General features: G+C 47.6%; 1 protein-coding gene and 1 pseudogene across 4 annotated transcripts; both read left to right on the top strand.

Moving 5' to 3' along the window:
- The first annotated feature begins 7,647 nt into the window (after nucleotides 1–7,647).
- LOC308353861 (tubulin alpha-1C chain-like) lies at nucleotides 7,648–8,897 on the top strand (annotated as a pseudogene). Its single transcript has one exon. The product of its transcript is annotated as a tubulin alpha-1C chain-like (transcript).
- A 3,432-nt stretch (nucleotides 8,898–12,329) lies between these two features.
- On the top strand, nucleotides 12,330–61,747 carry TNFRSF11A (TNF receptor superfamily member 11a; the record flags this gene model as incomplete). 3 transcript variants are annotated; one of them, XM_080822209.1, is made up of 10 exons in its annotated part: nucleotides 12,330–12,404; nucleotides 33,670–33,751; nucleotides 35,057–35,182; nucleotides 38,979–39,122; nucleotides 42,853–42,904; nucleotides 44,370–44,464; nucleotides 45,446–45,559; nucleotides 48,503–48,555; nucleotides 49,909–50,650; nucleotides 61,401–61,747. In XM_080822209.1, 10 exons carry the CDS (start codon nucleotides 12,330–12,332, stop codon nucleotides 61,745–61,747), a joined length of 1,830 nt encoding a protein of 609 aa, XP_080678335.1. The 3 variants fall into 3 exon arrangements, with proteins under 3 accessions (XP_080678335.1, XP_080678334.1, XP_080678333.1); XM_080822208.1 differs by having other exon boundaries at nucleotides 42,811–42,904; XM_080822207.1 differs by having other exon boundaries at nucleotides 42,811–42,904; nucleotides 49,906–50,650.
- Nucleotides 61,748–63,607: the final 1,860 nt, after the last annotated feature.

Genomic DNA, 63,607 nt, shown 5'->3' with positions numbered 1-63,607 from the left:
ATTTAGATCATTGAGGTTGAAAGCATTGACATAGTTAGATTAATATTTACCATATTTGTTACTTTTTCCTATTTGTTCATTTTGCTCTTTGTCCATATTTTTGTCTTGTTTTTCTTATTTTTGTGGTTTTAAATTATAATTTTATATGATTCCATTTTCTTTCCTTTCTTAGAATATCAATTTTCCTTTTTTTAATCGGAGTTTCCAATATATATTTACAGCTAATCCAAGTCCAATCTCACAGAACACTAGAATGCTTCAAAGTAGTGTAAATAACTTACAATAACAAAAGAATCCAAATTCCTTTCATTCCTTGTATTATACTGTCATTCATTTCACTTATATATAAGCATATATTAGCATATATATGATATATACATAAGCATACATAAATCAAACACATTGTTGATATTATTTTGAAAAAACTGTTATTGGGGCTCCTGGGTGGCTCAGTGGGTTAAAGCCTCTGCCTTGGGCTCAAGTCATGATCCCATGGTTCTGGAATCGAGCCCCGCATCGGGCTCTCTGCTCAGCGGGGAGCCTGCTCCCCCCCCCCCCGCCCCCGCCTGCCTCTCTGCCTACTTGTGATCTCTGTCTGTCAAATAAATAAATAAATCTTTAAAAAAGAAAAGAAAAAACTGTTATCTTTTAGAGTAAGAAAAGAAAACGTTTTTATTTTACCTTCACTTATTCTTTCTTTAATGGTTTTCCTTTATTCATATAAATCTGAGTTTCTGACCAATACTATTTGCCTTCTCTCTGTTAACATTTCTTGTAAGGCAAGTCTGGTAGCAACAAATACATTCAATTTTTGTTTACCTGAGAAAGTCTTTATTTCTCCTTCACTTTCGAAGGGTAACTTCACAGGTTACAGAGTTCTAAGTTATTTCTCTCAACACTTTTCATCTCTGCACTCTGCTCTTACTTGCATGGTTTCCTAGGAGAAGTTGGAAGTAGTTCTTAAGGTAACACATTTTTCCCCTTCGACTTTCTGTAGTTTGAAAATAATATGCTTATGTGTATTTTTTCTGGCATTTATGCTGATTGGCATTCTCTGGGCTTCTTAGACCCATGGTTTGGTGTATGATATTAATTTGGGGGAATCCTCAGTCATTATTGTTTCAAAGATTTCTTCCGTTTTCTTTCTCCCTTTCTTCTCCTTCTGGTGTGCCCATGATGCGTAAGTTTTTAGTTGTCCCGGAGTTTTGGATATTGTGTTCTGGGCTATTGTTTTTTCCCCCCAGTGTTTTCGGTTTGCTTTTCATTTCTGGAAGTTTCTATTGAGATATCGTCAAGTTCAGAGATTCTTTCCTCAGCCATATCCAATCTATTAATAAGCCATATCCAATCTATTAATAAGCCCATTAAAGGCATTCTCCCTTTCTGTGCAGTGTATTTCATCTCTAGTGTTCCTTTTTGGTTCTTTTTGGGGATTTTCATCTCTCTGCTTACAGCACCAGTCTGTCCTTGCGTGCTGTCTGCTTTATCCATTAGAGTCCTTAGCACATCCGTCATAGTTGATTTTCAGCTCCCCGTCTGACAATGCCCATATCCCTGCCATGCCTGGTTCTGCTGCTTGTTCTGTCTCTTCAAATTATATGTTTTGCCATTTGGTATGCCTTGCAATTTTTCCTTGAAAGCCAGATACTGTGTGCTGGGTAAATGGAACTACTGTAAATAGAACTTTAATAATGTGGCAGTAAGGGGTGCGGGAGGCAGCCAATATTCCATGCTTCTACGATTAAGGCCTCAGCCTTTTGCGAGCCTGTGCCCCTGGACTGTGAACTTAACAAGCATTTCTCAGTTTTTCTCTCCCCCTTAGGGGGACAGGTGGGTGAGAGTAGGCTGGAATTTGATATCCCCCTTCACCAGGTTAGTTAGGCTCTGATAAGACCCGTCAGGTTAGGCTCTGGTTAACTAGTTTCCCCTGACGTCAGGCCTTGTTCGGAAAAACCAGTTCAAAATGGTTCCTTTCCCTCTCCCTCTGCCAGAAGCACAGGAGATTTCTCCGATATTTACTGTGAGAACCTGGTTGAGCTCCTGAAGGTAAAACTTATAAAAGTAGGGGGAGCCCTCTGCAACTGGGCCCTCCTAGAGTTTTCCGCTCAGACCCGCCCCCCTGAGGCTCCAGCAATTCATCGACCGCGCTGGGGTTTTCCCGCCCGGCCCTGGTTCCCAGGGCGGTTGCCGCTCGCGAGTTTCTGAGCTGGTAGCGGGATTCTCTGTGTTTGCCGGTCAGTTTCTAACTTGGGGGGCAGCAGTGTGCCCTGTGACCTCACTTCACTTATGGATTTTGAGAAGATTTGTTGATTTTTCAGTGTGTCTGGCCTTTCCCTTGTTGTTAGGACAGAGTGGCAACTCCCTGTGTGCAGAACCGGAAACGGGAAGCGGCACAGATTTTTTTTTTTTTTTAATGCAAAACACAAAAAAGAGGGTAAAAGTCATATGAAGGAGAAAAGAAAGAATGGGTAGAAATATTCTTTGAAAAGCAAAACGGCCAAGAAGCCTCTCAAACTGACGAGCCATCACGAAGGTCAACGAACCACAAACCAGGATAGATTCCAAGAAAACTAAGTCTACATATGTCACAGTAAACCTGCTGAAAACCAGATACAGAGAGAAAATCTGAAAAGCAGCAATTGTAAGACTGATAGTTTACTTACCAATAGAAACAAAAGAATGATGTCTTTTAAAAGGTGAAAGAAGGGGGCACCTGGTTGGCCCAGTGGGTGGCACATACGACTCTTGATCTCTGGGTGGTGATCACATTGGTTGTGAAGCCTACTTAAAATAAAAATTAAATAAATAAATAAAATGCTGAAAGAAAATAACTGCTACCCTAGAATTCTATACTCCACAAAAATACCTTTTACAATGAAGGTGAACTCACATATTTTTAGACAACACTTGCACATACACACACCCCCCAAAAAACACAGTTTTTTATCAGCAGACCCGCACCGAATGAAAAACCGTAAGAAATTATTCAAGCAAAAAGGGAAATGATCCTACATACCAATAAAATTAAAAAGTTAACATGGAAGGACATATTCCTGTTACCAACACAAAGGGGCACCTGGCTGGCTCAGTCAGTAGAACATGTGACTCTTGATCACAAGGTTGTGGGTTCAAGCTACAGGTTGGGCATGGAGACTTCTTTAAAAAAACAAAAACTTTAAAAACCCAACACACGAAGAAACAAAATCTCAGTAGTTCTAGATCTATTAAAGAAACTAACCTTGTGACTTCAAACTATGCCACAAAGAAACCCCAATGCCCATATGGCTTCTTTAGCGAGTTGTACCAAATATTTAAGAAGAAAATAAAGGCATTCTTACACATCCTTTCAGAGTTTTTCCATGTATTTCACAGTCTTGCCCAGCAACATCCTGACACCATAAATTGACCCAATTCAAAAAGAATAATGACAGGCCAATCTCTTTGATATGAAAACTCTTAAACTAAATATTAGCAACCTAATTCCACCAACATGAGAAATAACCCAAATATCCTTCACCAGTAAAATGACAACTGAAGAGGGATATATCCCATACAATAGAAATCATGCAGTCATGAGCTAGAAGACTCCCACAAACATGAGCAAAAACTATGCACAAGGCGTGCCTGGTTGGCTCAGTGGGTTAAAGCCTCTGCCTTTGGCTTAGGTCATGATCCCAGGGTCCTGGGATTGAGCCCCATATTGGGCTCTCTGCTCAGCAGGGAACCTGCTTCCTCCTCTCTCTCTGCCTGCCTCTCTGCCTACTTATGATCTCTCTCTCTGCCAAATAAATAAATAAAATCTTAAAAAAAAAAAACTATGCACAAGATAATACTACGGTGCAGACTCCATTTATGTAAAGCCCTAAAGCAGACAAAATGAATCACTGGTATTCTAATTAAATCTATCAAGAAATATGAGGGGGTAATGATTAAAGGGGCTTTGGGGGTTCTGTTCTACTTCAAGATTTGGGTGCTGGCTCCACGTATGTCTTCATTTCATGATAATTGGCCATGCTGTACACTTGATGTATGATCTACTTCAATAAAAGTATTGCTGAAAAGAAACCGTTCTGTCTCCATCTAGACGGAAGCATGAGTTGTCTATTGTGGCCAGTCTGAACCTGACCAGTCTGAAAGCAGAAGTGACCATCGGCATATAGGAGAATACCTGCCCTTGTGTTCATATGTAAGGGACATACAGCTGCTTTGTCCCTCGAATCATTAAAGTAGGGTTAAGAAGAAGGGAAGTAGAGGAAATAGAAATTCTCTGTTTCACTTGAAACCATTTTATCTATAGCAAAATATCCAAACAGTAGTGGTAATGACTAGTTTTACAGTTCAGTTCAGAAATTCGTTTGTTTTGAATACCAAATCCATAGAACTTAAAAAAAAAAAAAAATCTTGTCTACCAAAGCAAGCAAGATAGGTTTCCATGTATACAGTTCAAAATTTCTCATCAATGGGGCGCCTGGGTGGCTCAGTGGGTTAAAGCCGCTGCCTTCGGCTCAGGTCATGATCCCAGCGTCCTGGGATCGAGCCCCGCATCGGGCTCTCTGCTCAGCAGGGAGCCTGCTTCCTCCCTTCTCTCTCTGCTTGCCTCTCTGCCTACTTGTGATCTGTCTGTCAAATAAATAAAAATTAAAAAAAAAAAAATTTCTCATCAATTCTCGTGTTCTATTCGGGTATTGTTATGGATAGTATTGTGCCTTAATTTATCTCTGAATCAACACTCATTGATCGATGCCTTACTTTTGTTTAAAAAGTGTTTTATGGGTAAGATGAGAAGAAGAGCAGAGTAACAGGGTAGGTAGGGAAACCGTTTGTGTTTATTAGTAAGTTTTCACTGCAAGAAAGATTTGTAAAGCCCTACACTTATTTAATAACTTCGCTTTTTAAATGTATTCTCTTCAGCTCCTTACCACAGTAACAGTAACTATTTGATATCACCATGTCAAAAAATAAGGATTTCGTTAAGAAGATCATGTCTGTTTGCTGCTGCCTAAATGATGATTAAAATGTTACATGAAGATTAAAATATTACATTAAACTGTAATATAAGACTTAAAAGCCATCCACTAGGAACAAAAATGATAGCTACATTTTTATGTTACCTTTTTGATTCTGAAAACTAAAGAGTTCTTGCAGAAGTGGGAAGTGGTGGGGATTTCCAGGGTGAGATGCACACTATCCATATAGAAGAGTTTTCATATAAACCTGTGATTCCTGTATTTGCATAATGTACTTTGTTTTTCCTTAGTACAAGTAAGTACAATTCATTGTCAGCTGATTACTTTTTAAAATCAGAAACATTTAAGTTTACTATATAGTAAAATATCTTTTGCCTAAAATGTATTTTTATTTATTACATATAACCAAAATTTAATTGTACATGTGCTGGTAAATGCGAGGTTTCTTAAATCATAAGTAACCTAGTTTCTGTAAAAGATGAACAACCTGACTGTAATATGTACATCCTTCACTTAAGAGAAAAAAACAGTATTTGAAATAACTTACGTGTTCCTAATAATAATGTTTTTATAGGAAAGAGGACATCCTCACGCCCGTTTTAGTGGATTTTGTTAAGAAATGGTATTCTACATTAATATTTGTAAAATATTTGAATTATGTGAGTGATAGTTCTGTGAATATAGAAATAGAGTCTCCAAAGAGTAATTTTGTTTTTTTTTAAATTAAGCTCTTTTTTTTGCTAGTAGGTTTAATGTGTTAACATGGGCATTCTATTGTTCAAAGTGCTTCCAAAACCAGCACACTCACCTCTGGGGCTTTCCAAGCAGAAGTTTAAGTCCTTTAATCTTTTTTGAGAAAAGAAGGGGGTAATGTTGGAAATGTGCCAGGAATAAGCCTTGGTATTTCTCATGAAGTGCCAGTGAAAGTACCCTCTCCACGAGTCAGTTCCTCGTAGCAAAATCCTAATCTCATCTGGCTTTCACACCATTACTTTTTCTAGAAAGCCTTTCTCCAGATTCCAGACAACAGTAGTCCAGATAACTAACTAAAGTTGTTATTTTCTCCTTTCCCTTCATCGACTCACCTGACACTAAAAATTGGTGCCTACTGAGGCAGGATAACACTCCAAAGCCAGATAACCAGGGATGAATCCCAGTTCTGCCACATTGGCAAGTGACCCTAAGGCAAGTTGTTAACCACTCTGTGCCTCAGTCTCCTCATCTGTAAAATGGGACTAATAATAATAATATTCCTTACAAGGCTGTGGCAAGGATTAAATGAACTTGCATGCTTAAGTATGCTATTAGTGTTTGCTATTGTTATTGTCTTTCTAGAAACTTCCTTTACATCTATGGATAAAATCATGTTTATAATTGTTTGCAAACATGGGATATTACTCTGTAACTTACTTCTTTTACTTAATATATGATAGATATCTTTCCGAAACCAGTTGCCTTATACCCTATACTACAAGGGACTAGAATTTTTTCTACCATTTCTCCATGAACACTCACATTTTTCTCTCTCTTTTTTTTTTTTTTGTTTTACAAAAATGCTAAGGTAAATAAGCATCCTTGTATATCTCTCTTTATGTCTTGATATATTAGAGTCCAAGACATGGAATTGCTTTTTCAGAGAATATTTGGGCTTCTCATTTTTTTTAAGTCAACACTGTCAGAGCACTTTCCAAAAGCCCCAATGTAGCTGAGCAGACTGCACAGTCGAGTTACAATGCAAAACAAGGGGTCTGACTACAGGAGCACTAAGCTGGGAGGGGGAAATGGAAGTGTGCTGCTCTACGGTCCTTACACCATACGTCTGGTGACAGAATTGTATCCGAAGGTGGACTGTGACAAGTTACAGATGCATGTTGTAAACCCAGAACTAAAAAAATAAGCAGGTATATAAGGTAAGCTAACAGTGGAGACAAAATGGAATCCTAAAAGCCCAAAAGAAGATGAGAACATTGGAACAAAGATGGAACAAACAGAAAACAAATAGCAAGATAGTGGACTCGAATTTCACCATCTATATAATCACATTAAATGTGAATGATCTGAAAACTCAAAAGATAGAGCCTGTCAAAATGGATAACATGAAAAAGCAAGACCCAATTATATGCTGTCACTTTACATAGATATAAATTGAAATAGAGGGTCTGGGGCCCAGGGACATGACGGAGCTGGAGGGTCTGCACTCCCGAGACTCTGCCCATGACCTTCTTTACCTGGTGCCTCTACTTGCCTGGGCTTTGCCTACCTGATGCACTCCTGAAACCCACCGAGGATAGGGCAGCTGCTTCACCTTTCTTAACCTTCCAATAGTCGTCTCCATCCTCGTCCTCGCCCCACTGGCCCTTTTGTGGCCCCAGGATGTCTCCTCCCCTTCCTAGATCTGACTTCTTCAGAGGAGTTTGCCTTGAATATTTGAACCCCCCAAGCAGCATCATACACCTTCAGGCCAAGGCAACCACGTGGCCACATGGCTAAGAGCATGGTGGGAAGGGAGGGTGATATATTGGGGCCCTCCAGGCTGGCCTGCGTCTCACCGCTTCTCCTCCGGAATCCCTGGTAGTCTGTCAGTGGGAGGTCCTTGTCACCATTCCCTTGCCTTCTCCTGCCCTACAGAGTCCTACAAGTATCAGGCATCTCTCTCTGTGGTGGCCTGGCTGGTGTGCAGATGGGCAATGACTGCTGGGAACTCCATTGCCTGGAATAGGTGTCCAACCTGATGGCCAGATGCCAAGTGACAACACCACTAGGGGAGGAGATGACTCTTTCATTGAGACAGGTGTTGGTAGGGCAGTGTTTGTAGACCCAAAGCCCCCCATCATTGATGAAGTTTGAACCAGCACCTACCACGAGCTCTTCCACCCTGAGTAGCTCATCCCAGGCAAGAAAGATGCTACCAATAACTATGGCCCTAGGCACTACACCATTGGCAAGGAGATCATTGACCTCACCTTGGACCAAATTCAGACCGGGGCACAGATTTTCAGGGCTTCTTGTTTTCCCATAGCTTTGGTAGTGGTACTGGTTCTAGGTTCAATTCCCTGCCGATGGAACCTCTCTGTCAATTATGGAGAGAAGACCAAGCTGGAGTTCTCCATTAACCCAGCCCCTGGGTTTTCACAGCTATAGTTGAGCCCCACAACTCCATCCTCACTCCCCACCCCACCCTGGAGTGCTCTGATTGTGCCTTCATGGGAGACAATGAGCCCATCTATGACATCTGTTGTAGAAACCTCAGTACTGAATGCCCAACCTGCACTAACCTAAATAAGCTGAGAGGTCAAATTGTGTCCTCCATCACTGCTTCCCTCAGATTTGATGGACCCTGAATGTTGATTTGACCAACCTGGTGCCTTTATTGCCACATTTACTTCTCTCTGGCCACATAGGTCCCTGTTATGTCTGCTGAGAAACCCTACCAGGAACAGCTTACTGTAGCAGAAACCACAGATGCTCTGAGCCAGCCAACCAGATGGTGAAATGTGCCCCCTGCTGTGCTAAACACATGGCTCACTGCCTGGTGTGTCATGGCGACAAGATTCCCAAAGATGTCAATGTTGCCATTGCCACCATCAAGACCAAGTGTACCATCCAGTTTGTGGACTAGCGTCCTACTGGCTTCCAAGTTGCCATTAATTACCAGCCTCCCACCGTAGTACCTGGTGGAGATCTGGCTAAAGTACAGTGAGCTTCGTGCCTGCTGGGCAACACCACGGCCATTGCTGAGGCCTGGGCTCGCCTGCACCACAAGGTTGATCTGATGGATGGCAGTCTCGCCTTTGTTCACTGGTATGTGGATAAGGGCATGGCAGAAGAAATTTTTCTGAGGCTCATGAGAACATGGCTGCCCTTGAGAAGGATTATGAGGAGGATGGAGTGCATAGTACTCAGGGAGAGGATGAAGGTGAAGAGTACTAACCTGTCTGCTGAAATTTTGCACACACTTGTCTTGGGACTGTCCTATTTCCATTGTTCTGTGAAGTTGTCCGTTGTGGCCTTAACTTGTCAACAAAAGTGATTTTTTAAATTATTATCAAGAGGATATTAAATCACTTATTGATTACACACAATGAATGATATACAAGCTTTAATCCCATCTATAATTTTATCTGATACCATAATTCAATTTAGAAATATCGCATAGCATGTGCCAACAATCATACTAGCCAAATAACCAAGTAAACTCCGTGACTTTCCTTAGGTGACCCTTTTAATGGTGAACTCCAGACACAACACATTACCTGTTAGTTCAACAACCCCAAAGTTTGTGGAAACAATGGCTTCTGTGTCCAAGCAGTTTGCAAGTAAAGTAAATTTCAAATGGAACCTGGCATCTCCCTGAAGGAATTCTAACTTCACCCTATCGGGGTAGTTTACCAAGATGACTTCAAGTAGACTAATTTTACACAGCACATTTAAAAAAAAACAACACATTTATTCAGTGTCATGATTAGACAATTACATTTAGCAATCAAAAGCATGGGTGCAAAAAAAAAAAAAACCCCAAAAACAAAACCTAAAGACCTTTTTTGGAATGCTTTACACTTTCCGCAGGATAGAAACTAAAATAAACTGTTAGACAATTACAAATACGGTCCTCGAGGTTTTTGCCCATACACGTGAGTATTGTCTGAAACATGTCTTCTTTGTAGCAGCTCGACCCCACTACCACTGTGCTTGGCTGAGTTCACAGATCTGGTGTAAGTGGTTTCCGTGTCGCTTCTCTGGCTCTCCTCTCCCGCTCAGCTCTGCTTCCTGGCAGGAATGAAAACCGTCTGCCACTGCCATTAGCTACCACTGCCGCGGGAACCACCATAGCCACCTTGGTTTCGTGGTTTGGCGAAGGATTAGCTTCCACCACCATAGATGCCAGAGGCACATTCTGCCTCCACAATTTCCTCCTTTCAAGGGCCCCAAATTTGAAGATTGATCGTTGTCATTGCCAAACTCATTCTAAGTTCTGCCACTTCCAAAACTGCTTCCAACATTACCAAATCCATCATAGCCGTTCCCGCTGCCACCAAATCTGCCACCACCTCAACTGCCATCAAAGCCAACATGCCCACTGAAGTTCCCTCCATGACCAAAGTGGTCTTTTCCACCAAAACCACCTCCACGGCCACCACCAAAGTCTCCAGAACCACTTCCACCTCTTTGGCTGGATGAAGCACGAGCCATCTCGTGCTTAGTTAGCTAGGGCTTCCCTCACTTCCCAGTTGTGGCCATTCACAGTGTGGTATTTTTGAATGACAGTCTTGTCTACAGAGTCATGGTCACCAAGCGTTAGAAGGCGAAGCCTCTCTCGTTGCCACTGCCTCAGTCAGTCATGATTTCAGTCACTTCGATGTTCTCACGCTGTTCAAAACAATCTCTCAGATGACGTCCTTCAGTGCCTTCTTTATGCCACCCACAAAAATCTTTTTTTACAGTTAAGTGGGCACCAGGTCTTCAAGAATCTTCTCTTGAGATCATTCCCCTTGTGTGGCCTTGCATTCATGGCTCCTTCACAGTGGCAAACCCGACAAACAGCCCAAAGCCTCTGGACCGCTTGGTGTTTGGGTCTCTCATTACCACACAGTCCGTGAGCTTTCCACGTTGTTCGAAACGGCTCCTCAGATTCTCGTCAGTTGTTTCAAAGCTCAGAGTTCTCATGAGTTTCCACAGCTCTTCAGGCTCTTTGGGAGACTCTGACAGGCATGACGTTGGTGGGAGGGGAGACTTTTACCATGCTTACTCGCCAGCATCCATGGGCAGAAAAGGCTGATGTTTCCTTTGTTTTAAGTTTCTATTTTAAATGTTAAAAAAAGAAATATGTCCCATGTAAATGCTATTCATAAGAAAGGTGAAGTGGCTATGTAACTAATATCAAAGTAGACTTCAGAACTGAAAGGTTGTTTTTAAAAAAGATTTTTATTTATTTATTTGAGAGAGAGAAGAGCACACAAGTGGGGAGCAGAGGGAGAAGCAGGCTCCCCACTGAGCAGGGAGCCCCAGGCTGGGCTCAATGCCGGGACCCTGGGATCATGACCTGAGGGAAGGCAGATGCTTAACCAACTGAGCCATCCAAGCACCTCAGAACTCAAAGTTTTATCATGGATCAAGGAGGACCTATAATAATGATGAAAAGTCAATTCATCAAGAAGATGTAATAATTCGAGATGTTTATGCCTACAGCCTGAGCTTCAAAAACAAGGGGGGCGGGGAGGCTGAGAACCAAAAGGGAAAAAGAAATAAACCCACAGTTATTGTAAATTTCCAGTTTTCTCAGAACAAGTAGAAAATGATATTTCAAGCGATTTGACCCAATTGACGTTGAAAACCCACCTCACCTAACAGAGGCGGAAGATCACAGAGAACATTCACTAGGCTACACCATGCGCTGGGCCAGAAGTAAGGCAAGTCGATAGTTCTGGCACTCAAGAACTACAGAACACCGGACAAGTATTTTCACTCAAAAAGTTATCTATTCAAAGCAGCGGGTGTGTGTGCGCGTCCAGCGCCGTGTGAGGAAAGATGCCCTCCCCAGCAAGGACGAGCAAGTGATGAGAGCAGGTGCAGCGCCCCGAGCTGTGGCTGCTTCTACACCTGGAGAGGGACGCGGCAAGGCGGGTGTCTTGGCGGGGGCGGGGACAGGGTGGCGGCTGGCACCCCGGAGAAAGATCCTGGAGGCGAGGCAAGAAAAACCGGCTGCGGGCCAGGAACCTCTGAAGGATCCTGGTCGGAAGCGTGCGGGACGGTATACCTCGGTGACTTTTGCGCAGTCGTCCACGAAATCGCCATCGAAGGTCGAGCCTCTTCTGGTTAATTCCGGGGTGGCGGGGCATCCCCCCTCGCCGGGGAGGCACGGTCTACCAGGGCCGAGCGCGCGGGCTCCAGGCGGCCGCCGCTGCCCTCCGTCCCCGGGAAGCCGACCCAGGAAGTCTGGGCGCAGGCTGGTCCGTGCCCGCGAACGCGGACGACGGCGCAGGCCAGGCAAGCCCGTGCGGCCACCGGCGGCATGAAGAGCCGCGGCGTGGAAGCTCGGGGCGATGCCGCAGAGGGTGCGGACGGCGGGGCGGCCAACCCTCCGATCGTCCCCGCCACCCTCACCTCCCAGCCGCCGGGGTCCGCCCGCGCACCCGAGGGTCGGTAGGCGTGCGTCCTGCGCTCGGGCACCACCTGGCGGGCGCGGCCCGGGCTCGGGGCAGAGCCGGCGCCGCGCGGGCGGGCGGGGACAGGTGGCGGGGCGGGGCGGGGCGTGGCGGGGCGGGGCGGGGCGGGGCGGCGGCGGGCCGACCCCCGGGTCCCAGACAGCAGCGCAGCCCCGGCCTCAGAGGCCGCAGAGCGCGGCGCCCGCCCGCCCACCGCGCCATGGCCCCGCGCGCCCGGCGGCGCCGCCCGCTGCCCGCGCTGCTCACCGTCTGCGCGCTGCTCGGCCCGCTGCAGGTAAGGAGGCCGAGGCCGCTGCCGCTCCCGCTGCCGCTCCCGCTCCGGCTCTGGCTCCGTCTCCGGCTCCCGCTCCCGCTCCCGCTCCCTGCGCACCGGGGCCGGCGCGCGACGCCTCCTCGGGAGCCGGGGAGGGACCCGGGCGCCGGGGCTGCGAGGCGACCTGGGACCCGGACGGAGGAGACGCGGGAGGCGGCGGAAAGGGGCTCCACGGCTTGGACGGTGGAGCGACCGGAGGGCGAGTGGAGGGGTGTTGGGGGGCAGAACCCGGGGTCGCGGGACCCCAGCATCCGGACACGGGCTTCCGAACGTCCACTTCGCGGCGGGCTTTGAGGTCAGTTATCCAGGTTCCCAGGCCGCTGCGGGGCGGGCACGGCCCGCGTCCCCCGCGCACGCAGTCGGGAGCGGGAAAGTTCGGAGCCGCGGACTTGCCCGCCTTGGCCGAGCGCTCCCGTGTCCGACCTGTGCTTCCGGGCCAGTCTGAGCCCCCCGGGAGCGCTAGGCCGGGCCCTCCACCCGGCTTCGCACCCTCTCCCCGCCTCAGTGTCTCTGGTCATCCGAAGACCGAGAGAGCCAGGCGGGTCGCCTCACGGGGATGTCTGGAGCGCGCGGTGAAACCGAATTTGGCAGTTTCTGCGGGAAAGCTGACAGAAGATTTCCTTTTTATGCCCTCCCCATCCTGTTTTTTATGTCCCCCCCACCAACCTCTCCCCACTGACAGCTTCAGGCTCTGGCCCAGAATAACCCTAGAATCACTTGTCCTTGGAAACAACTTTGATGACTTTAGGACAGAATACTGTTGGCTATTGGAGAAACCAAGGCCCATGGGGTGCTTCAGGCCCTGGGGGCGGGGGCGGGGGGAGCCCGAACTGCGCCCCGTTGCCCTGTTGTGCGTGAGCTCGGCTCAGGCCGGGGCTCGGACGCAGGCGTGCCCTGCGGCGCCGGGCTCATCCTCGCTGGGGCTCCCCAGCCCGGGATGCCCCCGGGGCTCCGCCCCCCCGCCCCGGGCCATCCGCCCTTGCCCTTGGGAGAGCTGCATGGCTTTAGCGTGAAGAGGGCGACGTGCCAGGAGATGAACCTCCCCTCAGATCCTTGTTGCCGCCTGGTTTTCAGAAAGAAGTTTCGTGACCACATCACTCAGTACCGTTGCCAGTAAATAAACTGGTTCCTGATTTTCTGTCCTCCTGGAGGAGAGCTACAGAGCAGCAACCCCAGCACCGCAAATGCTGTAAAAACCTTGTATACTTGGAAGTTCCTCAGAGGGAAGAGTCCACGGTGGTGGTTTTCTTGGTTTTCAGCAGTTTCAGATTTCCCTTCTCTGTTACCGTCAGACCGAGGCTGTTGTTGACAAGGCCCCGCAGAAGGGCCCAGAACCCCGTGTGTTTGGGGGTGGGGGGAAGCTGGCTTAGGATTTGAAGTCTTGACAAAAGTAATAGGAATGTGCTGTAAGCTCCAGCAGGAACTCTCCGGAAGGGCCATTCTATTCTGCTCCTATGGGTATGGGTCTCTTAGGATGATTGAGGGGAAAGAAGGCGGGGAAATCTAGTGGAATTTTTTCATTTTAAGCATGTCAGGTGTTGCTTAATGAAGTGCTGGACAGGTTGGACAGGGTGCTGCCTCATTTGAACAGTGAGCTACCTGAGAAAAACCTACCCAGTCTGCACTTTCAAAAACGCCTCTCACGCGGCTATTGCAAAAACTATGCACATAACATCTATTCATTCGACGCGGTGGGTCTGATATGAGCCGCTGATGCTACCAAAACAAATCTATTTTTCGGAGATAGCTTTCAACAAGTGTTGTTTCCCCTCCCTTTCCCTTTTGGCCACTCGAATTCGGTGCAGTTTTGAATCACCCCTAAACAGGAAACCAATGATACTGCGGCAGTTCCAATCGAATGATAGGAGTTTGTGCCCAGTCTGGCCAGTGGGAATCCTTCCGTTCTGCAAGGTGGAGCTAGGTGTTGGAACAGTGGCGGTTATGATCCGCAGATGGTAACGTGGTGTGTTCTCGCGGCGTGTGGCTCTCTGCGTGTTTCATGACTGCTTCTTGGGCCAACCTATTCTACTTGTTCAAAAAAAGGGAATGGCATCGGCAGTCCGCTGGCATTAGCCACCACACCCCGGGCTTGAAGACCTCTAAGTGAGAGGCAAGGGATATTGCTTTTTATAAAATCGCTGGCAAACCCGGCTTCTAGAAAGTGCTTTATCTACGACTTTTTTATTTTGTTTGATTGACATTATGGTAGATAGATAGAAATGTCCCTGGAAGGCTGGAAAGTTTTGCCTTTTAAAACCTCTGTCTGCCTGTATCTGTGAGGGAATTTGTTTTCCGTATTTGTCCACAGACAACAACGCTTTATGTTTTTATGTTGATAGTTCTGCTGTTTATTCCAAGTAAGAAAATAGAGAAGCTCACTGCTGTTTTCGCTAAGGTCACTGATTAGATGAAGCCGGTTTTTGTCCCCAGTTATCTAAGACCTAAGAGCAGACTCATTCAGACCCAGGCCAACAAAGGTTTATGGCTTGTGACACTGAGCTCATGAGAAACAGGACGGAGACAACAGTGTTCCCAGGCCACTGTCTAGTCAGAGGACTAGACGGGTGAACCTGTAATAAAAATAAGGCAGCATGTGATCAAGGAAGTGCAGCGTGGGGGCGGAGAGCAGGAGGGAACCAGTACAGCTAGAGCAATCAGGGTGGACTTCTGGAGGAAGGGGTTTTTCCTGAAGTAGTCTTTACAGCATGGATAGGGAATCAAGGGCCAGAGAGGGATTGAAGCCAAGAGGCTGTTGGGGAAAGAAGCTTTCTAGTCAAGAGGGTGGTGTGAGTGGTTCAGGCTTAAAGGAATCTTAAAAAACAAAAACAAAAACAAAAAAACTCACTTTCTTTTAAATGACTTTATAAATACTACAAAGCACTTAATTCAGGAAAACCCACAACAGACAAGACATTAAACACCTACAGTTTCTGAGCTGGCTTTCATATGGCCTTTGCTGAGGTGGCAAGGTAGAGTGATCAGAGACAGAGAAGCCACAGGGCCCTGGAAAAGCCAGTGGGGAGACCCCACGGAGGAAATCCCCTAGAGGGGAGCTGTAGGCTTTGGAGAGGCACCTGCTCGCTGTCCTCCTGCCCCCTCCTATCCTAGGGAGAAGACTTGGCTATAGGTTAATACTTTGGAGAACCACAGACGTGTAGATCGGTGGTCTTTTAGTCCATTCTGTTGATAACAAAGTATTTCAAATGCCTCGCCTGCTACTTCCTTCCCACTACTCCCCCCACTGCCCCCCGCCACGACAGATCTGTAATATAAACACATTCTCTGTGTTGATAAGGAAATATGAGCTTGCTTTTTCAGTTATCTACCAGAAATTCTTACACCAGGAAAACTGAAACAATAAAGGTGTATCTTTGAAGGTCAATAAATCAGTGCTTTATGAGGCCATGAAAAGGGGAGTTCCAGACCAGGGCCTCCTTTGCAGAGAGTGTTGTGTTGAGAAGGTGCTGCATGAACTTTATCGCCATGTCAGTATTAAAATTTCCCTCGTTGTATTTTCCTATTTTTGAAGTACGGAGAAAAACTAATATTGTTTTTCCCACACGGTGTGTCTAAGGTACCAGAGGTGGTGTCTGTTGTCTAGGCCATTTTTGTTTTGTCTTGGTTTGGTTTGGGGTGTTTTTTTTTTTTTTTTTTCTGATACGGGTCTGTACCCTGATGGTCATTGGCTCTCCAGGTGATTCACTCCCAAGGGCACCTGCCCGCCCAGTCGGGTGGCCTCCCCAGACTGCCAGTCTGCCGTCTCCCGGCAGCATCCTGACCCTAGCCCACAAGGGAAGCACCTCTCACTGGGCCTAAGGCAACCTGACCTCACCTCCAAGTGCCCAGAGCTGGCCTGGGGAGCATTCTGCCCAGCAGGTGAGTGTCCCTCCCAGCAGCAAGCACCGCCAGGTTCTCCACCTGGTGGGTAGAAGTCATTCCCTTTCTCTTTGTGCTTCCCTCTGCTTGCAATGGGTGGGCTTCCCGCAGGGTCCACTGCTAGAAACTCCTTTCATTTTTTCTGCCCCAAGAACACTGAGCTGGGAGAAACCAAGAGTGAGACAGTGGGCTTCAGCAAAACAAAAGACTTGGTCGGTCTAAAGTTCGTAGTGAGCTTTTGAGGTTGAGCCCTGAGTGGGCGGCGAGTGAGAGATTACGCACGGCCCCGTATCTCTGTCCTCATTCTGAGAGGCGCGCTCGGTCTGTTTCCTGCCACCGAGACCGACCTGCCCGCGCGCCCCTGGCAGGCTTCCCCGCTGTCTCTGAAGTCAAGGGCAGGCGGGCTGGCGCTGCTGTTTTTGCCGTTCTCACAGCAACACTCCCCCCCACCCCCCCCACCCCCGTCAGCTGTTTGAAGCACATGCTTTAGGGATGTGTGCCCATAACCTGACATCTGCATTCGCTGCCTGGGCCCCCTCCTCTCCCAGCCTTTCATGTCTGTGGGCTGCCGCATTCAGGACAGGGGACCCAAGAGTGAGAAGTGACACCGAATCTGTGTTCATGTATTTCAACAAAATGAGCACTTACTACGGCATGTGGGACACTCTGCAACAGGCGGGGGAGACAGACACCAGGGCCATAGCCACCCCCCCAACACCCCCTCTCCAGGAGGCGCACAGCTAGACCTGTGCACAGATATTCGCGGAGGAGGCCTGTTTACTGGGAGCATTTTCCAAGGGCACCCAGGACAAGGAGCGCTTTAACCTGCTTGAGAGAATAGCTCCTTCTTCCTTATGGTCCAGTCATGTACATCTAAAGCCCAGAAGGAGAGACAAGGGGGCAGCATTTGGGCTGGGGGACCCAGGGCGGCTGATGCCAGGAGACGTGACAGTGCAGTGTTTTCAGGGAACTCTAAAAAGGACAGCGCTCCTGGACTCCCAAGGGCATGTGGGGAGAGGGGGAGAGAGCCAGCCCTGGAGAGACTTCTATGCAAGCAAAATAGTTCAGATTTTATCTCGTTGCATTGTGGGCCAGGGAGGGTCATGCTCGGATTTGCACGTTACAAGGAAGGGTGTCAGGGGTGGGTCCAGGGGGCAGTAAGGAGGCCACTGCCCTGGTTTGGGGGGAGAGCCAGTAAAGGCTGGAATCAGGTCGGTATAGTGGCAAGAGAAAGGAGAAGCCAAGAGCAGGAGTGATTTCAGAGCTAGCCGAGTGGTGCTAGGCGCCCACAATACAGGGGCAAAGGATGTGGTTGGACCGATTACTTTAAAAAAAAAAAAAAAAGATGTGATGGGTGTCAGAGTAAAATAGCTGACCATTTGAACTGTGTTTCTCACAGCTCATTAAGGAGACTTCTGTCTCAGGTTCAAGTCAAGAAGGATTTTTTTTTTCCTAAACCAGCAAAAATGAATATTAGGCCATTGAATCCCAGCTGCTTTGGATTATTTTACTGTGTGGAGAGACAAAGTTCATCACCCCCCAGCGAGGTAAACAAGCTAAGAGCCCCCAAGGCACTGGGATCCACGGGAAGTTAGTGTGCTTTGGAATTTAGAGCCATTTCCTGACTTAAAGGTGTCTTTGAATCAGAAGTTCAGGATATAGGCAGAATCTGAAACTGTCAGACTCAGGCGAAAGAGAGATAAGGGGCCAGGGATCGCAGAGGGTCCATCATTAAAGCAGGTGTGACCTGACCTGCAGTGCTCCCGCACTGGCCTCAAATATGTCACCTGCTCCTAAATAGAAACCGTGTTTACCTTGGAACCAGGGCACAGCAAACCCTTTGCACTTAGACGAAACACATTTTCCCAGTGGATTGTGGTGCCTATGAGAAGCGTTTCCCTTTCTCTCTGCCCAGCTCCCTTCTGCCTCCCCCACCGCACCCCAAATCTAGCTGAGCAGATAACACGGAGGCCCGGCGGGCACCAGCACAGTCAGAAAGCTGCCAGGTTTCAAAGTGGAAGGAAGAAGCGACTGCGAAAACTATGCTTCCAGTTTATCAGAATAATAATAACTTATTACATTTCCTGTTCTCTGTGGAGAGTGCAAGGGCCACTTCCTCCCGCCACCAGAAATTTGAAGACTTTCCATTAAAAATGAGGAAGAAAAACTCTCTTAACTTTTCGTGAATGTGATGGTTAAACCTGGCAAGTGGGCAGAGAGGCCTGCGGTGTTGCATAAATCCTACCGGCCGCGCAGGGTTGGCCCGCGTGGGTTCTCATGACACCCCTGAGTTGGAAAAACCAACCACTTCCCCAAGGTATTGATTTTTAAAAAAATATTTGTTACTCTTTGAAATGCGGATAGCTGTGAACTTAACAGTGTGTATCTTTAAGTAGCACGAACAGCTGCCAAACCCGTGTCCAGTTAAAAGGAACCTGTATACAAGGCCCTTCCCTCCTCTCAACTTTGTACCCAAGATATTAAAGCAGAATCACGTCTAAAACTTCCACGGTAATCGAGAATCTGTTCCATCTTAGAGCAGACTGGAGATTTTTCACATCCGCCTTTGCTAAGCCAGCTCGCTGTTCATAATTCCCAATATCAGGAACTTCCCTATAGCAGACCTAAATCGAATATGTCACCATTTGACCCCATTTCCTCAAATTTGTTCTTTCAGAGGGGTAAAGATCAGTTGGTCAATGTTCTTTATTTTAATGTTTCCACTGTTGAAGATTGTTACCCACAACTTCCCTCTGCCCAGAGTTATTCATTCTGGTTCCTTGAACCTCTCCGTCAGCTTTTTTTCCTTTCAATTCAGTGCATCCTGATTTAGTACTTAGTGGCAAAAACTCACAAGCATACAAACAGAAGGCCAGAAGACCCCGTGGAAAACATCAGACCTCTGCCACATGCCCTTGACCCGGAAGGCTCCCCATCTGGGAAGGCAGACGAGACAGGACAGTCCACACTGCTTGCAATTCCAAGGGTCTAAATCCCTACAAAAGAGGAACCCAGTAGATGGCCAGGAGCACGGGGCAGGGCGGAGGGACGGAGCGGAGAACCGAGCTCGTAGTTCCTGACCTGGTTCTGGAGGGTGGGGGTGTCTCTGAGGGCAGGCAGCAGGGGAAGGGGCACGGGAGACAGGGGAAAGCTGAGTCCAGTCCTGATGTCTGGAGTCCAGGGCTGGCCAGAGAGACCAGGAAAGGGTCAGGCCGGCTTGGCAGTGGAGGGAGTGTGGGCTGACTAGTCGTGAAGGGCTGTGCGAACAAGCCTCAGGAGCTGGGACGCTACCCCGTGGGCAGTGTGGTCCCTGGGTCCAGCATCCCCACTACCTGGGAGCTTGTTAGACGTGCGCATTCCCAGGCCCTACCCCATGTCACCGAATCAGAACCTCTGGAGGCAGGGCCCAGCAATCTGGTCAAACAATCTCTCCAGGGGATTCTGAGGCACCGGTAAGCTTGAGAACCCCTGCTGGAAACCCTGGGATTCCCTAAAAATGTTCTGAGCCAGCTCTACGTTAACATTGTAGGATCGGTTACATTAAAAACACCTGCCATCTGTTGGGTTCCTTCTGTGTGCCAGGCTGTGCTTGGTGCATTCACTCTAATCCTCACTTGGGCAGGAGGGAGGGGAGAGGGAGGCCCAGGGAGCCCTGGGTGGCACAGCCCTTAAGTGGTAGAGCTGGAACTCCTAAGGGCCCCTCCAGAGGCAGCGCCTTACCCCCCTCAGGGAAAGCGCTCATGCAGCCGACTGCACGACCGCTGAGGACCAGAGCTAGACCCTCCAGGAGTGCCGGGACAGAAGCAAGCTTTCCAGTGTCTTTGGAAATACCATAACCAGGCTGCTCCCTCATGAGAGCTTTCTTCTGTTAACTGTTGTTATGCAAAAAGAAAAATGCTGTGACTTTAAGCAGGTCAAGTTTAAACAGGCACCCTGAGTACCCAGCCCAGGGTCCCTGGCCAGTTGATCCCTGACTCAGGAGGAAAAGAAATGTGACATCTTGAATCACCCCTGCCACTTCCTGGCGCAGAGATATCTCTGACTTCTCTGTGCTCCCCCCACCGGGAATACACCAGACTATCGCTCACCGTCCTGAGTGTGTCTCCGTCTTGCCACCTGCCCCGCTCTGTGCCAATGAGGTAGGGGGAGGGGAGACAGGGGAAATGTAGCTCTATTATCTTTCTAAAGGTTCTCTATGGCTTAGCATTACTATAATCACAGTGGGTCTGGGGACATCTCTCTTGGCCCAAATGACCTGACTCTAATTTTGATGTCTCTACTGCAGCACGCTTCGGAATCCTTCCTATTCCAAATGGCCATCTTTCAGTGCTGTAGAAGTCACCGCCCTAAGTAGTAAGAGAAAAGCTCCAAACAGGAGAGTCAGAACATACCTAGCCTCTGGTCACCATCGGGTTCTTGAGCTATCCCTTGGCGTGAGAGGAGGAGCCCCCGGTGGGGTTTGTATTACCTACACCCAGTAGCAAGAAACCTGGACACGGACTCCAGACCTCTGACAATGGAGGACCAGACACAGAGACAGTTGAGTTCAGTGGGAGCATACCTGAAATCTGTCTTAAAAGTTAACCCTTAATTTCTAATGGCTCCAAGGTTTAAAAATTTTTAAATGGAATCATAAAACATTGCCCCCACCCACGGGGCGCCTGGGTGGCTCAGTGGGTTAAGTCTCTGCCTTCCGCTCAGGTGAGGATCTCAGGGTCCTGGGATGGAGCCCCGCATTGGGCTCTCTGCTCAGCGGGGAGCCTGCTTCTCCCTCCCACTCTCTGCCCGCCTCTCTGCCTACTTGTGATCCCTGTCAAATAAATAAGTAAAATCTTTAAAAAAACAAAACAAAACAAAACATTGCCCCCTTCCAACGAGTTCAGATGAGTTCAGATGAGTTCCATGGCCCAGTTGGGGTCTGGGTGACCAGGACCTTAAGTTCCTTTGCAAATGGGCAAAGGATCCTTTGCAAATGGGCAAAGGATCGGAATGTACTGCTGACTGGTTGTTATCCTAAGGGTGCAGAGCGGCCCTCTCAGGCTGGGGAGTGCAGAGGGGGTGAGCACCAGGCCGCTGGCTCTGCCTGCACCAGGAATGCAGAGGGACTTCAGGAAAAGGGCCAGGGGTACCCATTCACGGGCCTGAGGCTGGGCCAGCTGTGTCGTGTGCTGGTTGTGCAGATCTGTGTTCTCCTGCCCCTCTTAGAAAGGAGAATTTGAGGCCAGGAAGAGATTTCTAAGCTCAATTTTGCAACCACCTTTCCTCGGGGTGGCTCTCGTTTTGCCCCAGATTGGTGGAACTCTTCTAAGCCCATGCTTGGAAGTTTGAGTTTAATCCAGAACTAGGAGAAAACGATTGTGTCTTCTGGAAAGGGAAGTTAGGAGCTCACAGTGGTCCTTCAGGAAAAATGATTGTCAGTTCAACAAGAATCTGAGCTTTTGCTACGTGCCTTTGCTGCACCCCTAACCGTTTCAGCCGGTTACTCTGTCTTCTTTCAGGACACAGGAAGTGAGAGAAAGGAAAGCCTCCAGCATAGTGCCTGGCACACAGGCGGTGTGTCGTAAGGGCCGACTCCTCCTTCACTCCCACTCAGGATAAATGGTGTCTGTATCCAGCAGTGGGAGGTGGTTCTCGATATCCATTAGATGGACGGAGATGACTGTGTGGTGTTTGGGGATATGAGAAAGTTCTGGATCTTGGTCTTCAACATGATCTCTGACCTTGCCACACAGAGACCAGCTGCGGCAGAACCGGGAGCCTGTTAGAAATGCAGGATCTCAGGGCCTGCCCCAGACCTACTGAAATCAGCCGATTTCTGGGTAATTCTGTGCACGTTTGAGAAGCGCTGGACATCACTCTGAGGGCCAGGGACCAGCTAGTCCCTTCTCTGGCCACGCTGGGGGCTCGTGGTCTTAGTAGCTTGGTGCATCCCCAGAATGAAGGCCGGGCCCGGAGGGAGTCTTGGCCCTCTGCAGGCCAGCGCGCTCTTGGAAGCACAGGGGTCCGGGTCGTTGACTTTCGCTGTGGGCAGAACGGAAAAGTAGCTCTCATCTCAAATGAATACAAGCTTTAAAAAAAATCAGAATGTTGAGAGAAAGAAAGAAAGAAACAGAGAAAGGAAGAAAAGAAAAAGAAAAACAAAAGGGAAGGATAAAGGCGGGCACTGGGAGAATAAAGGGGCGTTCACGGAGCCTCTCCGGTGATAATACAAGGACAAGTCAAAGCCTTCCTAATTATTGTGTTTAGGAAACAAAGGGTCCTTGCACTTTCCTTTCAAGTAGCCCACAGCTGCGAACTTGTTTCCCTCTTTATCTGTCTGGGAGACAAAGACACTTGCAATTGGAGTTTTGAAATGCAAGGTTATTTCTTCATTTTCCCTTGGGCCGTATGTTTTCTTTTCAAGGAACAGAGATAATGACTGTATTGTGAGGAAAGTGAGGAAGAGGGCCCAGCAGAAATCAATAGAGCTTTGATGGGCCCGTTTCCGAGGGAGGAGAGAGTGAGTGCAGCAGTGGTGCTCCTGGTTTTCTTTAAAGAGCACACCTGGAACCCAGGTGGTGGGGGGGCGATGCTGATGGGGCCACACATGCCTTCTAAGATAGCTGATGAAGTCACTCACCAAATGCTTGCTGAGTCGAAATGGCCAGTATGTCAAGACATCGAATAGGCCGTAAGTTACTCTACGTTTTGGGGGTGGTTTTTTTTTTTTTCATCACACTTGACCTAAGTCAGATTTTTTTTTTCTGTGCCTAATATCTATTCCTAAAAAATCTTACAGCAAAATGGTTAAGAGAGTAAATTCTTGGGGAACACCTGGGTGGCTCAGTCCGTTGAGCATCTGACTCTTGATTTTATTTATTTATTTATTTATTGAAGACAGATTTTTTTTTTTATTTCTTTTCCGCGTAACAGTATTCATTGTTTTTTCACCACACCCAGTCCTCCATGCAATCCGTGCCCTCCCTAGTACCCACCACCTGGTTCCCCCGACCTCCCACCCCCCGCCCCTTCAAAACCCCCAGGTTGTTTTTCAGAGTCCATAGTCTCTCATGGTTCACCTCCCCTTCCAATTTCCCTCAACTCCCTTCTCCTCTCCATCTACCCTTGTCCTCCATGTTATTTGTTATGCTCCACAAATAAGTGAAACCATATGATACTTGACTCTGCCTGACCTGTTTCACTGGATAAGGAAGATGTGGTCCATATACACTATGGAGTATTATGCCTCCATCAGAAAGGACGAATACCCAACTTTTGTAGCAACATGGACGGGACTGGAAGAGATTATGACTCTTGATTTTAGCTCAGGTTGTGATCTCAGGGTCGTGGACTCGAGCCCCACCCAGCGGCGGGGGGTGGGGGGTGTTTCATGCTCAGCAGGGAGTCTGCTTGAGAGTCTCTCTCCCTCCGCCCTCCCGCTTGTGTACACGTGTGCTCTCTCTCTCTCAAATAAAAAGAAATAAATCTGAAATGACAAAGATAGCAAATTTTACATCAGGTGCACCTTCCCACAATTAAAAATTTAAAAAAGTTCACCTCTGATGGCAGATGTCGTCATCCCAGCCCGGTAACGAAAATAGCGTGAAGCGCTGATTATTTAAGCCTTGACGGTGTCCGTCCCTGTCAGACGGGAGCGGGCAGTCAGTGCCACCCAGTCCGGGCGCTGCGGGGGCATGTTACCTCGAGATCTGGGTGATTATGTAATGAGTTGTGTGACTTCCTGTACCGCCCTCCCCTCACCACGCCAGGCCCTCGGGTTGTGCTGCTCTTCCTGCCCCGGCCCTGCACACTTCTTAGAGTTCTGCAAACGCTCGGCTCGCTCACAGACAATCCTCCTTCTCCTGACACTTGCTGTGAACTTGGCTTCTTCCCTTCCTTTTTCCGGGTCTCCACTCATGTCATCTGACCCACGGTTCCCCTCCCAGGCTCATCACATCACCTCACGGACCCAGACTGCGTTCTGTGTTAGCCCGTCCTCGGTGTTCTCCTGTGGACGCTAAGCAAGGACACTCCTCCCCAGGGCTCCCCCTGCTTCCTCCTCTGCCTACCTGCCCAAGCACCAGCCTTCACCTCTCCCTGCTCTGCCTGCACCTCTCAGCCCTGCCCCCCCCACCCCTGCCCCCTGGGGTTTGTGCGCCTCCCTCTGTGATCTCTTCCCAGTCCTGGAGCTGGGGAAGATGAAGCCCGGGCCGGGCTCTCTCTCCTTCCCTGCCCGTGACCAGGGCGGCTCAAATGCAGGGACTCGGTGTACTTGGATCTTTCCAGTACATGCGGCAGCTCTTGCTCTGTTTCGTGGGTCTCTATTACAGCTGTCTGTCTGTCTGTGCCTGTGTCCGGTGCTAAGCACTTTGAGAGGCCAGGGATGGGCTAATTTCTTCAATCCCCTACCCAGCCAATCCCTTGCCCAAGTATGAGGGCTCAGTAAAGACACCTTTGAGGGTCTGATGATAGCAGAGCTTTCAAAGTGATAGCTGCCATCTAGTATTAAACCCTAGGCTAGAGCAGGACTGTCTTCTGGTCGTAAGCACAGCGAATGACAGGCAAAGGAATGACTGGCCTTACTCTGTTATTTGCACAGTGAGTAAATGAATCACAACTGCATCATGGAGTGTGGTCTCTATGTGGGGAGGGGGTTGATTCATATTTGTGATTTTCAGTGAGACAGTGGGAGCTGACCAGCTGTGATGAATATCCTTCGAGTCTGAGTTTTACGTCCCGCTTTGTTACTGGAAACATATTCATAAAATGCATCTTAGAATGTTCCAGATCCTTTAAAGATTTTATTTATTTATTTGAGAGAGAGAGCAAGAGCAGCATGGGGGGTGGGAGGACAGAGGGGGAGGGAGAAGCAGGCTCCCCGCTGAGCAGGGAGCCTGACATGGGGCTCCGTCCCAGGACCCCAGGATCATGACCCAAGCTGAAGGCAGATGCTTAACTGACTGAGCCACCCAGGTGTCCCCTGTTCCAGATCCTTTAATAGCAGGTCAATTAGCAGACTATCTGTGACCATCATAATGTCCTTCACAATCTCTCAAACACATTACACACATCTTTTCATGTTAATTAATTAAAGAATACTTGAGCCTCAATTTTAACAGATTTTTTCCCCCAAGAGTTTTATGTAAACTTTATTTCCCTGAAATGAATTATATTTTAAATACTCAGGGCATTTTCTGTTCAGACCCTCTGATTCTCTGCACCCACTTCTATTCTGACTTGGGCCACGTACCTGGCTGCTTCAAGGGTGTCTCCAAGTTTTCAATGGTCCCCTACCTCAATATCTCCCAGGTGAGGGCAGTATGCTAAGTGATCTGTTGGCATGTATGGGGGGTTCCCCAAAAGCTGCCCCTTTCTTCTCTTTGTGCCTTTATAAGCTATTGTCTTCCTAGGTGCCTGTGTAACGTTGTTCTGAAGTGTCGAATCTGAAGCTTCTGTTTGTACAAAAGGAAAATGAGGCTGATACTCTGTAAATCTCCAAGCTTGAACTTCTATCAGTTTATTTAAAATGAAAATGTGTAGAAGGCATTTGGTCATAACTCAGTTATGTCCTAGTTAACAGAAATCACTGGCAGATAAAATCTAGCAGCCACTTTATCAGCAGCCGCCCCGAATAAACTGTCTCTGCCCTCACCCAAGTGTGCCCCATGTCACGGACTGAACCCCCCAGACAGAAAACCACCAAGACAAGTCTGACCACTTGTCACGATTTCAATCCTATGAGAAAGCACTTCTTTATGTGAAATCAAATATGCTTTTAAAAAGGGCATTTTTTTCCCCGGGCGCCTGGGTGGCTCAGTCGGTTCAGTGTCTGGCTTCATCGGCTCAGGTCATGATCCCGGAGTCCTGGAATCGAGCCCCACGTTGGGCTCCCTGCTTAGCGGGGAGTCTACCTTTTCTGCCCCCCCATCGCCCCACCCCTGCTCATGCTCTCTCTTGCTCTCTCTCTTTCAAATAAATAAATAAAATCTTAAAAAAAAAAAAACCCACAATATTTTTTTTTTCCCAATCACCCATCTAGGTACACTCAGGGAAACTGCCAAGTCTTCAGAATTTTCCTGCAGGTCCCCTCCTTCCCTTTTCCATCCTTTTCCCCCTTTCTGGTCACAGTCTTCCCTTTACCTCCTCTGGGAATGATCTGATCTGAGTGAGGGATGCTTACCAGCCCTGCCCAGGTAGGCACGGTGGAATCCAGCGCCCCCATCACTGGCCACTGGCGCAGGCACTGCCATTGTGCTGAGCAAATAAGGCGGTTACCTCCCTCGTTCTTCCACAAGTTAGTAGAGACATCTCAGCTTCGACGGGGGGAAGCGGAGCCTTAATTTTTCTGAGTATTGCTGCCTCGTTTGCATGGATTATCACATGCGATCCTCACTGCAGCGGGAGGCGCGCAATGATTAGCCCCATTTTACAGGTGAGAAGACTAAGGCTTAGAATTGCCCTCCCCCGGGGCGCCTGGGTGGCTCAGTGGGTTAAAGCCTCTGCCTTCAGCTCAGGTCATGGTCCCAGGGTCCTGGGATCGAGCCCCACATAGGGCTCTCTGCTCAGCAGGGAGCCTGCTTCCTCCTCTCTCTCTCTGCCTGCCTCTCTGCCTATTTGTGATCTCTGTCTGTCAAATAAATAAAATCTTTAAAAAAAAAAAAAAAAAAGAATTGCCCTCCCCCTTGTCCTCAGGTTGTAGAAAGGTGGCCAGTTTTACTGAAGCCATGTCAAGCATCTACTATCCCAGCCAAACGGGAAGCTCAGTTCTGAGCACTGGGTGGGAGAGTGCTGGAGCCCACTGCCCTAACCAGTGGGGCGGCCTGGCCAGGCCCTCCCTCCCAGTCCCATGCCCCCCCTCTTCCCATGTCCCCCCAGCCCCTCCCTCTGTTCTGCTGAATTCCTGCATGCTGGCATGTCAGACTTTATTTTAGTTAATATTTCATTTTTCTTTCTTTTTTTCTTTTTTCTGTCTTACTGGACCTCTGAGCTACAAATGACTCCTGTGTCCTTTCCACTTCTGGTTATGAACTTTTAACCAAGAAGCATGAGGGTAGGATGCTTTCTATCAGTAGACGTATGACTGTGCCGTGATCGAGGACAGATATAGTAGAAAAGACATCGGGAGACTTCTGGAGGAGAGGAACTAAGAAAGGAGTAAGCCTCAGGGTTCCTCAGAGCATCTCCATGTGAAGGGTACTGACCCTCTGAGACGGCTGTGAGGGGAGGACCTCTCTGGCCTGCCTTCACAGCCGGGGGAGAGAAGTCGTCGCTCAAGGAAACGCTCCAGGAGCAACAGGGTTTACTAGGTTGCTCTGATCTGTTCAGTCATCTTTATCGCCGTTATCTCTTGTTTGTCGCTTGTTTCTAGAAACAAAGTCTTCAGGGACAGTCTCCTGGCGTGAGACCGTGCTCGTACACCAGCTGTCTTGGTGTTCTGAGGGACACAGCTCCCTCGCCTCGTCCCCGGTACTCGGCTCTGAGCAGGAGCAGTTTCAATGGTGACTTTTCTTTAAGGACACTTTTTCTCAAGGGCAGCAGGACTATTAAGTGAGGTGTTAGTTTCACATTTCATAGTTTCTCTCTTAACAAAAACCACATCTCTCAATTCTGCAACATTCAGAAATCTGATACCATCTTTACTTAAATTATAGCCAAATTTCTCAAATGGAGTCACAGATGATATTTTATAGAATGAAATCTATGGAAAATCCCTCATTTGTTTTTCTGGGTTGGGTTCTTTTTCCCCTTGATCTGACAGAAGGGGCCAAGCTTCTTTCTGCTCTGTTAGATGTCAGCATGTGTCTTCAGTAGAGCCAGAAAGTAATTTTAGTTTCTGTGATGACTTTCACTATAGTTGGGTTGCTTAACAGCACAAAAAATAAGTATTTAAGTCAACCTTCCCTACAGGATCGAGATACAGACCCGTGGGTCTCTGTCACTCGACTGGTAGAGAGGTTGTGTTTCCTCAGTTTCCATTTTTTTTTCAGAATTGGACCCTACGTGGCTTTGCATTGAGAAATAAATCCACGCAGTTTTATACAGAGAAACCTGACTTACAATTTATTATCTTCCCCCTGCCCCCCAAAGTCTTTGTACTGACTATGGACATGCTTCTTCCAGACAAGTCTGCCATCTGTCAGAATAAACAGCAGCCTGTACGCCTCGAAAAAAATATGCACGCGACACAAAACATACAAGAAAGTAAAGCAACAGAAGGCAAATCAATTAAGTGTCACATCTTGCCATTTTAACTCCTTTTTTTAGGACGTTCCAAGGAATGTATGCGGGTGGGTGGGCAACGGAAAGCGTATTTGCCATAAACAGACTCTCGTGTTCCTTATTAATTCAGGGGAGGTGTAGCAGAGAACAAGGTTAGTTGACATAAACTGTGGGCCAGACATTGTGTTAGCAGTTTATTAAGAACTGTAGTAAGCATGCGCCTGCATGGCTCAGTGGTTTAAGCCTCTGCCTTCGGCTCAGGTCATGATCTCAGGGTCCTGGGATCGAGCCCTGCATCGGGCACTCTGCTCAGCAGGGAGCTTGCTTCTCCCCTCTCTCTCTGCCTGTCTTTCTACCTACTTGTGATCTCTCTTTCTGTCAAATAAATAAATAAATAAATCTTTTAAAAAAAAAAAAAAGGAAAGAAAGAACTGTAGTAGGACCCTGTCGATACGTGGCTGGTTTTTCTTACCCCCACTAAGAAGTATAAGTACTGTTGTATTATTCACCAAACACAGGTGCTGTGAACAGACTTACCCCAGGCTGACCTCCAGATCAGCTGTTTCGTAGAATAGTTTCCCCGGTGGATCCCAGGTCACTTCTCCCCTACACCTGCCTGGGATGCACAGGGGAATGGTTGCACTGGCCCTACTGGGAGAAGTGGTTGGGAGGAGAGTGACGGGGAGACTTCCCCCAAAGCCTGTGGTTATTTTTGGATTTTATATCACATGACTGTATTCTTTAATAACTAGACATTTGTTTGTTTATTTATTTATTATTTGAGCAAGAGAGAACGAGAGCGCTTGCATGAGGGGAGGGGCAAAGGGAGAGGAAGGCAGACTCTCCGGCAGACTCAGTACTGAGTGTGGAGCTGGACATGGGGCTGGAACTCACAAACCTGAGATCATGATCTTGAGATCATGACCCCGTGCTCACGACCTGAGCAGAAACCAAGAGTCTTGACGCTCAACCGACTGAGCCACCCAGGCACCCCTAATAACTAGAAATTTAAAAAGTGGTTCCACTTTATTTGTTTAATGAAGACAACAATGGTTCAAAAGCTCTATTGTTTTAGAAGGAAACAAGTCAAACTTAAAGGAGAACTGGAAAAAAAGATCTAGATGATTAAAAGGTTGTGTATCTCAATTCAGTTACCAAAGGCCTTCTGCTGCTGGGTCTTGAGCAAAAAGGAGACTGTAGGTGGGCAAAGAAATCACCCATTCACTGCAGCCTTAGGCTAAATTCCCCTATTCCCCGGGGGAGTGCGCTTCTGTAATACTGGAGCAGGAACAGCTTTTTATCAAATTCCTGCCTTACTACCGTTGCTACGGATCTTAATAGCCACCACCTCACAACAGAGAGCTTGGTCTTGGAGGGTGGCCTCAGGCCCCAGTTCTGAGCAGTTGGAAGGGAAGGCTTGAGGACCAGCAGGGACTCCGGGGGCCTGGTGAGATGGGAGACGTCAGAACCCAACTCTAGGCAAAAGGAAGGATGGGACTGGGAGGGGCTGGCAGGCGTCCATTCATTCACACCGAAACATGGCATTCAAAGGATGTACTTGGCAAGGCATCCAGGCAGAAGGAGACTGGCATAAAGGAGCTCCAGTGCATGAAGGAGATCTAGCGCAGGCTAACTAGAAACCAAGCCCTAGCAGGCAGGCCTCGGGGACTTGGAAGCTGGGAGGCAGACAGGTAGACCCAGTCTGGCGTGCAGCTCCGCGAGACGAGACAAGTCCCCAGGGGACCAGCAGAAGCAAGACAGGCCAGCAAATCAGAGATCTGGATTTCCTAATCATTACAAGCACAGGTACTGTGGTTCAGAGAGCAGCCCGGAGCCTGTTCCTGGGAGCAGAGCACGGCTCAGGGTGAGACGAGCACAGGGTGACCATGGCGACATGTGGCGCTGGGTCTGGGGAGCTGCGAAGTTCTTTAGTGAGAGGCTTCAGCGTGGAGCTGCGTCTCTGGAAAAGAAGGGAAGGAAAGTCGGTAGAGAGTCAGCCGGGAAGAGGAAAGAGGACAAAGGCATGGCTTGCCTTCCCCTGAGCGTGCAGCCGTCCTCACGAAAATTGTCAGGTTCTTTTTGTTAACCCCCAAACCACAGTTCTTTATACAGGTATATGCGTATGTAGCCTGTCGCGTTGTATTTGTGTTGCCATTTTGAAGGTCTGAAGCCATACTGCAAAGTACAGAATGTGCCTAAGAACCAAATCACATTCTGTTTAAGCTGTACCTCCTGTTAGTGTCCCGCCTCACCACTGCAAGTTCTCCAGCAGCAGAATGGCTGCTGCTTCTCAAAAGATCCATAACCCTATAGCTCTGTCAAGCAGATATGTTGTTTTGGGGGTGATACAAATGTTCTAGAATTATATAGCGGTGGTGTTTGCACGGCCCTGTGAATATACTAAAAACCAGTGGCGTGTACCCTCTCAAAGGGTGGATTTTATGTGAGTTATCTATTGATTTTTAAAAAAGAAGACACGTCCAGGTATAGAGTCACAGTAAGCTTAGGAGCGAGGAATGGAATCGAACGGACAGTTTGAAACTGTGTTTAAGAGCTGCGACACCTGGTCACCTCTGGAATCCGTAGATCTCCCCCTCCTTGCCAGGAGGTATAACGGCCCGGGTTAGACAGCGGGCTGAGTGGATCCCCGCCACGCTCCCAAACGGGCGGACAAGCCGTCCACCTGCTCTTGTCCGATGGTGCTCGACGGGACCGGGCCGTGGAGCCCAGGGCAGCGCCAGGAGGCTTGTGACAGCGTGCTCAGCAGCCCGCCACGTCACAGGGTAGCCCTCTCACCAAATTCCCCTAAAAAGAACCTCTCTGTGTGTACCATAAAGCCTGAGCTTATCTCACAGACACTGTTGCAGCTTTCGAACGGGGCAGAAGCAATTGATAATCTTTATCAGCAGAAGCGAGGCCCAACCACACGCGTCTCCCGTTGGCCTCTGTCGTCGGGGCACAGGAGCGCTCGCTCGCCGTCAGGCTCAGCCCAGGCCGACCGGGCAGGATTCGCACGGGCCACCTCTAGCTTTTCTGTGTTGCTTCAGCTCGTCCCTCCTCCATGCCCGTTGCTGTGTGAGGGCTGCCCACGGAGACGTGGCTGCCTCTAAACACGGAAAGGGACAGAGAAGGGGAAGGAGGGGTAGTTTCTGTGCGGTCGTTCTTGCTGGTTTCGTCCTTCAGCCCTTGTCCCGCAGCCACGGCGCGGAGCCCCCAGTGTGCAGAGCTGGTGCCTACGGGGAGCACTGGGCCGACCCGGCCCACACACAGCCTTCCCGGCGCAGCGGGCTGCATGAGCACATTGACCTTGTCGTTGACCTCAACGGGATGGTCCCTGTCCCCGCCCCCCCCCCCCTCCGTAAGCCCTTTGCCGGGCCAGCGTGGGGTCAGACAGGTCCATGTTGGCTGTGTTCCCCACAGCCCACTCCGCTGGCCTCGGGCTTTCTGGGTGTGGGACTCTCTTCAGAACTGAGGTCTTCTGGGGCTGTATGGCTTCTTCTAAGCTCTGTGATTTCGACACCTTCAGTCCAGTCCGTCTGGCGAGCCCTCTGTGAGCTGTCTTGGCTCCCACCACCACTGTCTTGCTGATGGGCCTCTGCTGCCACCCCCATCCCACGTGCCATGGCAGGCCTCAGTGGCTCTGTTTGACCTGTTCACACCATTTTTTTAAAAAAAGATTTTATTTATTTGACAGAGACAGAGAGAGGGCACAAGCAGGCAGAGGGAGAGAGAGAAGCAGGCTCCCCACCAAGCAAGGAGCCCGATGCGGGACTCGATCCCAGGACCCTGGGATCATGACCTGAGCTGAAGGCAGACGCTTAACCTACTGAGCCACCCAGGCATCCTCTGTTCACACCATTTTAAGTGGTCTTCCCCGCCCCTCCTTCCCCCGCCGGTTGCTTTTCCCTCCTCTGGCGGATTTCTCCGTATCCTGTAAGACAGAGCTCACTTATCACGGCCCTTAGGACACCCTCCCTGACCTTCTCTAGCTGAGGCAGGGGCCCATCTGTCCCTGGGTGGGGGCAGAGGGACGTAAGCCCCCTGGCGTGTGTAAGCCACTTAAGGGCAAGGCTTGTGACTCGGGATCCCTAAGACCCAGGAGGGATCTTGGTCCTTGGTCTGCGGCACCTCGTGTCTGTTCAGCCAGACCCCTTGCTGGGTGGTCGCACAGCTCAGTGTCCAAGGCGACCGCCTGTCCACAGCACTGTTGTTGTTTCTCTCACTCCGAGAAAGCTGATGCAGAGAAGAGCTTTTCTGTGACAAAGTGATAAGAATCTCTGAGTGACGGTAGGGGACTTGGCTTTTTGTTTTGTTTTGTTCTGCTTTACCTAGATGGGCAGATTTGGACATTATATTTGTACTAGACTTATACAGAGGCGCAAAAAGCTTAAGCAGATTGCCAGGGGGTCCCTCAGCCAGCAGGCGGTGAGGACTCCTTCAGCCAGGCTCCGGGCTCCAACCCTGCAGGGTTCCTATGACATCCTGCTGTCCCGCTTTAAGACATTCTCAGCAGATTTAAATTTTAAAAGGTAAGCAGTATTAAATACCTTTTAAAAATCAGAGGAAGTGTGTAAGACCAAATTTGACATCCCTGGTATATGATACCTATAGTAAGGGTCCTCCTTATGTTCTCCTACAGTCTTGTGACCAAATTTGGGACTATAATCCATCATATTACCAGATTTTTTAAAAAGACTTATTTATTTTAGAGAGAGAGAGAAAGAGAGAGGGAGAGCCTGGGCAGCGGAAGGGGTAGAGGGGGAGGGAGAGACTCCTCCAGCAGACTCCCCGCTGAGCGCCAAGCAGACTGCCAGCTCGATCCCAGGACCCTGAGATCAGGCAGGACCTGAGCAGAAACCAAGAGTCGAACACGTAACCGACTGAGCCACCCAGGCGCCCCGTAACCAGAATGTTTTTAAATGCTTTAATGGATTTTTAAGCCAGTTATCAGTTGGCTTTATACCTTCTTAGTGGGGAATGGGCTAGTGTAGGAAAGTGACATTTTGGGGGGAGGTAATATCACATAGAGCAGTTTCAAGACTGTTTATTGTATTTTCTTATGCTTTTCAGAAATGGAATTCAGTGATTCGCTTTTTATTTTATCCAGAAGAGACTTGTGCAAACTCTCTGTCTGATGTCAATTTTTTTTCAGGTGACTTTTCAGATCACCCCTCCGTGTACCCGTGAGAGGCATTATGAGCATTTTGGACGATGCTGTAACAAGTGTGAGCCAGGTGTGTATTTCTGAGTCCTCTTACCTTGTTCCTCAGAGAGCCCCAAGTGGATGGGGCTTTCATTTTATATTTTAAATTCAAGGGATAATTTCAATGCTGACAGCTTAAGAAAAAGCAATTGGATAGTGGCAGGGAGTAATGTGTCCCTCTGAAGACAAAAACCTTTCGATAGATAAAATCCCTTAAAAGCAGTTGTAGAAGCTAGTACTTAATTTATGCTGGAATACGGTTTTCCAAAACACTATTTCTTGAGAAAGCGAGGTATTAAGAACCATATTTTAGCACTTTGCAATTCAAACTTTCAACATACAAAATGCATCTCTTCTTTAAAAGTATTTTACAGAAAAATTTCTCGGGGGGAATAACCATAATGGAGTTGTTGCTGCTGCAAATTGCCTAAATCCTGTTATACCTTCTCCTCACACCCCTGTAGAGAGGCAGGACTGCCTCGGTGAAGTCCCGAGTCCGCAGGTTCTTCCTCACTCACTCATTGTTCTAGAAGCGGTGGTTAATTACATCAGGACATCAGGATCCTTTAGCTATTCAAGCTATAAATATTTCTCAGATATGTAGAACCAAGATCCAGTGATTTTCGGGAGCGTGCGTGTGTGAGTGTGTATATGCATGTGTGTGTGTGTGTTACTCTGGTCATTCTGTTAACTGAGGGCCCACGGTAGATGTAGGACAAAAGAAGTTAACATTCCAAATTGACAGTAGAGGGGATCTTGAAGATGGGAGGACAGGGGTACAATGAAATTCTTGCTTAGCCCCCAGGGAGGCCCTCAAAATTTTATAGGCATGTTTGAAAACCATCATCTTTTCCTTGGTCAGCAGAGGTGTGGGGTGGGAAGGATGATCTTTTACTGAGATGAACTAAAATGTGGCTGTGACCATATAGACACAGCCAACCTAGCAGAGATTATTTATTTTTTTTAAAGATTTTATTTATTTGACCAAGAGAGCACAAGCAGGGGGAGGGGCAGAGGGAGAAGGAGAAGCAAACTCCCTACTGAGCAGGGAGCCCGAGGTGGGGCTTGATCCCAGGACCCCAGGAGCATGACCTGAGCCGGAGGCAGACGCTTAACCAACTGAGCTACCCAGGCGCCCCTAGGGGAGGTTGTTTTAGCTAGCTGGGCAGCCTGAGGAGCCCATCACTGATATGTGTCCCCATTCCGTGTACCAGACTGTGTTAGGGGACTTCCTAGGATCACAGTCATTTAAATTGTCCGGTAAATTGCTGTATTTCTGTTGTTATTTTAGGGGGGTATTTTTCATTGGTGCATTTTTTTTTTCTTCTAATTGAAGGAAAGTACATGTCTTCTAAATGCACTACTACCTCGGAAAGTGTATGCTTGCCCTGTGGCCCAGATGAATACTTAGACACCTGGAATGAAGAAGATAAGTGTCTGCTGCATAAAGTTTGTGACACAGGTGAGTCAGTCATGTCAGCAGGGACTGTGGATAAGTGCTATTTTTAGATACAGTAGTGCTCTCTCTTTTGGAGGGTATAGGAAGAAGTCTTTGACCTTGGACCCCCACAGGTAAGTTCTTCAGATCCCAGAAGCATTGTATTAACATTCTTCATTTAGAACCTTCTTTCTGGAATATAATTGTATCTCAGTGTAATCATGGAACACACGTGTTACAATTGACAAAATCTTGCCACAGTGTTTCTGTGTATGTTGTGTTATTTAATTTCCACAGAAACCCCGCCAAGTACCCACAGTTATCCCATTTTTAAGAGGGAGGAAGGGAGATCAGAAGAGGTTCGGTTACTTTTCCAAGGTTAACAAATGAGAAGCTGAACTCAAAGCCAGATCTGACTCTCGGGACTTTTTCCTGAACCTTAAGTGTCTTCCTAACTCTACAGTTTGATCTTACAGGGCTGCTATAGCTTTTTGTTTGTTTGTTTTCTACTCAAAAATTTTTTTAATTATAATTTAATTGTAGGAATCAGAATCAAAATATGTCCTTTAACTTAAAGGTTCTTTTCCCTCTTTTTTTTTTTTTCTTTTTCGTTTTAATCTCTCTGTTAGAGAGACCACATTGTCAGTCCTGTGGGTTACAGGAATCCTGTAGGTCACAGTCTGATTTTTGCTGGTTGCACTCCTTGGTGTCATTTAACATATTTTTCTGTCTCCTATATTTCCTATGAGTGGTTGTTGGATCTAGAAGGCTGGTCAGAAGCTGGTTTGTAGTTTTTTTGTTTGTTTGTTTGTTTGTTTGTTTTTTGCAAAACCGCGTCACAGTTGGCATAATCTAGTTACGTCAGGGTCGTATAGAAACTGCTTATCTCTCTTCTTGTGATATGAGCAGCTGTTGACCATCATGGTCTAGACCCATTTTCATGAGGAGCTGTAGGTAGATGACCTTCTATCATTCCTCCTTCATGAATGGCTGGATACTTTATGAAGGGAAGCTTTCCTCGGCAGCTATCCGTCACCCAGAAGTACAGTATATACGGGAAAGGCAGAATGAATGCTTGTAGCTTTATTTACCACTTTTCAAAATCATAACTTGATCTCTATGCTTTCTCCAAAGGATTTATATGAATATGATAAACTCAGTCATTCAGACATATTTGAGGTGTTTTAATCCTAGGTGTATGGATGCTTGGATTGTCTCACCTCTTCCAGGTACCCCCACCCCCCTGCCCAGTCTTTGATATGACCCCAGGTGACCTTAAGAGTTCTCCTTGCTTCCAGGTTCATCCTGGACATTCCCTGCCTCAAACCTCGCTCGAATCAGTCATTTCTTTAAGAATTTGTGATTGCTTCCCACAGAACATCTTATTTAGCGACCTCAGTCTGGGTGCTAGGGAGGTTCACTGCTACCGGACTGATCCTTGTTTATAGGTTCTTTTCAGTGGACAGAACTAGGAGTGAAGTATTTTTTTAAACATCATAACTTTCTAGTGGGTTAGAGACAGCTGGCAGATTTTGGCCGCAGAAAGTAACATGGAAACTCCACTGAGCAGAAGCATCTGATCAAATCTTTTTTCTTTCCCACTGCTTAGTAATGACCTTGACTCACTGCTGTCTCTTGGAAATAAAGATTCATTCTGTCTACTGCCAAAGTTGATTAAAGCCCCAAACCTGGTACATTAAGATATTTAAAAACATGTCAGCATTGTTCACCACCACACAGGCTTGCGTTCACTCACAACTAAGTGGGGCCGTGGGATTAGAATTTTCCAAAGAAGTGACCCTTGTCCATGTCTGTTCTGGGCGTTAAGCACATGTTTAGGCAGAGTGGCCTCCATGCTGCACCAGTGACCTGGGCCTCGCAGGGTGGACCCAGGAGGGACACAGAAAGATTTCTCCAGGTTGCCAGGCTCTGGTCTGAAAGGAATGGAAATAGGAAATGTCCCCTCCCTGCTGGCGGTAACTTGAGACAGCAACGGAGACAGGGTTCTGGTTTGCCTCTTTATCTGTCCCTTAGAACTCTGTCCTAGTCCGTTCAAGCTTCTATAACAGAACAGCACAGACTGAGGGGCTTAAACAACAAACATTTATTTCTCATGGGTCGGGAGGCTGGAAGTGGGAGACAGGGTGCCAGCATGGTTGGGTTCTTGGTGAGGACCAATGTTAGGATTTCAAGACACTATTTTCTTGCTGTGTCTCTACATGATGGAGAACAGAGAGGGAGGAAGCAAGCTCTCTACTGTCTCTTTTGTAAAGGTACAAATCCCACTCGTGTGCCCTCCAACCTCATGGCCTTATCACCACCCAAAGGCTGCGCCTCCTAGGACCATCACTTTGGGGGTTAGGATTTCAACGTGAGTTCTGAGGGGATACAAACATCACTCCATAACAGACTCCTATAAGTACTCAGGAGTATAAGTCCATGGGCTATGGAACAATCCAGGAGCGATGGGGTCCTGTAGGGGTGGAAGATCTGTTTCAAATAATATTATTGTGTTTCATTGTGTGTGTGTGTGTGTGTGTGTGTGTGTGCACGCGCAGGTTGATTCTTATTAGTCATAGAATAATGTCAGTGTTCTGAACTAGCAAATACTAAACCACTGCTCCTAAGGGAAATACAGGGTTAGGTTCCTATGAGCCTCTGGTCACATTTTTGTGAACTGATCCACATATAAACTTGTTTTATGTATGTTTCTGTTTAAAAGCACCTTAGCAAATACTTTGATTCATTAACATTGAACTTAGAACCAACAGCGCTGTAACTCATGCCTGAACAAAGTTTATCTAACATGTGTTTGCTCATGAGACACATCACACCTCCTTGGTCCTGGAAACAATGTACAGCACTTCAGCACTGTGACCGTGGGCCGTTGTGAGCGATGGAATCACTAACAAAAAGCATAGAAATGCCCAAAATGGAACACTAAGTAGACCACAAAAAGGACACTTACTTCCAGTCTAAGAGCTGTAGTGAGAAGGCAGAGTGTGACCTTGTTTGACCACAGCTGAGAGCGTGCATATCCAGCCCATGGCTGGAAATTTCCACCATTCTGCATGTGTGCAAGATTGACTGTCAAAGTACCAGGAGCACTGATTTGGGGGTCACACCGAAATGTTAGTGAGTGGGTGAAATTGCAAATAGGAGGCAACAAATAATGAAGATAGACTGTGTGTCAGCGTGACGTCTATCCCACCAAAACTGGAAAGGACAGGAGATTTGGGACAAGAAGGACAGCACTTTGCTGTGTGTTGTGAGACGAGAGACAAGTAACACACGGATGACCCTAAGTAACAGGGCGGGGGAGATTCACTTCCAAGTGCGCCATCAGGGTCAGCCTCTGTAAACGCATTCCCTTTTATAATTACCTGTGACCCCTGTTCCCAAAACTCTCAATACTCCCATGGTCCTGCAGGATCCCAAGATGAATCCCCAGTCTCCAGAACCCTACACTCCTCAGTTCAGTCTAGCATTCCTGTTCAGAATATCTCACATTTGAATTTACTAAAAAACCAAGAAACCGTGCAGTCTATTTTGCATTAGCCGAAATAGCCAAGGATTCTCAACTCCCCAGTTCTTAATCCTCCTCCTAGCCTTAAAACCGCTACAACCCCACAAGACTCTTAATTATTGGGAGGGAGGTGGGGAATCAGCCCCACTGGGATGTTTCGGTGCCAGCACAGGAAGGGGGTTCGCGAAACCTACTGTCCTGCGCGGCCAGGCTGCTGGGGAGTTGCTCGCGGGCCGGGGGCTGCTGGAGGCGGGAGGCGAGCAGCCTGGGCAGCCGCGTCTCTGTCTCCCGCAGGCAAGGCCCTGGTGGCGGTGGAGCCCGGCAACCGGACGGCCCCGCGGCGCTGCGCCTGCACCACCGGCTACCACTGGAGCGCCGACTGCGACTGCTGCCGCCGCAACGCCGAGTGCGCCCCGGGCTTCGGCGCCCAGCTCCCGGGTACGGGTTCGGGTCGCGTGGCCCGTGGCCCTCGCCGAGTCGTGCGCTTCGGCCAGGGCCAGAGCGGGCTTTGAGGGGCGTCCCTGCGTCACTCGCGCTCCGGGGAACCCGGCGGCGCCGGGGCAGCTCGAGGGGCCCCCTGAAAAGGGCCACGTGACCCTCTTCCAGGGGGATGGGAGCGCGCGGTGCACGTGCTCCCCGGAACGCTCCTCCATCTGGGAAACCTGGGGATCCCCCCTTAGGCGGGCAGGGGTAACGCAGGGGGGCTCAGGCTTTTTTTAAAAAAACTGCCACACACCCGCCCCCCACCCCCTTGGAAGAATTCTGAAGAGCCGTGCGCCCCCCTGGCAGATTTTTAAGTCGGCGGCTAACGTTTTTTATTGCCAACTTAAAGAGTTGCTAAGGAATTCGTTTCCAAGGAATTTTAACAGCAGTAACACTTTTAAAAATGGAATTCGGCGGAATCCAAACACCGTAGCAATTTGATAACACCATCATCCTTTTTAAAATGCACTCATCGTCCTTCACCGTTGCAAGATTTGTGCAGTTCTCGTCCCTCCTTGGATTTGTATCCATTTCACCTTCCCCGGAGAATTTTACCCTAATGGGTTTTATGCTTGGAGGGCTTTTACTAATCACCTTTTCATGCACTTTCACATCAAAATTATGCACCCATTTGGGAATCGTAATTTTAAAAAATTTCCTGTGACTCAAGGTTCTAAGAGTTAAAACACTTCCAGACTAAGTTGTTTTACAATTATTACAGGATTGTCAAAAAGTGCTATATTTTGCTATATTATAGTTGTAAAAGCTTTACGAACTTAATAATGAGTGTTTTTTCCTGATTCATATATTCACGGTTGAATATTATTTATTGCTAAAATGTAACAGATTTCAACATTAATTCTGTTTCCACTAAATGCTGAGAAACTCGCTCACATAAATAACTGAATGGCTAAGGAAGCCTTCTGGTAAAGGAGTGTGTGTCAGTTCTTTCAACACTTTCTGAGTTACATGTCCAGGACACAGTGGTGTGACATCAGAAGCTGTTTTTATTTTTTTGTTTTTGAAGATTTTATTTATTTAGTTGGCAATGAGAGACGTAGCGAGAGAGGGAACACAAGCAGGCGGAGTGGGAGAGGGAGAAGCAGGCTTCCCGCTGAGCAGGGAGCCTGACACGGGGCTCAACCCCAGGACCCCAGGACCATGACCTGAACCCAAGGCAGACGCTTAATGACCAAGGCACCCAGGTGCCCTAAAAGCTGTTTTTAATCATCTCTCAGTTAAGAACTCAGTTGTGTTCTCAGTTTCGTTAAGAGTAAAGAAGTAGATATCGTTTTGCCAGAAAAGTATTTCTTAGAGTTCTTTACCTTCCTGGTTTCTGGAAAGTACCCCAAGCAGTTTTTTCAAGGTATAACATATGATTATCCATACCTGTTAATCTTTTACTTAGAGCCATCTTGTTTTAACCCAGAAGACTTGGACGGGGGGTAGGAGAATTAAGATAGTATTCATTTGAATTCATACGGAGGAAAATGTCCATCAGAGTCTCGCGGGTACCGTCAGTCCTTATTAACAAATGTATCAACCAGATCAGATGAGCTTTCTCTTGGAAAAAGTCTGATTTGATTTTTTTTTTTTTAAGGAGATAGAGAGAGGATTGGGGGAGAGGAGCTGAGAGAGAGAATCTTCAAGTAGGCTCCCAGCTGAGGGCAGAGCCTGACTCGGGGCTCCATTGCATGACCCTGAGATCACGATCTGAGCCCGAATCGTGAGTCCAATGCTTAACCAACTGAGCCACCCAGGCGCCTCCTGATTTTTTTTTTTTTTAAGATTTTATCTATTTATTTGACAGAGAGAGAGAGTGACACAAGTAGGCAGAGAGGCAGGCGGAGAGAGGGGGGGAAGGAAGCAGGCTCCCTGCTTAGCAGAGATCCCGATGTAGGGCTCAATCCCAGGACCCTGAGATCATGACCTGCGCTGAAGGCAGAGGCTTAACCCACTGAGCCACCCAGGTGCCCCTGATTTTTTAATTATTAAAATAAATCTCCTGATGACAGCCAACTTCCTTATGAATTTGATTCTAAGACAAGGCCAAGAGCCTTTCCGTATCGCAGTGCTCTGAGTCGCAGGAGCTTTGCTCTTAGCAGTGTTTTGATTTGTTGTGGGTTTTGTTTTGTTTTGTTTTGGGTTTTTTTGTTTTGTTTTGTTTTGTTTTGTTTTGACATAGCAGGATTTGGAGTGGATAAGCAGCGTGCCTTCTTTTGTAAAATGGGAACAGGGTGATTGCATCAGGGGTAAAGGGAAAGGAGAACCTGCAGGATGCCCCTGGCAGGTCAGTGCTTCAAAGAGTTGATGGGGAAATAAGGACACGGATTTAATGCCCTTAAAGCTACGTGTAACTCGTGGCTCCTTAGGAAGTTGCTTTGTTTTTAGGGGTTACTCTTCTAGAGTGTGTTAATATTGTAAAAAGCTGTTTGAATTCATGTGAGCAGCCAGATGTTAACTGGGCTTTTGTGAAGATCATTACAAGGTGACTCAGATTACTGGATTGAGGGGGTCACCCTGCTTATTGAGGCAATTGCAGAAATCAAGAATGCACTTCCCATTTTTGACTTTGGACCAAGAGAATGTAATTCCTTATTTTAGTGTTTTAGTTATGACAATAAATCACAGAAGTGCTACTAATTTCAAGAGTGAATTGTGGTTTGGGCACCAGTCAATTGCCTGATTATGATACCACGTGGAAGCCAATGTTCTTCTTTATTGGCATTACCAAAGGGCCATCACGTGTCAGTTGAGCGAGGCTAATAGACATAGGAAATTGGAGACATGTCCTATTTTGATAATGTAGTTGATGAGGAAGGGGAGAGAGCTGGAGAAAGCTTCCTAACCAGGATCAATTCCTGCTCTCGCTGCTGTGGCTTGTGGCAGGGGTCCAAAATCCATTCCAACCCTTGTGTTGATGTAAATAGAGTGTTAGTGGAACACAGGCACGTCTCTTTGTTTGCGTATTATCTCTCTTGCTGCAAGTAATTACAGCAGAGATCAGAGGGCCCGCAAAACCTGAAATATTTATCCTATGGCCCTTTCTAGAAAACATTTGCTGCCAACTCTTGATTTAAGAGAGAGATTTATAGGAGTTTATTGTGGGGGGGTTGTTTTGTTAATGTTTTTGTTTGAGAAAAGTGTGTTACAGTCACTCTCGTGTTTGGACTGGTAAGATTTAGCTGGTCAGAAGGAGTCAGGATGGGAAGTTTGCCTTAAAGGTGGGAAAAGCGCTATCCTTTTCCCACCTGATATAAACTGACTAATAGAAACCCTAAAGGCTGAACGGGGAGGGCAGACAGGTGCCTGGTGAAAACAAGGGAGACAGCAGGTTCCCCAGCTAGGAAAGAGGCTCAGTGACCAGGACAGTGGCTCTGAACAGCCAAGAGGCAGTGCCTAACTCAGATACTGACATCAGTTACCTTGCTGAAGGAAAGTCAGTAACCTCCTGCTGGGCCCGAGGGCCCTCTGAAGCCAGGAGGACCCGGAGCCATCAGCCTCAGGAGGCGAGGGTGGGTATGGAGGCCAGAGGCCCAGGGGGCAGCTCCTGATCTCTGGTCCTCTGGAACATCGTCCTGGCCGATCTCTAAGTGTCCTTGTTTGTTTCGCTTGTTCTTTCGTCCGTTCGTTTTTTTGACAGTGCAGCTCAACGAGGACACGGTTTGCAAGCCCTGCCTGGCAGGCTACTTCTCCGACACCTTTTCGTCCACCGAGAAATGCAAACCCTGGACCAAGTAAGTGGCAACAGGGGAGCCAGGAGAGTGTGCTCATTTCTAAACTCGACCTGCGCTGTCTCATCTAGGTCTCACCAGACTGATAGCGTTTGGTGAGGCTTCTGCTCAAACCCATTTTCAGAATGGGAAAAGTCTGTCAGTTCGGCATGGGGAAAATCAACCAGTCCAACTCATCTCCAGCTTCACAGGCAACAGGAACTCTGTGTGACTTTTCAGATTCAGTTGGACCAAATCTTTGACTTACAGTTGCAGCTTCTTTTGTCCTTTTCCTACCCTTAGTTACTTGCAAATGATTTACAGTGTTCATTATCCTTCCCTCGACACTCCCACCGTGCCACCAGTTTATTGGTCCAGAAACTGTGTGTGTGTGTGTGTGTGTGTGTAGTGTGTGTGCATATAGAAGCCTCCTGTTTATAGAAATGTTTGCATACTTTCAACACCTTGGGTTTTTTAACATAATATATGCTAAAGGAAACTCATTCCATATTTGTTCACTTAGATCTTGGTGGCTTCTTGTAGCTTAGAAAACATTTGCTGCCAACTCTTGGTTTGTACCATAATTTATTTTGGTAGGGGTGTACCATAGAGACATACCATAGTTTTACTTAATAAATTCCCTGTAGGTAGTCGTTCCGGTAGTTTCTAGTCTGTTGTGGTAAGAACTAATTCTGCAATGAATCATCTCATCTCTATAGTGGGTTTCACACTTAATGTGAGTGTGTGTGTTTATACATATATATACATAATATGTATATATAATGGAATTATATGTATTATATAGTGGAATTATATGTGGAATTATATATATATGTATATATAGTGGAATTTTTGGGTCCTTCCATTGCATGCTTTTTAAAGATTTATTTATGTATTTATTTTAAAGGGGGGGAGGGGCTAAGGGGGAGGGAGAGGGAAAATCTTCGAGCAGACTCCCTGCTGAGTGCAGAGCCTGACATGGGGCTCAGTCTCACTACCCTGAGATCATGACCTGGGCTGAAATCAAGAGTCAGACACTTAACCAACGGAGCCACCCAGGTGTTCCCCACCAGGAATATATTAATTCTCATTTGATATTTATTTTCTGATCCATTTATCCAAGTTTTATGTTGAAAAGATTTTTTTCAGTTTCAAAAGCGCTTTCGTCCAAAGTTTATCACTCAGACAAAGGCAGCTGAAGCACCTGGAATCTTCTTCACTGAAGACACCAGTGTACTCTCTTTCGGATCGTAGTGTCAGAGTGGTTCTTGGAGAACCCGGGTAGTGGTTACTTTTGCTTATTCATTGGTCCACATGTAGACAGACACAGGGGATTCAAACATGCAGGAAGACCTCTCAGTTCTTCTCCTGGAAGAACTAGCAGTCTAGCGGAGTAGAGCCCTTTGTGCCATGTTTTGTTTTGTTTTGTTTTCTTTTCTTTTAAGCAAGATTAGAAAAGCAAAGCAGTTGACTCCCTTTACCTCCACAGCTGTAGCCTTCTTGGAGAGACAGAAGCACATCACGGGACTGCTAAGTCAGATGTGGTTTGTAGTTCTTCTCTGCCATCTGCAAAGCCACCAAGAGGTACGTTTAAACAGAGTGGGTTGGCTGTAGCTGTGCCCGGTCTAGTCAGCAATTCTAGATTTCTCCCGAACTACATGCTGTGTCTGAAGGGGTTCACTGGTCCCTCATCATCCCATTTTATCCGTGGTCACTTTTATCAGTATTTTAACTCCAGATACGTTGTGTATTTGGAAATTTCCACTCTGAAGTGGATAACTAATAAAGTATTCATATATACAAAAAAAGAAAGAAAGAACAGAAATGGAGCTACAAACATGAATTAAAATGCCCCAATGTGGCAGGATTGTGGAGGGCCCAGTAGGGGTGTCTGTGGGAGATTTGGGTCACCAACCGGAGTTAGAATATAGCTAGCGGTTTATATGGCACATTTTGTAGATCAAGTTAACCTGAAGTACAATGTCAAGGCCTGAGTTGACAGTTCATAGTGGAGGCTGGTTGCCCAGGGGCGTGAGAAGGTGTAGAGGTGGGTCCGGACATGGCAGTGCTGGAAACGGACACATGGCAGGAAGAACCCAGGCCACAGATTAATAGGGTTAATGAACTAAGAACATCAAATGTTTAGATTTTGACATTTTGGGAAATAGGAGGGTATCTAAGCATTCTGGATATGGGGTTACACAGAGTAGCCTCTAAGAAAGACCATTTAAAAAGATAACATTGAAAATAAGAGCGGGAATAGAAAGTTATTTTTTTCTTTTTTTTAAAAGATTTTATTTATTATTTGACAGAGATCACAAGTAGGCAGAGAGGTGGGGGGGGGCAGTGCGGGGAAGCAGGCTCCCCGCTGAGCATAGAGCCCCATGTGGGGCTCGATCCTAGAATCCTGGGATCATGACCTGAACCGAAGGCAGAGGCTTTAACCCACTGAGCCACCCAGGCGCCCCCAAAGGTTGTTTGTTTTTTTTTAAACAAAGGTGAAGATAATCAGAGAATTAAATTAATTACTCTTTAACCCCTTTTTCTCATTGTCTTTCAATACAGAGCCCCTGATTTACTTGCCCAGTTTAATTATTCTGCTTCTCTTCATCTCCGTGGCTTTGGTTGCCGCTGTTATCTTTGGTGTTTACTATAAGAAAAAAGGGAAAGCACTAACAGGTACTATGTCCACGCTGGTTTTTTGAAAATTAAGCTTAAAGAAAGGAGATACATTTCTAGATATGCGTGCCCATCACAACCTCTGGTGACCCCCCTTGAGTAAGGATCTCTGCATGGTTGCAGTTAAAGAAGAAATACCCTTTATACCTAATTCATTGTTCTCCAGTCAAAGAAATAAACAAAAACCTATGGTGCCTGTTGATGTGTAAGCACAGAGAATATGCTGGGTTCGGAACACTGATGCCTCGTAAGCTGTGTGTTCCCATCGGGGAGGTCAGGCACCATCAGTGTGAGCAGGTTGTCTCTATCCAGGAATACCACTGGGTTTAACATCAGGATGTATTTGACATTTACATGAAGCTAACGGAGTGTCATTTTTTTCAAGATTTTATTTATTTATTTATTCATTTGAGAGAGAGAGAGTGCGCACGAGCAGGAGGAGGAGAAGGGCACGGAGCAGGAAAATCAGGCTCCCTGCTGAGCAGGGAGCCCCATGTGGGGCTTGATCCCAGGACCCTGAGATCATGAGCTGAGCCGAAGGCAGAGGCTTTAACCCACTGAGCCACCCCAAGAGCGTCATTTTAAAGAAAGGGTTCCTCGAGAGATTTCGTCATGCTTTCGTGGTCAGCTCTTCTCCTCCAGGAGCGCTGCTGTCTCGTTATCCTCTCTCCCCTTTTGGCTGCGCAGGGTATCACGTCCACCTCCGCCTTGCTGCGACGTGATCAGGTCTCCTGCGTCCCGTGCGTGGACTTCTGAAAGCCTGTCTAGCGTGCTCTTTACCCCAGCAGCACGCTATGTACGGCTGGGCCAGCAGAAGTTTTTAAAGAGGGAAGATGGTGTTTGAAGATGGCCGTGTTGAGTGGAGAACACTGTTAAATGGCTTTTTTTTAAAGAGTCAACTCATTATTGAGTATTTTTATTTAATGCCGCTCTACTTCCCTAGCCACCTGCTAACTAGGGATTAGAAACTGCATGATCCGATGATGAGGCTCGCTGGTGGAGTCCTGTTTATGTGGGATACACAGAATTCTGATTTTTTTTTTTTTTTTGGTCTCTACAATAATCTCTTCCTGCCATATCTTATCAGTGAGAAGGACAATGGGCCTACCAGTTACTGAATCAAGACGTAGAGCTGTTAGCCCTCTCTTTATCCATTCATGGGGGGCCCCAGTTTATTGGCCCCCCAGGGCAGGACTGACCCTGGGAGCTCCTTACCGAGTGGCACAGGGAGTGCCCTTGTCGAGGAAGCGGGCAGGGCAGCATGAAGCCCCCAGACTGAGGCCAAGGACTGCAAGCAAAGTTGCAGAGCTCCAGACCAGCAGACGACGGGGTCGTCTGACCGTGGGGCCAGCGAGGGCCTCCCAGAGGAGACCAGGAGCTGAGATATGAAAGCCGGTTGGAACGGGCTAAGGTTTGTGCAGCCGGACAGAAAGCCAGAGCCAGCGTGAGACAACACAGGAGAGGGAGGCGCGGCCAGATGACGCAGCGCCCCAGGCTTGGTTAGGGAGTTTGCACGAGAATATCTCCTCGTGCACAAATGTCATTTTTTAAATATCATTTGAGATTATCTGGTACGGATCCCTACAAGGGAAGAGCGACAAGTTTCCTTTAATTTGGGGTAACTTTATTTAATTTCGAAACTAGAGAAAGGAAGCAAGAATAGTAACGAAGATGATAACAATAGCTGACGTATATCGAACATTTATTCTGTACCAGCCCCACTTAATGTACTCAGGAAATCACAGCAGCCCCACGAGGCAGGCACCGCTCTCTTCCCTTTCATGATGAAGAAACGGAGACTCAGAGACATGAACGGGGCAAGGTCAGGGGATACGGATCATCAGCTGGGACTGTGACCTGATTATCTTCTGGAGAACGGACAGCCTCCTGCTTCCATGTTTATAGTGAATTCAGCATCAAATAGTCAGTGGAAGGGGGGGAAACTTTTATGTTTGTAGAACATAAATTCATAGATTTTTTTTCAGTTTGTAGATTTGACTTTTTAAAAGTTTCATCAGTTCTGCTTTTTTTTTTTAAATAAAGATTTTATTTATTTATTTGAGAGACAGAGATCACAAGTAGGCAGAGAAGCAGGTAGAGAGAGAGGAGGAAGCAGGCTCCCTGCAGAGCAGAGAGCCCGATGCGGGGCTTGATCTCAGGACCCTGGGATCATGACCTGAGCCGAAGCAGTTCTGCTTTTTTAAAAAAGATTTTATTTATTCATTTATTTGAGAGAGCGAGCATGAGCAGGGAGGCAGAGGGAGAAGCAGGCTCCCCCCTGAGCAGGGAGCCCCACCTGGGGCTCAATCCCAGGACTAGGAGATCATGACCCAAGCCGAAGGCAGCTGCTTAAACCGACTAAGTCACCCAAACGCCCTCACCACTTCTGTTTTTGAAAGTTAATGGAGACGTGCATTGTGGATGCTACAGAACATACTATTTCTCCTGGGAAGCAACAGGGTATAGTGGAAAAGGTTTTGGGGCCCCCAGCACTCAGTGGGGTCTGACCGCCTGCCGGCCTGGGACTGAACTCTTCCTTTGTCGTGCATGCGTACATCCATGTGAGCCGGTTTCCTGGAAGGGCAGTGCCCTAGGCCTGTGTCTTCATCATTCCCCTGCGGTGCCTAGCTCCGTCCCGCCCTCCTAGTCACGGGAAAGTGGTGAAGGGAATAAGGGATGCCTCCAGCTCTGAGTGTGCCCAGAGGAATTCAGTGCAACAGTAGCAGAGGATACTTTGTTTTCCATAGATCAGAAAGTTCTGTTGGGGGAAGGAGGAGTCTTTGAATTGGTTGATTTTTCTTTTAAATGTTTTCACTCGCAGGGACTCTCCCCAAAAGACTTGCAGAGGACTGTGCTTAAAGAAATATTGAGCTGGCATAGTGATTGATAATACTGAATTAGACGAAGTAATATGAAGTTCTTATCCTTACTTTGTTTTTCTAGCTAATTTGTGGCACTGGGTCAATGAGGCTTGCGGCCGCCTAAGTGGAAATAAGGTAAATTTAAATCTTAAGACCCTCCTTAACACTCTTTTAATGGTTTAGGCTGATGTGGCTGTTATTAGTCAAACCTCGAGCCCGCTGTAAACAGGGTCCTTCCTTGAGGGATGGAACCTTGAATCCCAGGACTGATATCCGCCCCCCCCACCCCCCCGCCAAAGCCCAAGTGAGTACCTGTGGTAAATGCTCTTTTCTTTGTGTTTCCTTCCCCCATCATCTCTGTGAGCATACATTATTTATGTTGTTGTTCTAGCGCCAATCTTGATTGCCTAGGACAGCTGCCAAGGAGGAAGGAGCTGCCATTTCCCTCTACTCTTTAGTTATTTTGGTAACTTTTCATTTTGATATAATCAAAATTATAGAAAAGCAGTGAGAATAGTCCAAAAAAAAAAAAAAACCCAACCTCCCATACACCCTAAACTCAGACCCACCAACTGCTTACACTATCACAGTGCATTATCATTTGCTATCTGTAAGTGTGTATGTGTGTGTTTTTGTTCATGGACTATTTTAAAGTGAATGACAGACATCGCGCTCTTGTACCCTTAAATACTTCAGTGTGGATTTCTTGAGAAAAAGCACATTCTCTTATATAACCATAGTACATTTATCAAAATCAAGATACTTAATCATGATACAAACTATTATCTGATCCACATGTGGTATTAAAAATATCTTTGATTATCCCATCCTGTTCCACAGATCTATTGTCTGCGGTATATATATACTGCAGGCAATAGATATATTTAAATGTATATTTAAATATATAAAATTTAAAATATAAATTTTAAACCATGAGGTCATCCTGATTCTTCCAGGTCCAGTCCCAACACCACAGGATTCGTTCGGTCTCTCCCTTACGTGGATTTGAATCTTCCTTCTCCAACAGGACGAAGCCTGGTTCCTGTTATGCTCAATGTATTTACTCGCTTCCTCAATGCCCGAACACACAGAAAGTAGTTTCAGAATGTGTGAACTGTACTACAGAAAAAACCAAAACTATTAATCGGAGTTCCTTTTTTGTTTACAGTATTTTTTTTTATTTAGATTGAATATATCGACAAAATACCGTGTTGTAAAGTTACTTGAGTTGGGTCTTCGCTTTGCTTCTGTGTGAACACGCTATTCGTTTGAAATGCAGTTTGATTCTCTGGTTCCCATATTCTATTTCAGGGTTCTCCCTGACTCTGTAATCTTAGATAACACAAATAAAGTGCCATAAGGAGGGTTCCATCTATACTTGTTGTGGTGGAAATAATTACTGTAAACCATCTCCAGCCATGTTTAGCAGAAACATGTTCTAATAACTCTGGGTATTAATACTTCTGCCTTCTGAATTTATATCAGCAGGAGTCCTCGGGCAACAATTTCAGCAGCACTCCTATGGAGGCCTCTAGTCAGCGTGAAATTTGTGATGGTGTCTTACTGCTGACTCTGGAAGAGAAGATGTTCTCTGAAGATATGTGCTGTCCCGACGGTGGCGGTCTCTGTGCGGGGGCGTGTGCAGGCGGCGGGCCTGGTGCGCAAGGCCAGGAGGCCGGGATGCTCACCCTGGTCAGCGAGATCGAGGGGGACCCCTTCCGGCAGATTCCCATGGAAGACGAGTATGTGGACAGGCCCTCCCAGACCCCAGACTCTTCTTCGCTGTTCCTCACTCAGCCTGGGAGCAAGTCCACCCCGCCCTTCCCCGAGCCCCTGGAGGTGGGGGAGAATGACAGTTTAAGCCAGTGCTTCACTGGGACAGACAGCCTGGCCGATTCTGAGAGCGGCCACTTCGCAGAGCCCCTGGGCAGGACTGATTGGACTCCCATGGCCTCCGAAAAGTACTTGCAAAAAGAAGTGGAGGGCGGCCACTGCCCCCACTGGGCAGCCGGGTCCAGCTCGGCCGAAGGCTGCGCAAACTGCGGAAACCCGCCCGGGGAGGCCCGGCACCCCCTCCTGGCTTCCGCGAGCAGCGGACCCTGGCCCCAGTGCGCCTACGGCATGGGCCTCCCGCCCGAGGACGCCGACGGGGCCGACGCCAGGCTTCCCGGCGGCGCGAGGGGAGGCTCCGGGTCCGGAAGCGCCTCCGGTGACCCGCCACCTGCCTCTGGTAAGTGATGCTCCTGGTGTGTCTCGCTTCGGAGACAAGAGGCCTGTTCCTGGGGCAGCGTCTGGAGGCCAGTGTCCCAGACCATCTGGGGAAGGAGGCGAACACGGGGAAGATTCCCCTGGAACCTCTTCTCCCGATAGGCCTCTTGGACAGGGTGGGTTTTGATTCAATGTGGAGTCTGTGGACTGTGACCCTGCCCCACCCCGGGGGGTGTCTCTTCGCTTCCCCGAGCCCCGCGCCCCGCACCCACCCTCCGCTGCCGCGCGCCCCGCACCCACCCTCCGAAGGCAGCGTGGACCTCGGGGTTGGCTGAGGTTGAGGCGGTCCCTCAGGTCGCTGGGGTTTGGTGTTTTTAAAGCGGCCTCTACCTCAGATCTCCCCCTGAGAAAGCCTTTATGATGGTCAGGGGGACAAACAGCATTGTTCCGTTAATCCTTAATTAATTCGTTTTTATTCAGAGTAGCTTGTGGGTTCTGTACCAAGTTAACGATGCAGTAAAACTGTCCTCGAATGCTTTGTAGGCGAAGCCCCTTTTACAAGCGCCGCGCGGAGTACATGTAGGGAACCAGGAAGATCATTTTGCAACTGAAAATCGTGGTCGAGGTTTATCACTACCGTGCCGCTTGAGCATGAATAACCCACCAGTTATAATAGTAGAACTTTTTTCCCTGCACAAGGGTAAAACACCATCTGTTTTACGTTGTAGCTAGAAGGAACTCTGCCGCCGATGGTGAGGGCTCCGGGGACTGTTTACCACACGGGGGCTCGGGGATCTCTTGGAGAATCTTCTGACAGCTATAGACACTCGCTCCAGAAAAATGAATATATGGGTATATGCTATTTAAGGGGCTTCACAGAATCCTCCCACCCTCAAAGAGAAAAAGGGAAAAGAGCCCATTTGCGGACCTCCTTTATCCTGGGATGCCTTTTCCTTTTCGCTTCTGCCTCTTTATTTAGACAGCAAGTAGTGCTGGCAGCTGCTGTTTGAATTATTTTATAACCCAGGGGTAGCTAGATTCTGCCCTGAATGGAGACTCTTCTGCCTCATGTTGATGATGGCTCCTGGCTTGTTTGGCAGAACAATGTACTTTCATTGGTCTTCCGAGCTTGGTGGTTTTGCTGCAACTATACAAATTCACTCATGTGTAAATTCTATAACATCAGTTCTCAGTCAGGCTGAAAGGAGGAGATACATTTGGGGATTTTTTTTTTTTTTTCAAAGAACTGATGTGGGTTTTTTTGTTTTTTGGTTTTTTTTTTTTTTCCTTTCAAAGACCTCCACCTTAAGATTTCAAGGAATTTCCGTAACTAAAAGTTTGGTCCTCCTGTTCCTTCGTATAATCCAATTTCTTCTTTCTGTGGTTGATTTTCTATCTGTTGGTCATAGAGACATACAGAATGCAGGTTTTGGGGGCTGGGGGCATGGGGAGGCCAGAGCTGAGTGTGGCAGTGACCGTGTCCTGGTACCATGGCCAAGGGCAGACCAGTTTTTCAGTTAGTGACACCAGGAAGGTGATGTTAGCCACTGTGTGAACATTGTCAGCAGCTGCTGGAAGGAAAGAGCTGCCCACGTTTAAAGAGATATTTTTCCCCCTTAGTGTCGTGCAGCCCAAAGCCAGATCTGTGCTTTCCTCTGAAGAGTTAAAAGAGTGCCCTAGTCTGGTTTTCATTACCGTCTCTTTCTCCAGCACTAAACAGCTAGGCACGGAGGAAAGGAGGGGGGAAAGTGTGTCATCAACTAAATGGTGTTAATTTGCAGAAAGTTTACACTGCTTTCTCTCTCTTTCGTCTGGTGCTTAGCCATGCAAAACATCCGTGGAGAGTCTGCCTGCGGATGCCAGCAAGAGGGCCAAACTCATTCTCGCCTGAGGAGAAGCAGCGGCCAGATTGATTTTTTAAGTTGTGCTGTTCTCTCCATAATTACTTCTACACGAACAGGCCTTCTGCTTTCTGGTCAAAATAACACTTTCTCATTATTGCTTTTTTTTTTTTTTTAAGAGTGTCATTATTTATGTTCTACAAAATCTGTGAAAGAGTGTGGAGCTTGGGTGACAGATGAGAGGGAGCCTAATCCTCTTTGATCTCCTGAAAGCCACTGGAGGTGGCCTTTTTTATTAGGTTTTAGATTTTTATTTGTGGGTTATTTAAAAACACACACACACACAACCAAATCAAGCGGTTTTTGAGAAAATGACATGATTGGGCACTTCCTCAGTAGGGAGGAGTAGCTCCTGGTCTCTCAGCATCCCTTTGAAGAGAATGATGGTTCTTCAAACAGTTCTACAAGGGTAACTTTTAAAAATAATAGCCACTGTTAAAGCTAATCCAGCAATGTTATAGCCTTCCAAGAACAGTGAGAATTATGTGAAGACCAGCAAGGGGAAAACGTGTGTTCGGTTATGTCTTATAAAACCATTTCCTAATTTACATCTTACATTACTGTCCTGAGGACATGATGGCGGCCACCTTGGTTATAAATCCTTTCACCTGGAGTTTGGAGAATTCTCACTGTGTCCAGAAAAGTAGTTCATGGGAAAGAAAGAATCACTTCTTACAACCAACGTGTCTGTAGTGGCCAGGGACTTGCTTTTGGCTCCCGAAACCACTTTCTTGCGTTGACCACTTCTGAGCTGGAAACAGGTGTTTATTTACGGGGTCCACAGTGGTTAGCGATGAACAGCAGCTGCCTATTTCTTTTTCTATCATATCTTTACTGGGGGTCTACTGAGCCCCGGAGACTGGGAAAGCTGGCAAAACAAGTACCGATTGAGGTCAGGGAATGGACAACTGAAGAAATCAGTAACTGGAGACAGCAAGGCCTTGGACAGCCTGCTGCCCCTTCCCCTCGGCCTGGCACCCCTCCCCTCCCCACTTCCTCCCCCAGCCCCGCCTGTCACCCCACCCCCTCGGCCTGCTCTCCCCTCCCATCCCCCCACCTAAGTTTGGGCCAGAGCCAGCCCCTTCTCCTACAGTCATCCCTCACTTGCCTCTTCGGCTCTGTCATGTGTTTCTGCTTGTGTGAACCGCCTTGTCCCCACACTGTCCCCTTTCCCAGAGCGCCCACTCCTCCTGTCCTTCAAGTCGCTGCTCCAGGGCTACTTCTGAACCAGGGAGGGCAGGTGTGCTGGCTGTGCGGGCACCCTGCCCCCCACTTCTGTGCGCTTTCTGTCTTTCTCACTGAGCCCTGCAGGCACACGCCTTTATCAACAAGGGGGCTCTGGGTAGCCCACCATTCAGTGGGAATTTCCATGACCTTCGCCACACCTGATCTTTCCAATGTCTCCAGGGCAGCTTAGTCACAGGGTGTGAAGCTCATTCATTCAGCGCGTCATGGGTAACTAGAGGAACAGGCGACCATACCTCCCTGTCTGTTCCCTAAACTCACTCTCAGCCTCCTGCGTCTTCAGTCTGTCCTGGGAGCTGGAGGCCAAGCAGGGGATAGAAGGACTGGCGTGAGCTCTCCTGGACGGACCTCAGTCTCCTGGCTAGAGGAGGCAAGGTGAGCTGGTTCATGCAAGAGGCAGTGACACACCAAGGCTGATTCCTGGGAGCCCAGGGCACTGGCGGTTGAAAGGCACTGCCTGACCCCGTGTCTCCCTAGCCTCGGTCTCCCATCCCTGGGTCCCCCTCTGTTGAAGTAACTATCTTTGACCATCCATTTCCATCCTGAAAAGACAGATAAAGGTTCTCCTACCTCAATTTGCTTCTCTTTCCCTCCCCGACCCCCAAGCAATAGACAGTGCTCTATCTAGTTCTAACTTCCTTTTCTTTCTTGTTGGAATGCCATCCCCGAGCTTGTGTTTTGCCTTTAGCTAAGTACTATAAGGGCAAGTATTAGCTCATTGACCCTGTAAGTTAAAAAGGATATTTTATTATTTGGTTGTTTGGCAATATTCATTGGTACTGAAAGTCAATGCATTCTTTCAAAATATATGAGGAAATGTGTTTACTGTATACTTTAATTCAGTCCTGCTTGCTTTCTCTCTGTTCTAATGGGGCTCGTTTTGGAAGTTTCATTCGTAAGCCATTCTAAGTAACTTTCAAGCATGATTCAGAATGGAACTATTAAATACTTCTTCCCTTCCCTTATCATCATATACTCCGTTTCTTCCAAATGCCTAAAACAGCACTTGCATTTCCATAAAAAGGAAAATCACATGAGAAGCATATGGGTTAAATATAAAATAAGTTTTTAAAAAATTCCAAAAGAACTCAGTGTAGCCTGGGTAGTTTGAGTGTATTTGTGTATATTTTTAGTTCTGTTCCTTGGGAGAAAAATCTACATGACAATTGGGTGGTATTATTTGCTATAGTTCTTGTGATTTAATATTCATAGGTTATGCATTTTAAACAACATAATAAGCTTTTGGGAAGAAGAGTGTACATTACCTTGCTTAAAAATGTGAATTCTCTCAGAGATTAGTTCTTAAAACGAAGTTTGTTTTCTCTGCCCGAGAAAGAGAGACTCCATGAAGGGGCTGTGTCAAGCAGGGACTTAGCCAAGTGTAAACCTCTTTCTGATTAGGATGGGACACTCCATTTGTCCATTGTTTCTGTTGACGTCAATGCTGTTTTTAACCGTCTCGAGTTACCTGAAAAATTTGCTAGTTAATTCCCAGTAAGTATTAATGTAAACCCAACCGACCCATTTTAAATGTTAGAAATTCTTCAAAATTTCTAATTTCATAAGAATCCTCGTGTCATTCTGGCTCTCAAATCCCACTTTTAGGTAGCTTCGAATACAATTCCCAGTCACCTTGTCTTGAGAGACGAGGAGCCGCTGCTCACCTGACCCTCTGCCTGTGAGGCCCGCTCCTTATCCCACTGCTCTGCTGCCATTACATCGATGCCATCGATACTGATTTCCTCTATTCACTGTGTGTCGGAGACCCTCCAGGGTGTCACAGAATAAGGGTCTGGGAGAGCTGACGACTCTGACTGAGTGAGGGGCTGTGGCCAGGCCAGGCCCAGAAGTTTCCATGGGCAGGGACGCTAAGGTCTGTGGGAGTGATGCCTACCTTGGCCTGTGAGTCCCCTCCCTTCCCCCACCTGTCTCCCGGAGGTACTGTCTCCACTATCCCTGGTTCTTTTGTGAGGAAAGTTCTTTCCTTCATATACCTCCAACCCCATCTTTTTTCTCAAGTGGCAGTAAAGTTAAAATCAGTGCCCGGGGCAGCCTACCAGGGGAAGGTGTCAGAAGGGCAGCCGAGGAGGGGAAGGAAACGGGGAGTGATGGGCTTTGCTTGTCCTCCTGGAGGCTGACTAGACTAAAAGTCTCAGGCCTTTGTAAGGCATCTTGAATAAGCCTCATCTACACCTTCCTTCCCTTTTCATATTTCCCCTTACCAGCTGCCAACGAGGGCTGGGCCCCTCCCCAACCGCAGAACAATCCGGGGCTTCCTTGGCCCTCAGTGGAAAGAGTTACCCGTTTGGGGCAGATACCAACTTCAGAAGCCATCCAGCCGTGCCCGAAAGGAGGCCCCACGGTACCTGCACGGTCATGGAGCTTGCTGACACGGGGACCCACTGGTTTGTCCTCTCCAGTCTGCTTGCCTAACCCTATAACACCTTTCTGTCCTAAAAGCTAGAAAGCACATCAGAAGGAATTATTTGCTATTGAGAAGGAGAGTTCGGGACTGAGGTGTATACAGGAGAAGGCTACTACCGGCTCATTCTAAACCTTGATCCACGCCCATGCCACAGGCAAGTCATCGCTGGCTTGTGTGAGGAGAGACTGAGACCACGGGCTTTAGTGCAGAACCATATGATGAGGGTTCAAACCAGTGACAGTCCTAATGATGAATTAGTTTGGCAAAGAAAACCGAAGTTGCTTGGATTTCTGGAGGAAAATGCCCTCTTGGTCTTCAAGACATGTTGAGATCTTCCAACAAGACACGCACGGAAAAATAACATTACTGCCGGGCACATTCCTCCCACCTCTTTCCCTGGGAGTCCCACCTGCCAGGAGAAGTAACGGCATCAGTGCGCCTGCGCCTCGTTGTCGGCGGTCCCCCAGCATTTTCAAACACAACACCTCATTTGACCCCTACACCATCCTGCGGGCATTCATTCATTCATTCATTCAACAGGTGTTACGTGCTGCTCTGTGCGGCCACACCTGCCAGGCTAAGAGGGCTTGCAACTTGATCCTCATTTCACAAATGAGCAGGCCGACATCTGGAGAGGTTGTGATATGGCTTGTCCCAAATCCCACAGCTAGGGCAGGCCGAGCAGGACCAGACCAGAGCTTCCAGACCCCTGCTCTCTCCTCTGTCCCTCCCCACTTACCCTCCTGGACTTGGACAGCCGCTGAAACCTCATCCCTTTCGTCAGCACTGGGCACCTTCTGCTCTTCAGAGACCACAACACTAGGACGACACTGACACTATTAGATGACTAGCGGGTGAGTCTGCATTAGGACAAGCCATGAAAAAAGAAGGCTCTTTGACAGTTTCCCTTCTTAAGGCAGTGGCGGAGGGGGGAGGGGGGAGAAAGAAGTCAGCCTGGAATGCCCCCATGCGAAGTCGCCGGGAGGAGCTGGTGTTTGCAATGCAGCCAGCCTGGCGTGGGGGGAGCGCTCAGTAAATTCTGGATTGGGAGCACTCACACCTAATGAATACCCAGGCCCTTCTGCTCCCACTTGGCGAATGGCCGTGCTTACTAAATCCGTGGGTGTTCCCTGCCCCGGGACTGTGAGCTGATCCTATCGAAACTGGTGAGCTGGTAAAAACAAGTGAGTTTGAAAAGCATGAGAACTGTTTCTGTGAAAACCGTTCTGTGCTTCTGGACTATTCAAAGAGTGAATCCAAAATCTGTTTGCTGTAGAAGCTGAGGTGGGTGAGACAACTGTGAACGTTGAGGGAAGACAACTCTAGAAGGATTCTGCACTCAGACTGCTTGGCAGGTGGCTTGGTTCTCATTGCACTCTGAAGAAACCAAAACTCGAGGCTGTAGGCAAAGCATCAGTGATAGCATCGACACCATCACTAGACTTTTTCTCAAAGGGACAAGCCTCAGTGCTACACCAGAAAGTCGGTGTCAGATGTTTCCACAGCAAATAACAAGTGGCTTGAGCATCAGGGAACTATATCAGTGGCCCCGGTAGATAGCCTCTGTGACTTGGTGTCTTCCCAAACCTCGAGTTCTGTATCGGTACAGAAAGTCAGTTTCACAGACACTTCTGCAATACTGAAAGATCTCCAACTTAGAAGAGGTTACCTCCAAAATGAGTCACACTAAATTAAAGCATCGATGTGGGGGAAGAACCCAGAGCAACAGTCCTAAGAGCTGCCGGCCACTCAGTACCTGCTACATCATTTCCAGAGCCCGGTGAGAAATGAGAACACGAGGTGTCCATGTGCAGAAATTAATAAGTCCAAGATGATGACAGCGGAGCATTAAATCAAGCATGGCCTTCTGAGGGTAGGGCGCCATTAGCCACACAGGTCACGTGCCCTTGAAGATGGCTCTGCTGCCACATACTGTCATTGGCAGATCAGTTGAACTTTTTAAGGAACTCCAGTCTGTGTCAGTTTACTACTCTCATAAAAGTCAGCATGGACAGAATGAACTTGGACGTGATCGAAGGAGATCTTTGTCATTAATTGTACCTTGAGTAAAAAAAAAAAAAAAAGAAAAGAAAAGAAACTGCGAAAAATAAAACTGCTTTAAAAAAAAAGATTTTATTTATTTATTTGACAGAAGAGATCACAAGTAGGCAGAGAGGCAGGCGGAGAGAGAGGAGGAATCAGGCTCCCTGCTGAGCAGAGAGCCCAATGTGGGGCTCGATCCCAGGACCCTGGGATCATGACCTGAGCTGAAGGCAGAGGCTTTAACCCACTGAGCCACCCAGGCACCCCCCAAAAATAAAATTGCTTTAGAATCTTATACTCCTTCTAGATACCTTTCTTTATATCCGAATTGTCAGGAATTTAAAGGCCTTGTTCTTGTCCATCCCCGCCATTCTGTCTCAACCCTAGCCCCAGAAGAATATTCTTGATCCGGTCTGAGTCAAAGGATTCTGAAACGTTTAAATATATCTCAGGTGAAAAGTTTTGAGTTCCATTTTAGATAATAAAAAAAAAAAGAATATAGATCCTATGGAATATATCAAAGATACTGTTTGCCATGAGGCAAACTGGCATGGGATGAAATTCTTAATGTGCATAATTAAACAAGATCTCGATGTGCAAGATGATAAGAAAAAATGGGCTTTGACTTGAGCTCAGACAAACTGAAGATTCTGGCCAGGAAGAAGGTCCGCAACAGTGGATTCATGAGGATGATTTGTTGGGAGATAAAATTTTAATTAAAACGAGGGAGAAATCGTATGTACCATGACATAAGTAGATAAATCTCCGTATGAAGAGGATGAAGAAGATGGCAGATTAAATTCAAAGCCATAAGCCAATCCCATAGTGGCTAGCGATGCCCTCTGTGTAGCTCTCCATTCTACTGAGACCAGCAGAACCAGCGGCCAGTGATGTTCTAATAACAGACTAGAGGAACTATATGCAGAAAATCACACTCTTAAACAGCTTTTTAAATTGCTGCTTTTATTTTAAAAAAAACATGGTATGTTTCAATTAGAATAGAATGTTGATGGTATCTTCATACTGTTGTTAATTTCTCACTTTGACATCTGTTCACTAACTAGTGATCTCTCCACTGGGAGGACTTCAGTGTCATGGCGTTCACTCCTTCGCGCAGCCGCCACAGGAGAGGCCTTGGTATCAGCCCAGGGTCAGTAGTTGCTGAGTTACTTGGAGAAGTCATTTACAAGTCCCATATCTTGGGCATCTTTTTAAACTTAAAACGCAAAACTTAACATTCACATGGATTATTTTTAGTAAAGGGCCATATGTGTTGGCTGATGATAGTTTTTTTTTTTTTTAACATTAACCTCATGATCTTAACTTCCAGTCTCTCTGTCTTTAGTGTGGAAAGAGAAATTGTAGACATTTGCAAAGCAAATTTGAGTGCAAGACCCTTCTGCAGTTTTCATGTGTTTTCTTTTTCTCAACAGTTCTCTTGTCCGTGCCACCGTACCAGTTCAGCCATTTGTGGATATTGTCTTTTGTTTTGCGTTGAGTGACTGACTCACTTTTATTTGGGTCCTTGCACTCACTTGAGTTTTTACAGAAACACTTCCCCCCTTTTATCACACTTACATCTTACCACGTTGGAAACTAGATAGTTAATTAGATTTCCTAATGAGTTCACCTGGTGAAAACAGAACTGAGAACTAACTTGGTAACTGGTGGGAGAAAAAAGGCATAGCCATACTAGAAAGTAGACCCCTAGTGTAGAGTACATCATATGTTAGGAGCCCTTGCTGATATATTCCAAAGGACGTAGAGTGATCAGCTAGCCGGTGAATGGAAACACTAGCTGGCCTCCCCCATGTTGCTGGGGGGGTTTATTAGGCAAATAAATCCCACCACCATCTTGAAATATACCCCATACAACTGCCTGTGGCAGAAATAGCATGAGTCATAAATCTTTTCGATTTGTCGCTTGCACTTGAAATCTGTTTTCATTTAAAATCCTTGTAGTTCCCTGGGTCACTGGGTCTTCATCTCAGCTCCTCTCAGGATACCTTGTGGGTGGAAGGAAGTCTCCCCAGTGGGATTTTCCTGTAGACTGTTGGTATTTTAGTCAAACTATCCAAAAATTGCCTTCCAAATATGGGGGAAATCTCTTCGTGTGGAGTAGTGCTAGAAAGCAAATTTGTATAAATTATTATGAAGCTGGGTCACAGTAATTGAGAAAAAAAGATGAGGACGTTAACAGTGAGGAGCCATTTTGATGTTCCCCTCTTCTCAAAATGAAAGATTCTGTTTCTCGTACTGAGTGTGGGGACATTTCTGCATCTGCTGGGTTTATAGCCTTCATTTTCCCCTGGGACATTTCTAGATACCAGTTTTTAAAATAGAAGAGTAATAAGAGTAGCGACTTTCCTTGTTGAACTTTCTATTTGTTTCGCCAAAGGCTCACCAATTAAAGACTGATCAAATCTAGTCACCCACAAAGAGGTGATGGTAGAACCCCATAGGGACAAAACACACCTCGGGGTTCAGAAGGAAAGAGTGATTTACAGGATTTCTTTTCTTCCATTTTAGTCTTATGAATCTCTTTTGTTCCAAGAGTTAAAGGTGTTAAGGAAATTGATTTAACCTCTGCTAAATACTGAGCCTGGGTGGACCCATGGCCCTCCAGGGCTGAACTGTTAGGGACCTCCGTGGAAGGTTCAGAGGTGTGACAATCTGGTCACAGGGGAGGCTGGGCTGGTGGGTTCCAGGGTCCTATCAAGCAACAACCTTCCCTCCAGCAGCGCGTTCCCTCACTGATGCATCTGACCGCAGCCAGGCCACTGGCTGTTTGCTGCCTGGGGATCTCCGCACGCACACCTTTTCCCAGGTCACGGCCGCACCTGTTACAGCCTGACACCTGCTGTGCTCTCCTGCCGCTATCGTGAGTCCCGCGTGGCAGACGACGACACTGGAGCATGGCCCATAGTCTTGCTTCTCTTTCGCCTTCTCTCTCCCTCCTTCCTCAGCTGCAGTAGGCCTGGTGAGCTGACACGTGAAGGAACCGCGGGGAGTGTCCCTGCACTCGGAGACGGTGTCGGCGAGGGGGGGCCGCTGCTGGATCAGCCCGTTTCCTTGGGAAACTTCCCTCACAAGACCAAGTTCTCACCAAGAACTGATGACTCACCTTCTGCGTGTTCTCTCTCCTTCTCCCCTTGCAGGAAATGTGACTGGAAACAGTAACTCCACGTTTATTTCCAGCGGGCAGGTGATGAACTTCAAGGGCGACATCATTGTGGTCTACGTCAGCCAGAACTCCCAGGAGGGCCCGGCGGGGCCCGGCAGCGGCGCGGGGGAGCCGGTGGGCCACCCGGTGCAGGAGGAGAGCTCGCTGCGCTGCGACTCGTTCGCCGGCCTCGGGCCGCGCTTTCCCGACCCGTGCTCCGGCCTGGACGCGCGCCCGAGCGGGGGGCTGCAGGAGCGCGGCGCCCCCGGGCCCGACAAGGCCTCGCGGCCGGTGCAGGAGCAGGGGGAGGCCGAGGCCCGCGCGGCAGGGGCACGGCGCTGAGCACCCGGGGCCCCGCAGCGGCTCTCGGCGCCCCTCAGAGCCGCCTTGCCTGGGGGTGGGCGCCGACCTCCGGACCTCCGACCCGTCCTCTGCGGGCACCACAGGGGCCGCGTCCTGGAGCCAGGAGCACTCGCCCCTGGGCCCGGACGGGGGCGGGCCGGGAGTGGGGGCGGGGCCCTCGCACCTGCGCCGGGGCGGGGCCTGGGGACCGCGCGCACCTGCTCCGGGGCGGGGCGCGGCGGGGCCCGGATCTGCTCCCCGACGGCGCTCCCTTTCGGTACATCTGCGTCAGATGACCTGACAGCCAGCGCCCGCCCTACTCTGTAGGATCGGGCACTTTTTAAAAACCTGCATTTGTTATGAGCATTTACTGATACCCACAGTCACGTATCAACTGATGACACAGGTACACGTCGCTCCACTTTTTACCTCCTTTCAGGGTTTTCGGTTTTCCTCCGTCCCCTCCTATTCCCCATTATCATTTCATCATTAGTTTGTCTCTTTAAGGCATATGTTTTAATGATTGTTCTCTTTGGGTCTGCTTCCCCCCCCCCCTTGTATTTGTATTTCATTTCCATAACATTTTCTTAATACTCTTCCCCCTTTTGTTTTTACTATGTAAGGGTTTTCTTGAAAATTCTCCTAAGGGTGCTGGTCTTTACATATTTTTTGCACCCCTTCTTGAAAGGTTGCCCGTATTTTGGTGATGGGTTTGGGGGGCAGGGGGCAGGGAGGTCTGTACTAAGCACTTTTGCTGAAAAGGCCAGGACTGTGGAGCCTCGAGGGAGGCTCAGGGAGCAAATGGAAGGGCTTTTCGTTTTAGAAAAATTTTTTGTGTTCTCATTTTTTTTTAAAGGAAGGAAAAAGGGAAACCCTACTTTCCCCCTGAATGTTTCTAAGTTTCTGTCAGTCTGCAGGCAGAACTAAGTTGTAATGTGTCCTTCTTTCCCTCACCCCCAAATGGCTCATCCCTGAGGTGAATGTATTTACTCGTTCCAGCAGAGGCAATCACGTACTTGGGTAACTCACTTTCTAAAATCCAAGGTGGTGCAGCTTGGCGTTCTTATTCTTGATGTCTCTCTCATAAATACATGGGAAATGAATAGGACACGGGATAGCCTGAGTACAGGGTGACAAGCAGCTGCCAGGAAAGTTCAGGAAAGAAGGGATAGGGCACCTGGGTGGCTCGGTCAGTTAAGCATCCCAGTCTTCGTTCCCAGCAGGTCATGATCTCAGGGTCTCCAACTCTGCTTGAGATTTCCTCTCTCCCTCTGCCCCCTCCTGCTCTCTCTCAAATAAATAAATAAATAAAATCTTTAAAAAAGGGGGGGGGCGGATAAAGCCAAAATGTTAATTTGCATTTTCTTTTTCTAGGTAAGAACCACATAAGTGTGTTTAGGCAGTGGGCCCTATTTTCTTCCTAAATAATTGTGCATCTGTAATTTAGTCTTGTAGAAACAGAAAACATTTTTGCTATTTTCCAAAGCATCTTGTTTAAAAACCAAATCCTCATATTGTGAATTTAAGAAAACTTATCACAGAGATACTTTTCTCTAAGATCAGCCCTCGTGTGAGGAAACACACAGCGTGAGTCAGATTAAAAGGAAGCACCTGACTTCTTCCATCTGTGGTCAGTGAGTATTCTCATATACCAAAGAAAAGTTAAAATACCTAAACATATTAAATTAATTTTGTGGCTCTGGTAGGTTTTAAGAGTGCTAATAGTGGTCAGTGTCCAGACTTAAATGGCCACTGGTGCCTGGGCTGAAGGAATGACCTTTGGTCACTGATTTCTCCCTACTGGTGGCCGATCTCTTGGATATGCTGGAATAATAGCGATTATGATTTTTTTTTTTGAGA

The sequence above is a fragment of the Martes martes genome (assembly GCF_963455335.1).
Source record: "Martes martes genome assembly, chromosome: 13".
NCBI lineage: Eukaryota > Metazoa > Chordata > Mammalia > Carnivora > Mustelidae > Martes > Martes martes.
This window is presented reverse-complemented; position numbering and strand designations above follow the sequence as displayed.